Source organism: Equus asinus, chromosome 4, assembly GCF_041296235.1.
Source record: "Equus asinus isolate D_3611 breed Donkey chromosome 4, EquAss-T2T_v2, whole genome shotgun sequence".
Taxonomy (NCBI): Eukaryota; Metazoa; Chordata; class Mammalia; order Perissodactyla; family Equidae; genus Equus; species Equus asinus.
Window position 1 is genome coordinate 4,733,806 of NC_091793.1, and position 72,089 is coordinate 4,805,894.

A 72,089-nucleotide genomic window follows, 5' to 3' on the forward strand; every position below is an offset into this window, starting at 1 on the left:
ATGAATATGCGGGTCACTTTTGGATAGAACGGAACTCTCACACATTATTGTTAAACATATCTAAGTTATCTACTTTTGGCTTCTTATTGAAGAGGCTAAAAGCGTTTGGGTGTATCAAAAAGCATGCCTTGTGTTTTAGTGCGAAGTGGCATGTTTCTTAAGTTGTGAAGTGTTTAGAATGCTGATATCAAAGACATTTCATAATTGTTTACCTTTTTAGTGTTTACTAGGTCCGTTAAGCGTTAAAGGTTCTAACTAACCTATGGAATTAAAGCTACTGGTAATTACTAAGCAAAAGAGCTCTGTATTCAAGGAAGTTAAAATGTATGTTTTCAGTAAAAAAGGTATAAAGAATGGAAATATTTTTGTTTGATGGGTTAAGAAAGATAAATTGCTCCTGATATAGTAGAAAGGAAAAAAGAAAGACTTTGGGACAAGTACTGAAAATGAAAAAGAAAGATTTAGAAGGTTTGTGAAGGAGGAATTCTGAAATGAGTTTTATGCCTAGTCAAGTAGACTAAAGTAAGTTCAATTAAGTGAATGAGTTTGAATGTGAAACATAAGTAGGTGCAGAAATTCAAATTTGTTTTTCTCTAAAAGTATACATTTTCTTGAACTTTTGATCTGCTCTTGGTAAAGAGGATGTAAGAGCTGTTCCTTTGAGTACGTCTACCTAAGAGACAAATCTGTTTTGTGAAAATAATGGCTGAGGTTACTCTTAATATTTTTGACTCTTTCTGTTATCACTTTGAATGGATACCTGAGCATTGTTTCACAGTGAGTGTTGTTTGCTATTTGAACAACATTTTAAGAACTTTTGATATGTTGTGACAAGCTTCTCCCTCAGAAATAATCAAATCCTGAATGAAGGCGTTCTTTAGACCTGGTAGACAGAAGCATGATTACTCTGAGGATTTTCAGAGGGTCCCTGAGACTTCTCAAAGAAATTTGCTCTCTCTTCCTACAAGGAGGAAAATGCTAAAGTAATTTGGCTTATTTGGTCTATTAAATTAAATGGGAAACATTGTGAAATAAGCGACAATAGACTTTCTTAGCTGGTATTTGATGGGCAAATGTTATTAATATAGACGTCCCAAAATTAGATAGCATTCCTAAAGTTCTGATCTGCCCTGGTTGTCAGTGATAAGTTCACTTATTATCTGGCAGTGTTATATGTCACAGAAGTAGTCAAGTTTCTTTGCCAATTTCCCTTTTGAGTTCTTTGTCCATTTGCAGATAGTTGTTGTTTTACTCTGATGCTTTTTCCTTTTGCAAATAAGTTTCAACTTCTGAGAAATTCCTGGAAAGGATTCTGACACAAAGAGTCTAAACGACAGGTTTCTGATAAACCTTCAGATTGTAAAACTGAACGGAGTAAGAAATGACAGAATTCTAACAGAAACTATGCTCATCGATCTGCTAACAGAAGATTCAGCTCAAGAATTGATTATACAGGACTGTGTGCACTGATTAGGACGATTATAAATTTTTAGGACTTCTGTTTGAAATATTGTTGAGTTTGGATGTGTTGTTTTGTTTTCTCATAATGAAGGAAATCTTTTTCTCTTTTCTCTTATGCTAACTATAACTTACAGCCATTTGGTGAAATTATACCCTTATGAGCAAAACTGAAACATTTATCTTTTTCTGCCTACCTTATCCCTCCTGAATTTGGAAACCCTTTGTGACTGAGTATGGTCATTTCGTGGCAATATTTGCATAAGTTCCATAAGAATCTGTTCTCCTTATAACAGGACACATTGGTTATATTACCAAGGCTTTGACTGGAATGTCATATTTGAAACACACAGTCTCTGACATGACAAGACAGAGTTTCAGGAACAAAGATTGGACTTTCTGGAATACAGCCACTCGGAAACACAGACCTGGTACCTTGTTTACTGAGATTTTGGCAATCTTACCCGGTAAGTAAGGAAGCTTGCTTATCTGGCAGGTGCAAGGAACCTCCGAATATTTGGGGAGACCTCAAAGAGAACACCACTCAAATCTGTAGGTACTGCAGGCCAAATCTGATGGCAAGTCCTTGGCTTGGCTTTTCTGGCCTCTAGAGGTCTTCACAGTTCAATCTGAGATTCCGCAGGAAAAGATCCAGCGAAGCACATTTAACAAAGCCTGTATGAACAATTACTATTCTTGCTGCTCTTATGTAAATAATTGGAGCAAGTTGTATTGAAACTACACTTGATTTTCAAACCCGTTAATCCTGATTTGACTATCTTTTGTAAAAATGAGAGTGATTTAAGAGAGAAAAAATTATGTTTCTGTAGAACCTATAGTAGGCATTCATGGATATTTGAGTCTAGCTCTTTTCTTCCGCAATATTCATGTATTATTAATATTAATGTCTCCTTATGGCCATCTACCTCTGACACCTGGAAGTTCCCTGGCCACAATCAAACATTTTCCTTCAATACTACTGTCCAAATACTAACTAGATTTGCCTTGTCGCACTTGGATCATACAGAACAAGTTCCAAAGGTAATGTCCCCAACTTATTAATACACACAGGATGGACAATACAAAATTTGGGATGAATATATTTGGTTCACTCCTACTAGTGGGCGACTCAGTAAAAGGCCACTTTCTTTTGGGGAAAAAAATCACCCCTGTGATACATGGCCTTATAGCACTCGACCTATGGGAATAAATCCATGTTATATGTGTTCTCATATCATAGCCTTAAAAAAAATACTGATTGGTTTCAGACTGACTGGGATACATGGCTCAACACGCATTGGTTAGCCCCTAACGGTGCTCAGTGGATACGTGGCTCCAATTTATGACCTTGGCTACCACCTGCATGGATTGGATGATGCACTCTAGGCTTTGTCTGGATGCAAGGTGGAACTATATTTTCTATATCTCCTCCTGCTAACCTACCCAACTTGCAACAGCACTTGGCCAGCCCTGTCTTCCATCGGTATGACCATCTTTCCGCAATTTTCTTAGGAATCGACTTTTGTAGCATATTCAAGTCTTGCACATGGAAGTCCTAGACAAATTTCGTATGAAGGCATTAAATGATACACAGCATAGCATTTCGCTGCTCAATTTAGAAGTATCCCAAGTGTGTAAGGCAGTCCTCCAAATCCAAATTGATCTGGATGTCTTGACAGCAGCACAAGGGGGCACCTATGCCATTATAAAAACTGAATGTTGTGTCTATATTCCTGACTACCATCAAAATATTTCTGGCTTGGTATCCCAGCCACCAGATTAAATCCATGTCTGACCAACCCTAAATCTAAATGATTGGTTGAACTCCTAGTCAGGACAAGGTTTCTGCACTACTTCAAAACCTTATTCATTGGGTTAAACATACTGCTTGTATTTCTTATGATATTTTGTTGTCTGTTTCATTGCTTGTCTTATGCATGTCAAAAATGTTTCACTTCCTGGACCACCTCTTGTCAATGACTCTCTCATCTCCAGAGGATCTGTATAACTTGTCAGGCTTGAACTCAATGGGGCAAGCCTTCTGGTCCACTAAACTGCCTAAGTGTACCTATGGCCCCATTTAGGGACAGCTCTACGACCCTGTACAGCCAGAAGTAGTCACAGAAGACTGGCCATCATCCATATCCCCAAAGATTTCCAGTCCAAATAGGTTCAGGGAGGTTTTATGATGTGGATCAGGGCTGCCCCAGCTAGGTAAGCTGAAGGTGACCTGGAATATATGCCAAACTATAGGACCCAGTGGATTTTTTTATGGTATGAATTAGGGCTGCCCTAGGGCGAGAAGCCCAGGGCATTCTCACCTACATGCTGATCTATATGGCCAGATTCTTATCTAAAAATATGACAACACAATGTCTAGACTCCATCTTTACTGAAATCATTTAAAGACATTTTACATCATTATTTCTTTTTCGAGTAAAAATAAGTCATATACCCATGCCTTATGAAATTAGCCCTAACCCTCTGGTCAGGGCAGCAGCAATAGCTCTGACCAGCCATGGGTCCTGTCCCCAGCCAGCAGCAGCAGTATCTCTTCACTGCTAATGTGTCCTGTCCTCATGCTATCCTGTACTGTTCTCTCAATAAAAGAACACCAATGCAGGATCTTGAGATTCCAAGAAATCTTTCATTCGAGTCTTCAGCTCGCTGAGCCCATATCAACGATTCTACCACGGAAAATAAAAAACGTTCCCAGAAAATGGAAGGCACACAGAAATCACACATGAATAATACAAAAAGAAAGATGTCAGTTTTAGACATACTCTGAACGTTTGAAAGTCGGAGTAAGTCATAATCCCAAAAACCCAAGCGAAGGTCAAACCTAGGCTAACTGGTAAGGGTGAGTTATGAGACTGCTAAAATCAGGATCTGAAAGCCTGTGTCTATGAAGTTGGCAGGGACAGCAGAGACACAATTCTGACAAATCCTCTGACATCACAGTGGAGAAGAAAAACAAACTGGCCTCATCTACACAGTGCCCGAGTTGGACTCAAGTAGCATATTCAAGTACCATTCCACTCAACTGCAGGTTGCCAATGGAATATGAAAGTTGCCGGCCCGTGGTGCAGTGGTGAAGTCTGCATGTTCTGGGTCGGCAGCCCGGGGCTGGCCATGCGGAATCCTGGGGGTGAACCTCCTCTCCGCTGGTCCAGCCATTCTCGGGGAGGCATGGGAGGTAGTGTAGAGGCAGCTGGGAAGCAACGTCAGACAGCATCAGTATTCCTCAGCAAATACAGCAACATCGACAGCAGATCTGAGCACAGCCATAAACATCAGCCGAAACAAAACTAATGAAAACCTGAAAAGAACAGAAAAACCGAACCTCAGGAAAAAAAGAATAAGATCTCTAGAAATAAGCTTAGCCAAACAGGTGCAAGGCTATGGAAATCGAAAACTAGCAAAACTTTGGGGAAAGAAATTCCAGAAGACACAAGCAAATGGAAGGGTATTCCGTGCTATAGCAATGTAGGATCTAAAATACTTGAAACCTCCATAACGGATAAAGCAATCTCTGGATTCCATGCAATCCCAGTCAAAGTTGCAGAATCTTTCCCACAGAAATATGAAAGAATCCTTAAGTCTCTATCCAGCAACAAGGGACCCTGAAAACACAAAGGAATCCTGAGGAAAACGAACAAAGCAGGACATATCACATGTACTGATTTCAACATGTAGGCCGGACTTGGCGCTTATCAGTCCTATCTTGGCCTTCTGCCTTACTCATAATCCAAAGTCAAGAATGATCTCTTGAAGACATTGAAGAGAAGAATCGAAGACTCTGTCCTACGCCCCTAGCATGCTTTGAAGAGAAGTCTCCCTTTCCACAGCTCTGGAGTCATGGGGGCCCACTGGGTACATGCTAATGTGTCCCAAGACATCTCTTTGAAGACTTGAAGAAATGCACCCCGATCATTCTTTGAGTAGGTCTGCTGGTTTGGAAGGGCACTGGAAGTGTGCTGAAAAGCACCCCCTTTTCCAGAGGGCTTCGTTCCTGTGTCAAGGCTGCCCCCACAGGCTAGCGTGCTCAGTTGGACTCCAATGAAATTCTCTCCCATTATCTCTTGCCGTAGAAGGAGTACTGACTCTGTGTTTTGACACCATATGGAAGGGGGTTGGCTGAAAATTAGAACACTACCATTATATTTAAAGAAAACTACACATGCCAGAGCTGAGGATGTAAGTCAAACCAATAGAAAACCCTGTGGAAATAAAGTAAGCCAGTATCTAGACCTAATCTGGTGGAGCGCCCAAGGATCAGGGGTTAAGTTCGAAATTTCCCAAATCCAGAAAAGAGACAGAAAAATCTGTTACCTGGAGAGAGGAGTTCATCAGATTTTGCGAACTTGTCTCAGAAACATACTGTCCGTGAAGGCGGTTGCCAGGACCCCCACGAATCTGGAGTTTCTGATCTCAGAATGTCAAACCAGCCAAGATGACCATGAGTTCTCAGAGTGCAGTATCAACTCGACCAGGATAGCAAAGATTCCTACAAGTGACCTATAAAAATTCCAAGACAACACCCAACAATCACGAAAGGACTCACACCTCGGCCTACAGAACCTAAAGTGATTAAAGAAATGCAAAATTCATAACTTGGAATGAAGGAGAACGCACTGATAAGCATACCAAAGGGAGATACCTCAGAAAGACCATGACGATTGGACGATGGTAAAGAAAATAAGGTCCTGTCAAATGGAAGGCCAACAGAAATCACAAGTGAATAATCCACAGTGATAGACGTCAGTCTTTAGACAGATTCTGCTTGAACGCTTGAAAGTCTGAGAAAGTCACAACCCCAAAAATTACAGCGAAGGTCAAACCTGGTCTAACTGGGAAGGATGAGTTATGAGACTGCTCCCCGCAGGCTCTGAAGCCTGTGTCCACGAAGCTAGACTGGACAGAGGAGACACGATTCTGACAAATCCTCCGACATCACAGTGTGCCAGATAAACAGGCTGGCCGCATGTACACAGGGCCAGATTTGGGCTCAAGTAGCATATTCAAGTCCCATTCCACTCAACTGCAGGTTGCCAATGGAACATGAAAGGGGCTGGCCAGTGGGGCAGTGTGGAGTCCACTTCATTTGGGTCGATAGCCCATGGTCAGCCACGTGGAATCCTGGGGGTCAGCCTCCTCAATGATCGTCCAGCCATTCTGTGCCAGGCGTGTGACCTAGTGTAGAGGCAGATGGGAAGCGACTTTAGAGAGCACCACTCTTCCTCAGAGAATACAGCGGCATGGCCAGCAGATTTGAGCACAGCCATAAACATCTGCCAAAACAAAACCAATTAAAAGTTGCAAAGAATAGAAAAGCTGAACCTCAAAATAAAAAAGACCCATGCCAGTGAGAAGAAAATTATATCTACGAATAACCTTTGCCAAACAGGAGAAAGCGATGGAAACCAAAAACTAGCAAAGTTTTGGGGAAAGAAATTCCACAAGTCACAAGGCAATGCAAGGCTATTCCATGCCCTTCGAATGGAACAATGCACACACTTGAAATGTCCATACGGCAGAAAGCTGACAAATAAAAATGGGAAGCAATAGGATATATTGGAGTATATGAGGAAGCCATTTGGTATAAACCTAATTCGGCCTGATTTTGTTTTTTCCAAAAGGGCCTGACTATGGCTATTTAGCACGCATTGCATATCTGCTTAGACATTTCCAATGGCCCTTAAGATAAAGGTGCAACTTCCCCAACATTAACATTTCCTTAGGGATAAGCATTTTGTCCTAGGCTATGAACAGATTGCTGCACTCACCTTTGACCACCCAGCCCACCTTTGACCAGTCTGCTGGAGGCAACAGAGCGCCACCCTGCTGTGTTCACTGAGACAGAAGACCTACCTGCTATTTCCATCAATCGCTGTGCCAACAGAGTAGTCTCGTGACTATTGTAAATGGGACATTTCAATCCTATGTGAAACATCCTCTCTGGGAGCATATAACCAGTCTGTGCACCCCACTTGTTTGATGCCCGGGTTATAATCCTCAGATTTAAGCTCAGAGTAAGCTCACCCAAAGTTTCATTTATAGATTGGTTATGGATTATTTTTGACGACAAAGCAATGTCTGGATTCCATGCAGTCCCAGTCAAAGTTGCAGCAATCTGTCCCACACAAATAGGAGAGAGAATCCTAAAGTTTCTATCCAGCAACAAAGGACCCTGAATAGACACAGGAATCCTGAGGAAAAAGAACAAAGCAGCAATTATCACCCTTTCTGATTGCCACATATAGAACAAAGAGCTGGGTCCCGAAACAGCACAGCCTGGACTCCAAAGTAGGCACACAAACCAATGCAACAGAATCGAGACCCCAGAGGTCAACTCACACATCCATGGACAGCCCATTTACGACCAGGGATCCAAGAGGAGACAGCAGAGAAAGTAGAGTCTCGACAAGAAACGGTGCTGGGTAGACTGCACAGCCGCATGTAACACAATGAGAGTAGACCATGATGTTACACCAGGCACACACACCACCTCGAAATGGATTCAGGCCTTGAATGGAAGACTTGAAACCGTGACACTACGAGGAGAAAACGCAGGCAGCTTGCTCTTTGCCATCTGGCTTGGCTGCCTGTTTGGAAGAAGCATGTGTGACTGAGCAATGGCAACAAAGGAAACAAGAATCAAGCAGGACTCCATCCAACGCAGAACCTTCTGCCCAGCCAACAACACCATCGGCTCAATGCAAAGACAGCACAACAACTGTGACTGGATGTTTGCAAACCACACATCGGAGAAGAGGTGAATAACCAAAAGATCCAATGAACTCATATGTCTCCAGAGGAAAAAAAAACAACGAGCCCAATACAACCTGTTAAAAAGATGGAAACAGACATTTCTCCCAGGAAGATAGAAATATGGCCAACAGGCTATATGAAAACATGCTCATCATCATTAAGTCTCTGGTCAATGTGAATCTGAACGGCACTGAGATAGCAGCTCACAGTGGTCAGAGGGCTATAAGGAGGAAGACAGGAAACCACAGGTTTCGGAGAGGAGGTGGAGAGAAGAGAAGCCTCCTGCACTGATGGTGGGAGTGTAAACCGGTGCAGCCACTATGCAAAGCTGTGTGGAACAGCCTCAGAAATGTCAGAATCCATCTACCATAAGATCCAGGTAGTCCTTGGCAGCATATTTATCCAGAGAACTTGGAAACACTAACGCATAGAGATCCGTGCACCACTGTGCTCACCACAGCCTTACTCTTGATAGCCAAGACTTCGAGGCCGCCCTGGTCCCCATCATGTGATGAAAGACGAAGGAAGATGGGCTATAGCCACACAATGGCATAACACTCAGTTGTAGGAACGGAGGCAGTGCAGCCATTTGTGAACACCAGAAAGGCTCCTGAGGGTATTAGGGGAACTGAAAAAAGCCCTGGGGAAAGGTCAAATACCACAGGATCTCATGCACAAGGAGAAGAGGAAAAATGGACCAACAAACAGGTAGCACGTGACATAGGATTGGTAGTTCCCAGAGGGAAATGGGGGCGGCCACCGGAGGGAGAAAGAGCTGATTAGGCACAAGTGTGTGGTGAGGGCCTGTAATTAGGCTTACGGTGGTGAAGATGATGTAACTTACACAGAAGTCTAAATCTATGAGGATGTAGATCTGAAAGCTATAGGATCTTACAATGTAGGGTTATGACAATCAATTCACATAAAATCAAAACTCCAAAGAGGGGTGCAGATTTACGGCCTAAAGCTTTGGAGGCTGAAAGAGATTAGAGAAGATGAACTTCTAAGGGTTGGCAATCACCTCCAAATACTTAATGATGCTACTGAAAAGTAGACCTTTGCAAAGAGATGAAGAGGAATACTAGCAAGAGAACATTGTCCGAGCCAAACTCATGACCCGATGGAAAATGTTACCATCCATGATGTTACTACTGATTCCCTTCACAAATGATCGAAGCAGGCCAACATATTCCGAAGTTCAGGCCAAAGTTTGGTCCAAAAGTCCAATTCAGGGCCAGCCCTGTGGTGTAGCGGGTAAGTGCACATGTTCCGCTTGAGTTGACCAGGTTTCAAAGGTTAGCATCACGGGTTTAGACCATATTACAAGCATTAGGAAATCCAGATTACATGGTCTGATGGGCACAGAGAACATAAACAAGTAGAAATGGTGAGGAGACCTTATCAATACACACCAGAAAGAGAACCTTGAGAATATTACAATCTGTGAACGCATCAGGTACACTTCCCCAAATGATGAAGGAAGGAAAGCATGTGACTTGCCAAGGTGGAATTGTCAGACTGCTGGGAGATCACATGATCATTGTGCATCAGGCAATTGAATGGGCAACTTCAGCTTGGGATGGCCTCCATGACTGTCTCCGGGGAAAGTCCACCAGTTTAACCATATCCACAAAAGATAAGAGATAAAACCAAGAATAATCTTAAAGGAAAGATACCTGTGTGTAGAGAGAATGTAGTAGACTTTTCAAAGTTAGAAGAGAAAGTTAGAAAACGACGGGGACATGGTCACTGTGATGCCATAAAAAACCTCAAAATTCTAACTTGTCCTGACAACCTCCATGCGCACAGAGTTTCGGAGCCATCTCAGACCAGTCTGACTCCTCACCCTTTCCAGGTAGGATAGTTTTCCTTTCTCTGGATTTCTTGTCAGTTTCTAACTTTCTTCTCGAACTTTGAAGGCCTGCTACCTTCTCTCTAGACACTGGTTTCTTTCCTGTAAGATTATCCTGGGTTGTATCTCTTACACCTTGTGTAGATGGCCAAGTGGGTGGACCTTCCCCTGAGAAAACCCTGGACTCCCTCCCAAGTTGAAGTTGCCCAGGAAATCCTGTGATGTGCAATGATCATGTCATCTCCTAGCACTCTGCATATTCCACCTTGGCAGGTCACATGTTTTCCTTCCTTTCTCCTTTGGGGAAGTGTACCAGATTCGTTCGTAGATTTTAATATTCTCATGGTTCATTTTGTGGTGCGTATTGATAACGTATCCTCACAATTGCAACTTATTTATCATCCCTGTCCACATATTACCATGAAATCTATATTTCCTAACACTGCTAATGTGATCTGCACCCGTGATGTCAAACAGTGAGGCCTGGGCCGCCCAAGAGGAATGTGGGCACTTACGCGCTCCATCACAGAGATGGCCCTGAATTGTAATTTTGGACCAACCTTTTGCCTGAATTGGGAAGACGTGGGCCTGTTTGCATTATTCATGAAGGTGATTAGTAGTAAAATCATGGACGGTAACATTTTCCGTTGGTTCATGGGTTTAGGAGGGATCATGTTCTCTTGGTAGTATTGCTCTTCATCTGTTTGGAATGGTCTACCTTTCTGTAGCATCAGTACGCATTTTGAGGTGATTTTCCATCCTTGGTAGTTCACCTTCTCTAATCTCTTTCAGTCCCCAAAGATTTATGCCGTCATTCTGGACCCCTTTTTGGATTTTTGAGTTTTGGTGAATTTATTGCCATAACCCTGAATTAGAACATCCTTTATCTTTCAGATTTGCATCCTCATCGATTTAGACTTCTGCGTAGCTTACATCATCTGCACCACCGTAAGCCTAATGACAGGCCCTCACCACACACTTGTGCCTCATCATCTCTTTCACCCTCCCCCACCGCCCCTCTTTGCCTGTGGAACCCCCAATTAAATGTCCCGTGCCACCTATTATTTAGTGCTTGCTTATTCTTCTCCTTGTAAGTGAGATCCTATGGTATTTGACTTTCTCCCTGGGGCTTGATTCACCTCTCCTAAAACCCTCATAGCCATTCTGGTGGTCACAAATGGCTGGATTGCATCCTTTGTTCCGGCTGAGTGGTATGCCATTGTGTGGCTATAGCATATTTTCCTTCTGCATTTGTCCCTTGCTGGGCACCAGGGCGGCTTCCAAGTCTTCAATAGTGGCAGTAGTGCAGTGGTGAACTCAGCGGTGCACATGTCTTTATGCAGTAGTGTTTCCGGGTTCTTTGGATAAACACACCACAGAGGAATAGCTGGATCATATGAGACACGGATTCTTAAATTTCTGAGGCAGTTCCACACCGCTTGGAGTAGTGGCTGCACCGGTTTACACTCACACCAGCAGTGCAGGAGGCTTCCACTCTCTCCACCTCCTCTCTGACACTTGTTTCATGTCTGCTTCCTTATAGCCATTCTGACCACAGTGAGCTGCTATGTCCATGCAGTTTGGATTTGCATTGGCCTGAGACTTAAGGATGGTGAACAAGTTTTCATGCAGCTGTTGGCCCTCTTTCAATCTTCTTGGGAGCAATCTCTGTTTCCATCTTTTGCCCAGGTTTTCATTGGCTTGTTGTTTTTTTTCTTGTGGAGACATGCGAGTTGATTATATCTTTGGGCTTTTCAACCGTTGTCCTATGTGTGCTTTGCAAACAGCCTCCCATGGTTGTTGTGCTCTCTTTGCATTGAGTCGATGGTTTCCTTGAGTGGGCAGAAGCGTGTGCATTTGATGTGGTCCCATTTGTTTCTTGTTTGCTTTGTTGCCCTTGCCCGGTCCGACATGCTTCTTCCAAATAGGGGGCTCAGACAGATGGCAAAGAGCACTCTGCCTAGGTCTTCTTCTACAAGGTTCACGGTTTCAAGTTTGCCATTCAAGGCTTTAATCCATTTCGAGGTGGTGTGTGTGCCAGGTGTAAGATCATGGTTTACTCTCGTTGTGTCCATGTGGCTGTGCAGGCTTCCCAGCACCGTTTACTGTACAGACTCTCCTTTCTCCACTGTCTCCTCTTGACTGTCTGGACCAAAATGGGATGTACATATGCGTTTGAGTTGGGCTGTGGGCTGTCGATTCTGTTGCAGGGGTCTGCGTGCCTGTTTTTGGGCCCAGACCGTGCCGTTTCGGTACCTAGCGCTTCGTCCAATATGTTGAAATCAGAAAGTGTGACACGTCCTGCCTTTTTCGTTTTCCTGAGGATTCCTTTGCCTACTCAGGGTCTCTTGTTGCTGGCTAGAAACTTTCGGATTCTCTCTTCTATCTCTGTGGCCAATATTGCTGCAACTTTGACTGGGATTTCATGGAACCCAGAGATTCCTTTCTCCAGTATGGACGTTTCAAGTGTGTTAATTCTTCCATTACCAGATCCAGGAATATCCTTCTTTCTCCGTGTGTCTCCTTGAATTTCTTTCCCCAAACGTATGCTAGTTTTCGATTGACATAGCTTTCACCTGTTTTGCTAAGGTTCTTCATAAAGATCTTATTCTTCTCACTAGCAAGCTGGTTTTTTTTTTTTTTTAGCTTCAGTTTTTCTATTCTTTGCAACTTTTAACTGGTTTTGTTTTGGCAGAAGTGCATCACTGAGCTCACACCTGCTGACAATGCTCCTGTATTTGCTGTGGAAGTCTGGCTCTGTCTAACGTCCCTTCCCATCTGCCTTTGAACTACCTCGGACGTATGCCCCATAATGACTGAAGCAGTGGTGAGCAGACTCACCCCCAGTATTCCAATCGGCCGAACCCGGGCCACTAAACCAGAAGGTGCAGACCTCACCACTGCACCACCGGCTGGCACCTTTCTTGTTCCACTGGCAAGATGCAGTTGAGTGCAATGGGACTTGAATATGCTACTTGAGCCCAACTCTGGCACTGTAGATAAGGGCAGGTTGATTTTCGTCTACCCTGAGATTTCAGAGGATTTGTCATAATTGTGTCTCTGCTGTCCTGGCAAGCTTCATGGACACAGGGTTTCAGAGCCTGCTTGGAGCAGTCTCATAACTCACCCTTCCCAGTTAGCCCAGGTTTGACCTTCGCTGCTGTTTTGTGGCTTGTGAATTTTTCTGACTTTGAAACGTTCAAGCAGAGTCTGTCTAAAGACGGACATGATCTTTCATTGTGGATTATTCAGATGTGATTTCTGTTGGCCTTCCATTTTCTGGGACCTTTTTTTCTTTTCCATAGTATACTCGTCATGGTCTTTCTCAGCTATCTCCCTTAGACATGCTAATCAGTTCGTTCTCCTTCATTCCAAGTGATTAATTTTGTATTTCTTTAATGACCTCATGTGTTCTAGGCTGAGGTGTGAGTGCTTTCGTGACTCTTGCTTGTTTTCTTTGAATTTGCACTGGTAACTTGTAGGAATCTTTGCTATCATAGCCGAGGTCAAAATAAGCACTGAGAACACGTGGTCATCTGGGTTTGTTTGACATCCTGAGATCAGAAACTCCAACTTCAAGGTGGTCCTGGCAACCCCTTTCAGGAACACAATGTTTCCGAGACAAATTAGAGAAATCTGATGAATTCTTCTCTCCAGGAAGGATATTTTTCTGTCTATTTTCTGGATTTGGGAAGTTTCGAACTTGACCCCCAATCCTTGAACGTTCGCCTAGATTCCGTCTAGATACGGGCTCACCTTATTTCTATAGGCTGTGCCATCTGTTTGACTTAAATCCTCAGACCTTGCCTGTTTATTTTTCTTGAAACACAATTGTAATGTTCTAATTTTCAGCCCACTTCCTTACATATGGTGTCAAAACACATAGTCAATAATCCTTATGTGGCAAGAGGTAGGAGGAGAGAATTTCATTGGAGCCAAAGTGAGCACTCCAGACTGGGAGGGCAGCCTTCACAAAGGAACTAAGTTCTCTGCTAAAGGGTGCTTTTCAGCACCCTTGTAGAGTCCTTCCAAACAAAGAGACATACCCCAAGCATGACAGGGGTCCATTCCTTCAAGGTTTCCAAGAAATCTCTTGGAACACATTAGCGTGTACCCAGTCGGCCCCCGTGCCACCAGAGGTAGGGAAAGTCAGACTGATCATCAAAGAAAGCCCTGGGCCTAGGAAAGCAGGCATCAGTTATTCACTTCAATGTCCTCAAGACATCCTTCTTGACTTTGGATTGTGCTTAAGCCAAAAGGACAAAGTAGATCAGATGAGCCCCAAGTCTGGCCTCTTGTTTCCAATCAAGTTTCAAGCTTGAATCAACATGGCCTCCCCATAGACTTGAATACATGAAAATGATCTCCTGTCAGATCTTGTCCCCTATTCTCGCTTCTTGCCAAGGATTCCTTTCTTACCCCTTGAATCAGAGTCTGTTCTATCTCCTCCAGTTTTGGTGTCCACTTTCTGTTTATCAAAGCTGTTTTTGGGTGTCTCTGCCTTTAATAGTCTAGCCAAGGCCAAGCCTCAGACTGTAACCATGCAGACATCTTGGTGGACATGTTCACTGTGATGTCATAAACAACTTCAAAATTCTAAGTTGTCCAGACAACCTCTATGCACACAGAGTTTCAGAGCCATCTCAGACCAGTCTGACTCCTCAGCCTTTCCAGGTAGGATAGTTTTCCTTTTTCCAGATTTCTTGTCGGTTTCTAACTTTCTCCTCGAACTTTGAAAGACCTGCTACATTCTCTATAGACACTGGTTTCTTTCCTGTAAGCTTATCCTGGGTTGTATCTCTTATACCTTGTGTAGATGGCCAAGTGGGTGGACCTTCCCCTGAGAAAACCCTGGACTCCCTCCCAAGTTGAAGTTACCCAGGCAATCCTCCGATGTGCAATGATTGTGTCATCTCCTAGCACTCTGCCAATTCCACCTTGGCAGGTCACATGTATTCCTTTCTTCTTCCTTTGGGGAAGTGTACGAGATGCGTTCATAGATTGTAATATTCTAATGGCTCTTTTTCTGGTGAGTTTTGATAACTTATCCTCACAATTGCAACTTATTTATGATCCTTGTCCACATAGTACCATGAAATCTATATTTCCTAACACTGCTAATGTGATCTGCACCCGTGATGTGAAAGAGTGAGGCCGGGGTGCTGAAGCGGAAGGTGGAAACTTATCTGCTTCACCACAGGGCCGGCCCTGAATTGTAATTTTGGACCAACCTTTTGCCTGAACTTGGGAAGACGTGGGCCTGTTTGGATTATTCATGAAGGTGATTACTAGTAACATCATGGAGGGTAACATTTTCCGCTGGTTCATGGGTTTAGGATGGATCATGTTCTCTTGGTAGTATTCCTCTTCATCTGTTTGGAATGGTCTACATTCCTGTAGCATGAGTAGGCATTTTGAGGTGATTTTCCATCCTTGGAAGTTCACCTTCTCTAATCTCTTTCAGCCCCAAAGCTTTATGCCGTCATGCTGGACCCCTTTTTGGATTTTTGATTTTAGGTGAATTTATTGCCATAACCCTGCATTAGAACATCCTATATCTTTCCGCTTTGCATCCTCATCGATTTAGACTTCAGTGGAGCTTACATCATCTTCAACAACCTAAGCCGAATCACAGGTCCTCAGCACACACTTGTGCCTCATCATCTCTTTCACCCTCCCCCACCGCCCCGCTTTGCCTCTGGGAACCCCCAATCAAATGTCCTGTGCCACTTGTTGGGTAGTGCTTGCTTTTCCTTCTCCTTGTCAGTGAGATCGTACCCCTTTGACTTTCTCCCTAGGGCTTGTTTCACTTCCCCTAAAACCCTCACAGCCATTCTGGTGGTCACAAATGGCTGGATTGCATACCTTGTTCTGGCTGAGTGGTATGCCATTGTGTGGCTATAGCCCATCATCCTTCTCCATTAGTCCCTTGCTGGGCACCAGGGCGGCTTCCAAGTCTTGGACAGCGGCAGTAAGGCTGTGCTGAACTCAGCGGTGCAAATGTCTTTATGCGTTAGTGTTTCCAAGTTCTTTGGATAAACACGCCACAGAGGAATAGCTGGATCATATGGGACATGGATTCTTCAATTTCTGAGGCAGTTCCACAGCGGTTGGAGTACTGGCTGCACCGGTTTACACTCCAACCATCAGTGCAGGAGGGTTCCCTTCTCTCCACCTCCTCTCTGACACTTGTTTCCTGTCTGCTTCCTTATAGCCATTCTGACCACAGTGAGCTGCCATGTCCTTGCAGTTTGGATTTGCATTGGCCAGAGACTTAATGATGGTGAACAAGTTTTCATGCACCTGTTGGCCCTCTTTCGATCTTCTGGGGAGAAATCTCTGTCTCCATCTTTTGCCCAGGTTTTCATTGGCTTGTTGTGTTTCTTGTGGAGACGTGTGAGTTGATTGTATCTTTGGGCTTTTCACCCTGGTCCGATGTGTGCATTGCAAACATCCTCTCCCAGTTGTTGTGCTGTCTTGGCATTGAGTCGATGGTTTCCCTGACTGGGCAGAAGTGTGTGCATTTGATGTGGTCCCGTTTGTTTTTTGTTTCCTTTGTTGCCCTTGCCCAGTCAGACTTGCTTCTTCCAAACAGGCGGCTCAGACAGATGGCAAAGAGCACTCTGCCTAGGTCTTCTCCTACAAGGTTCATGGTTTCAAGTTTGCCATTCAAGGCTTTAACCCATTTCGAGGTGGTGTGTGTGCCAGGTGTAACATCATGGTGTACTCTCGTTGTGTTCCATGTGGCTGTGCAGGCTTCCCAGCACCGTTTATTGTAGAGACTCTCCTTTCTCTGCTGTCTCTGCTTGGCTCCCTGCTACAAAATGGGCTGTCCATGTACGTTTCACTTGGGCTCTGGGCTGTCGACTCTGTTGCATGGGTCTGCGTGCCTGTTTTTGGGCCCAGACTGTGACGTTTTGGTACCTATCGCTTCATTCTATATGTTGAAATCAGAAAGTGTGACACGTCCTGCTTTGTTCTGTTTCCTGACGATTCCTTTGCCTATTCAGGGTCTCTTGTTGCTGGCTGGAAACTTTCAGATTCCCTCTTCTGTCTCTGTGGCCAATATTGCTGCAACTTTGATTGGGATTGCATGGAATCCAGAGATTCCTTTCTCTGGTATGGACGTTTCAAGTGTGTTAATTCTTCCATTCCTAGAACCTGGAATATCCTTCTTTCTCCTTGTGTCTTCTTGAATTTCTTTCCTCGCACATTTGCTAGTTTTCGATTGACATAGCTTTTACCTGTTTTGCTAAGGTTCTTCATAAAGATCTTATTCTTCTCACTGGCAAGCTGTTTTTTTTTTTGTTTAGCTTCAGTTTTTCTATTCTTTGCAACATTCAATTGGTTTTGTTTTGGCAGAATTGCATTGCTGTCCTCACATCTGCTGACAATGCTCCTGTGTTTGCTGTGGAAGTCTGGCCCTGTCTAACGTCCCTTCCTATCTGCCTCTACACTACCTCAGACGGCTGCCGCACAATGACTGAAGCAGTGGTGAGGAGGCTCAGCCCCATCATTCCACCCGGCCCACTTCGGGCCACTGACACAAAAGCTGCGGACCTCACCGCTGCACCACCGGTCAGCCCCTCTCCTGTTCCATTGGCAACCAGCAGTTGAGTTCAATGGGACTTCAATATGCTACTTGAGCCCAACTCTGACACTGTGTAGATGAGGCCAGGTTGTTTTTCGGGTCCACTGTGCTGTCAGAGGATTCGTCATAATAGTGTCTCTGCTGTCCCGGCAAGCTTCATAGACACAGGGTTTCAGAGCCCGCTTGGAGCAGTCTCATAACTCACCCTTCCCAGTTAGCCCAGGTTTGACATTCACTGCCGTGTTTTGGGTAGTGAATTTCTCTGACTTTCAAATGATCAACCAAGTCTGTCTAAAGACTGACATCATCGTTCATTGTGGATTATTCAGGTGTGATTTCTGTTCGCCTTCCATTTTCTGGGACCTTTTTTTTAGTTTTCCAGAGTATAATCGTCATGGTCTTTCTCAGCTGTCTCCCTTAGACATGATTATCAGTCTGTTCTCCTTCATTCGAAGTGATTAATTCTGCATTTCTTGAATCACCGTATGTTCTCTAGGCCAAGGCGTGAATGCTTTCGTGACTCTTGGATGTTGTCTTTGAATTTACACCGGTCACTTGTAGGAATCTTTGCTATCCTAGCCTAGGTCAAACTAAGCACTGAGAACACGTGGTCATCTGGGTTTGTTTGACATCCTGAGATCAGAAACTTCAAATTCGAGGTGGTCCTGGCATCTCCCTTCAGGGACACAATGTGTCTGACACCAATTAGACAAATCAGATGAATTCCTCTCTCCAGGAAAGATATTTTTCTGTCACTTCTCTGGATTAGGGAAGTTTCGAACTTCACCCCTGATCCTGGAACGTTCCCCTAGATTCCATCTAGATACGGGCTTGCCTCATTTCTATAGGCTGTGCCATTTCTTTGCCTTGCATCCTCAGCCCTGGAATGTTTATTTTTCTGTAAACAGAATTGTAATGTTCTAATTTTCAGCCCACTTCCTTTCATATGGTGTCAAAATACATATTCAATAATCCTTCTAGGGCAAGAGGTACAGGGAGAGAATTTCATTGGAGCCAAAGTGAGCACTCCAGACTGGGAGGGCAGCCTTCACAAAGGAACGAACCCCCTGGAAAAGGGTGCTTTTCAGCACACTTGTAGAGCCCTTCCAAACAAAGAGACATGCCCCAAGCGTGACAGGGGTCCATTCCTTCAAGGCGTCCAAGACATCTCTTGGGACACATTAGCATGTACCCAGTGGGCCCACGTGACGCCAGAGCTATGGAAAGTGAGACTGATCTTTGAAGCAGGCTAGGGGCCTAGGAAAGGAGGCATCAATTCTTCTCTTCAATGTGCTCAAGACATCATTCTTCACTTTGGATTATGCTTAAGGCAGAAGGACACTGTAGGTCTCAAAAGGCCCAGTCTGGCCTCTTGTTTCCAATCATGTTGCAAGCTTGAATCAGCATTGCCTCCCCATAGACTTGAATAGATGACAATGTTTTACTCTCAGAGCTTGTCCCTTTATTCTCGCTTCTTGCCAAGGATTCCTTTCTTATCCCTTGAATCAGAGTCTGTTTTCTCTGTTCCAGTTTCTGTGCCCGCTTTCTGTTTTTCAAAGCTGTTTCAGGGTATCTCTCTCTTTAATGGCCTAGCCTAGGCCAATCCTCAGACTGTAACCATGCGGCCGTCTTGGGGGACATGTGTACCATGATGTCATAAACAACGTCAAAATTCTAAGTTGTCCTGACAACCTGCATGCACACAGAGTTTCAGAGCCATCTCAGACCAGTCTGACTCCTCACCCTTTCCAGGTAGGATAGTTTTCCTTTTTCTGAATTTCTTGTCGGTTTCTCACTTTCTCCTTGAACTTTGAATGGCCTGCTACATTCTCTCTAGACACTGGTTTCTTTCCTGTAAGATTATCCTGGGTAGTATGTCTTATATCTTGTGTAGATTGCCAAGTGGGAGGACCTTCCCCAGAGAAACTCCTGGACTCCCTCCCAAGTTGAAGTTGCCCAGGCAATCCTCTGATGCGCAATGATCATGTCATCTCCTAGCACTCTGGCAATTCCTCCTTAGCAGGTCACATGTTTTCCTCCCTTCTTCCTTTGGGGAAGTGTACCAGATGCGTTCATAGATTGTAATATTCTCATGGTTCTTTTTCTGGTGTGTATTGATAACATATCCTCACAATTGTTACTTATATATGATCCCTGTCTGCACCGTACCATGAAATCTATATTTCCTAAAACTGCTCATGTGATCGGCACCCGTGATGTGAAGGAGTGAGGCCTAGGCCACACAAGCGGAACATGGGCACTTACACACTCCACCACAGGGCCGGCCATGAATTGTCCTGTTGGACCAACCTTTTGCCTTAACGGGGGAAGACGTGGGCCTGTTTGGATTAGTCATGAAGGTGATTAGTTGTAACATCCTGGACGGTAACTTTTTCCCTTGGTTCATGGGATTAGGACTGATCATCTTCTCGTGGTAGTATTCCTCTTCATCTATTTGGAACGGTCTACCCTTCAGTAGCATCAGTAAGCATTTGGAGGTGATTTTCCATGCTTGGAAGTTCACCTTCTCCTATCTCTTTCAGTCCCCAGGGCTTTATCCCGTCATTCTGGAAACCTTTTTAGATTTGTGATTTTAGGTGAATTTATTGCCGTAAAACTGCATTAGAACATCCTAAATCTTTCAGATTTACATCCTCATCGATTTAGACTTCTGTGTAGGTTAAATCATCTTCACCATCGTAAGCCGAATCGCAGGCCCTCACCACATACTTGTGCCTAATCATATCTTTCACCCTTCTCCACCGCACTGCTTTGCCTCTGGGAAGGCACAAATATCCCCTGCCACATGTTGATTATTGCTTTCTTTTTCTTCTACTTGTAAGTGAGATGTTACGGTATTTGACATTGTCCCTGGAGCTTGTTTCACTTCCCCTAAAACCCTCACAGCCATTCTGGTGGTCAAAAATGGCTGGTTTGCATCCTTTGCTCCGGTTGAGTGGTATGCCATTGTGTGGCTAGAGCCCATCTTCCTTCTGCATTCGTCCCTTGCTGGGCACCAGTGCGTCTTACAAGTCTTGGATAGTGGGAGTAAGGCTGTGGTGAAATCAGCCATGCACATGTCTTTATGTGGTAGTGTTTCCAAATTCTTTGGATAAACACGCCTCAGAGGAATAGCTGGATCATATGGGACATGGATTCTTAAATTTCAGAGGCAGTTACACATAACTTGACGTACTGGCTGCACTGTTTTACACTCCCAGCAGGAGTGCAGGAGGCTTCCGTACTCTCCACCTCCTCTCTGACACTTGTTTCCTGTCTGCTTCCTTATAGCCATTCTGACCACAGTGAGCTGCTATGTCCTTGCAGTTTTGATTTTCATTTTCCTGAGACTTAATGATGGTGAACAAGTTTTCATGCACCTGTTACCCCTCTTTCCATCTTCTTGGGAGAAATTTCTGTTTCCATCTTTTGACCAGGTTTTCATAGGCTTGTTGTTTTTTTTCTTGTGGAGACGTGCGAGTTCATTGTATCTTTGGGCTTTTCACCCCTTGTCCGATTTGTGGTTTGCAAACTTCCTCTCCCAGGTGTTGTGCTGTCTTTGCATTGAGTCGATGGTTTCCTTGAGTGGGCAGAAGCGTGTGCATTTGATGTGGTCCCGTTTGTTTCTTGTTTCCCTTGTTGCCCTTGCCCAGTCAGACATGCTTCTTCCAAATAGGTGGCTCAGACAGATGGAATAGAGCATTCTGCCTAGGTCTTCTGCTACAAGTTTCACAGTTTCAAGTCTACCATTAAGGGCTTCAATCCATTTCACATGGTGTGTGTGCCAGGTGTAACATCATGGTCTTCTCTCGTTGTGTTCCGTGTGGATGTGCAGGCTTCCCAGCACCGTTTATTGTACAGACTCTCCCTTCTCAACTGTCTTCTCTTGGCTCCCTGGTAGAAAATGGGCTGTCCATGTACGTTTGAGTTGGGCTCTGGGTTCTCGCTCCTGTTGCATGGGTATGTGTGCCTGTTTTTGGGCCCAGGTTATGCCGTTTTGGTACCTAGAGTTTCGCCCTCTATATTGAAATCAGAAAGTGTGCCACGTCCTGCTTTTTTCGTTTCCTGAGGATTCCTTTGCCTATTCAGGGTCTGTTGTTGCTGCCTAGAAATGTTAAGATTCTCTCTTTTATCTCTGTGGCAAATATTGCTGCAACTTTGACTGGGATTGCATGGAATCCAGAGATTCCTTTCTCTGGTATGGACGTTTCAAATGTGCTAATTCTTCCATTCCTAGATCCTGGAATCTCCTTCTTTCTCCTTGTGTCTTTTTGAACATCTTTCACCAAACGACGGCTAGTTTTCGATTGACATAGCTTCACCTGTTTTGCTATGGTTCTTCATAGAGATCTTGTTTGCCTAACTGGCAAGCTGTTGTTTCTTCTTCCAGTTTCAGGTTTTCTATACTTTGCAAATTTTGACTGATTTTGCTTTGGCAGAAGTGCATCACTAAGCTCACACCTGCTGGCAATGTTCCTGTATTTGCTGTTTAAGTCTGGCACTGTCTAACGTGCCCTCCCATCTCCCTCTACATTACCTCTGACGTCTCCCCAGAATAACTGAAGCAGTGGTGAGCAGGCTCACACCCAGGATTCCACCCGGCCCAAACCCGGCCACTGACCCAAAAGGTGCGGACCTCACTGCTGCACCACCGGCTGGCCCCTTTCATGTTCCATTGGCAACCTGCAGTTGAGTGCAGTGGGACTTGAATATGGTACTTGAGCCCATCTATGGCACTGTGTAGATGAGGCCAGGTGTTTTTTGTTTCCACTGTGATGTCAGAGGATTTGTCATAATTGTGTCTCTGCTATCCCAACAATATTCATGGACACAGGGTTCCAGAGCCTGCTTGGAGCAGTCTTATAACTCGCCCTTCCCAGTTAGCAAAGGTTTGACCTTCGCTGCTTTTTGGCTTGTGAATTACTGTGACTTTCAAACGTTCAAGCAGAGTCTGTCTAAAGACTGACATCATCTTTCATTGTGGATTATCCAGGTGTGATTTCTGTTCACCTTCCATTTTCTGGGACCTTTTTTTCTTTTCTATAATATACTCGTCATGGTCTTTCTCAGCTATGTCCCTTAGACATGCTTATCAGTTCGTTCTCCTTCATTCCAAGTGATTAATTTTATACTTCTTTAATCACCATATGTTCTCTAGTCTGAGGTGTGAGTGCTTTCGTGACTCTTGGTTGTTGTCTTTGAATTTACACTGGTCATTGTAGGAATCTTTGCTATCCTAGCCTAGGTCAAACTAAGCACTGAGAACACGTGGTCATCTGTTTTGGTTTGACATCCTGAGATCAGAAACTCCAAATTCGAGGAGGTCCTGGCAACCCCCTTCACGGACATAGTGTCCTTCTGCCTTAAGCATAATGCAAAGTCAAGAATTATCTGTTCCGAACATTGCTGAAAAGAATCGATGCGTCCTTTCCTAGGCCCCTAGCATTCTTTGAAGATCAGTCTCACTTTCCATAGCTCTGGCGTCACGGGTTCCCACTGGGTACATGCTTATGTGTCTCAAGAGATGTTTTGGAAGCCTTGAAGGAATGGATCCCTGTAACTGTGGGTATGTCTCCTTGTCTGGAAGCGCTCTACAAGTGTGTTGAAAAGCACCCTTTTCCAGAGGGCTTCATTCCTTTGTGAAGGCTGACCTCCCAGGCTAGAGTGCTCACTTTGCTTCCAATGAAATTGTCTCCCCTTAACTCTTTCTGTACAAGGATTATTGATTATGTGTTTTGATACCCTCTGTGAGGAAGTTGGCTCAAAATTAGAACATTACAAGTCTGTATCAAGAAAAATAAACATTCCAGCGCTGAGGATGTAAGGCAAAGAAATGGCACACTCTAGAGAATTAAAGTAAGCCCCTATCAAGACACATTCTAAGGGAAAGTCAAAGGATCAGGGATCAAGTTCGAAACTTCCAAAATCCAGAAATGAGAAGAAAAAATTTCTTTCCTAGGAGGAATTCATCAGATTTCTCTAATTTGTCTCAGAAACAGTATGTCCCTGAATGGGGTTGCCAGGACCAGCTCGAATTTGGAGTTTCTGATCTCAGGATGTCAACCAACCCAGATGACCACGTGGTCTCAGTGCTTAGTGTGACCTAGGCTAGGTTAGCAAAGAGTCCTGGCAGTGACTGGTGCAAATTCAAAGACAACAGCCAAGAATCATGAAAGCACTCACACCTCGTCCCAGAGAACATACGGTGATTAAAGATATACAACATTAACCACTTGGACTGAAGGAGAACGGACTGATAAGCATATCTAAGGGAGATAGTTGAGAAGGACCATGACGATTATACTGTCGAAAAGAAAAAAAGGTGACAGAAAATGGAAGGCGAACAGAAGTCACACCTGAATAATTCACAATGAAGGATGTAAGGCTTTACACAGACTCTGCTTGAACGTTGTAAAGTCAGAGAAATTCATAAGCCAAAAAGCGACAGCGAAGGTCAAACCTGGGCTAATTGGGAAGGGAGAGATATGAGACTGCTCCAAGCAGGCTCTGAAACCCTGTGTCCATGAAGATTGCCGGGACAGCAGAGACACAATGACGACAAATCCTCTGACATCACAGTGGGCCAGAATAACTTCATGGCCTCATCTATACAGTGCCAAAGTTGTGCTCAAGTAGCACATTCAAGTTCCACTGCCCTCAACTGCAGGTTTCCAATAAACATGAAAGGGGTCGGCCGGTGGTGCAGTGGCGAGGTCAGCACCTTCTGCTTTGGTGGCCCAGGGTGGGCCGGGTGGAATGAAGTGGGTGATCGTCCTCACCACTGCTTCAGTCATTCTGGGGAAGGCGTCCGAGGTAGTGTAGAGGCAGATGGGAAGGGACGTTAGACAGTGCCAGACTTCCACAGCAAATACAGGAGCATTGCCAGCAGATGTGAGCTCAGCGATGCACTTCTGCCAAAACAAAACCAATTCAAAGTTGCAAAGAATAGAAACACTGAAGCTGAAAAGAAAAAAAAAACTGCATGCCAGTGAGAAGAATAAGATCTCTATGAAGAACCTTAGCAAAACAGTTGAAAGCCATGTCAATCGAAAACTAACAAAAGTTGGGGGAAAGAAATTCAAGAAGACACAAGGAGAAAGAAGAAGATTCCAGGATCTAGGAATGGAAGCATTAACACACTTGAAACGTCCATACCAGAGAAAGGAATCTCTGGATTCCATGCAATCCCAGTCAAAGTTGCAGCAGTATTTGCCACAGAGAAGAAGAGAGAATCCTAAAGTTTCTAGCCAGCAACAAGAGACCCTGACTAGGCAAAGGAATCCTCAGGAAAACGAACAAAGCAGCACGTGTCACAATTTCTGATTTCAACATAGAGGACGAAGCGCTAGGTACCGAAACGGCACAGTCTGGGCCCAAAAACAGGCATGAAGACCCATGCAAAACAATTGAGAGCCCAGAGCCCAACTCAAACTTACATGGACAGCCCATTTTGGACCAGGGAGCCAAGTGGAGACAGCGGAGAAAGGAGAGTCTCTACAATAAACGGTGCTGGGAAGCCTGCACAGCCACATGGAACACAACGAGAGTACACCATGCTGTTACACCTGGCACACACACCACCTCGAAATGGATTAAAGCCTTGAATGGCAGACTTGAAACCGTGAACCTTGTAGGAGAAGACCTAGGCAGAGTGCTCTTTGCCATCTGTCTGAGCCGCCTATTTGGAACAAGCATGTCTGACTGGGAAAGGGCAACAAAGGAAACAAGAAGCAAACGGGAGCAGGTGAAATGGAGACGCTTCGGCCCAGTGAAGGAAACCATCAACTGAATACTAAGACACCACAACGACTGGGAGAGGATGTTTGCAAACCACACATCGGACAAGGGGTGAAAAGCCCAAAGATACAATCAACTCGCACGTCTCCACAAGAAAAAAAACAAGCCAATGAAAACCTGGTCAAAAGATGGAAGCAGAGATTTCTCCGAAGAAGATAGAAAGAGGGCCAGTAGGTGTATGAAAACTTGTTCACCATCATTAAGTCTCAGGAAAATGCAAATCCAAACTGCAAGGACATAGCAGCTCACTGTGGTCAGAATGGCTAGAAGGAAGCAGCCAGGAAATAACAAGTGTCAGAGAGGAGGTGGAGAGAAGGGAAGCCTCCTGCACTGCTGGTGGGAGTGTAACCCGGTGCAGCCACGGTGCCAAAGGTGTGGAACTGCCTCAGAAATTTAAGTATCCATGTCCCATATGACCCAGCTATTAATCTGCCGCTTGTTTATCCAAAAAAGTCAGAAAGACTACCTCATAAAGACATGTGCATGGCTGTGTTCACCACAGTCTTACTCCTGATATCCAAGACTTGGAAAGCACCCTGGTGTCCAGCAAGGGATGATTGGAGAAGGAAGATGGGCTATAGCCACACAATGGCATACCACTCAGCCGGAACAAATGATGCAAGCCAGCCATTTGTGACCACCAGAATGGCTGTGAGGGTTTTAGGGGAAGTGTAACAAGCCCCAGTGAGAAATTCAAATACCATAGAATCTCACTTACAAGGAGAAGAAAAAGAAAGCACTAACCAACAGGTGGCACTGAACATTTGTATGCAGGCTCCCAGAGGCAAAGAGGGGCGGTGACGGAGGGTGAAAGAGAAGATTAGGCACAAGTGTGTGGTGAGGGCCTGTGATTAGTCTTACACTGGTGAAGATGATGTAAGCTACACAGAAGTCTAAAGCAATGAGGATGTGAATCTGGAAGTTATAGTACGTTCTAATGCAGGGTCATGGCTATAAATTCACCTCAAATCAAAAATCCAAAAAGGGGTCCAGAATGATGTCATAAAGCTTTGGGGGCGGAAAGAGTTTACAGAAGGTGAACTTCCAAGGATGGAAAATCACCTCAAAATGCTTACAGATGCTACAGATGTGTAGATGAGACCAGGTAGTTTTTCGGGTCCACTGTGATGTCAGAGGATTTGTCATAATTGTGTCTCTGCTGTGCTGGCAAGGGTCATGGACACAGGGTTTCAGAGCCCGCTTGGAACAGTCTCATAACTCGCCCTTTCCAGTTAGCCCAGGTTTGACCTTCGCTGCCATTTTGTGGCTTGTGAATTTCTCTGACATTCAAACGTTCTAGCAGACTCTGTTTAAAGACTGACGTCTTTCATTGTGGATTATTCAGTTATGTTTTCTGTTCGCCTTCCATTTTCTGGGACCTTTTTAATTTTCCATAGTATACTCGTAATGGTCTTTCTCAGCTATCTCTCTTAGATATTCTTATCGGTCCGATCTCCTTCAGTCCAAGTGATTAATTTTGTATTTCTCTAATAACCGTATGTTCTCTAGGCCGAGCTGTGAGTGCTTTCGTGCCTCGTGGTTGTTGTCTATGAATTTGCACTGGTCACTTGTAGGAATCTTTGCTATCCTGCGAAGGTCAAACTAAGCACTGAGAACCCGTGGACATCTGGGTTGGTTTGACATCCTGAGATCAGAAACTCCAAATTCTAGTTGGTCCTGGCAACCCCCTTCAGGGACACAATGTTCCCGAGACAAATTAGACAAATCTGATGAATTCCTCTCTCCAGGAAAGATAGCTTTCTGTCTCTTTTCTGGATTTGGGAAGTGTCAAACTTGACCCCTGATCCTAGAACATTCCCCTAGATTTTCTCTAGATACAGGCCTACTTTATTTCTATAGGCTGTGCCATTTGTTTGCCTTACATCCTCAGCACTGGCCTGTTTATTTTACTTGAAACAGGATTGTAATATTCTACTTTTCAGCCAACACCCTTACATATGGTGTCAAAACACACACTCTATAATTCTTCCACGGCACGAAGTAGGGTGAGAGAATTTCATTGGTGCAAAACTGACCACTCTAGCCTGGGAGGGCAACCTTCACAAAGGAATGAAGCTCTCTGGAAAAGGGTGATTTTCAGCACACTTGTAGAGCCCTTCCACTCAAAGAGACATACCCCAAGCGTGACAGGGCTCCATTCCTTCAAGGCTTCCAAGACATCTCTTGGGACACATTAGCATGTACACAGTGGGTCCCCATGTCACCTGAGCTATGGAAAGTGAGACTGATCTTCAAAGCATGCCAGGGGCCTAGGAAAGGAGGCATCAATTCTTCTCTTCAATGTCCTCAAGCCATCATTGTTGACTTTGCATTATGCTTAAGGCAGAAGCACACTGTAGTTCTGATGAGCCCCAAGTCCGGCCTCTTGTTTCCAATCAAGTTGCAAGCTTGAGTCAGCATGGCCTCCCCATAGACTTGAATAGATGACAATGTTCTCCTCTCGGTGCTTGTCCCTCTATTCTCGCTTCTGGCCAAGGATTCCTCTCTTATCCCTTGATTCAGACTCTGTTTTATCTCTTCCAGTTTCTGAGCCCACTTTCTGTTTTTCAAAGCTGTTTCTGGGTATCTGTCCCTTTAATAGCCTAGCCTAGGCCAATCCTCAGACTGTAACCATGCGGCCATATTGGGGGACAGGGTCACCGTGATGTCATAAAGAACCTCAAAATTCTAAGTTGTCCTGACAACTTCCATGCACACAGATCTTCAGAGCCATCTCAGACCAGTCTGACTCGTCACCCTTTCCAGGTAGGATAGTTGTCCTTTTTCTGGATTTCTTGTCAGTTTCTGACATTCTCCTCGAACTTCGAAAAGGCTGCTGCATTCTCTGTAGACACTGTTTTCTTTCCTGTAAGATTATCCTGGATTGTATCTCTTATATCTTTTGTAGATGGCCAAGTGTGTGGACCTTCCCCAGAGAAAGTCCTGGACTCCCTCCCCAGTTGAAGTTGCCCAGGCTATCTGATGCACAATGATCGTGTCATCTCCTAGCACTCTGCCAATTCCACGTTGGCAGGTCACATGTTTTCCTTCCCACTTCCTTTGGGGAATTGTACCAGATGCCTTCATCGATTGTAATATTCTCAGCATTCTTTTTCTGGTGCATATTATTAACGTATCCTCACAATTGCTACTTATTTATCATCCCTGTCCGCACCGTACTATGAAATCTATATTTCCTAACACTGCTAATGTGATCTACACCCGTGATGTGTAACAGTGAGACTCGGGCCGCCCAAGCGGAACGTGGGCACCTACCCTCTCCACCAATGACCGGCCCTTAATTGTACTTTTGGATCAACCTTTTGCCTGAGCTTGGGAACACGTGGGCCTGTTTGTATTATTGTTGGAGGTGATTAGTAGTAACATCATGGACGGTAACATTTTCCCTTGGTTCATGGGTTTAGCATGGATGATGGTTTCAGGGTAGTATTCATCTTCATCTATTTTGAAAGGTCTACCTTTCTGTAGCATCATTAAGCATTTTGGGGTGATTTTCCATCCTTGGAAGTTCACCTTCTCTAATCTCTTTCAACCCCCAAAGCTTTATGCCGTCATTCTGGACCCCTTTTTGGATTTTTAATTTTAGGTGAATTTATTGCCATACCCTGCATTAGAACATCCTATATCTTTCAGATTTGCATCCTCATGGATCTGTGTAGGTTACATCACCTTCACCTGCATAAGCCGAATCACAGGCCCTCATCACACACTTGTGCCTCATCATCTCTTTCACCCTTCCCCACCCCTGCACTTTGCCTCTGGGATCGCCGAATCAAATGTCCCTTGCCACCTGTTGGTTAGCGCTTGCCTTTTCTTCTTCTTGTAAGTGAGATCCTATGGTATCTGACATTCTCCCTGGGGCTTCTTTCACTTCCCCTAAAACCCTCACAGCTATACAGGTGGTCACAAATGGCTGGATTGCATCCTTTGTTCCGGCTGAGTGGTATGCCATGGTGTGGTTATAGCCCATATTCCTTCTGCATTCATCCCTTTCTGCGCACCAGGGCGGCTACCAAGTCTTGGATAGCGAGATTAAGGCTGTGGTGAACTCAGCTGTGCACATGTCTTTATGCTGTAGTGTTTCCCAGTTCTTTGGATAAACGTGCTGCAGAGGAATAGCTGGATCGTATGGAACATGGATTCTTAAACTTCTGATGCAGCTACACACGTCTTGGCTTAGTGGATGCACCGGTTTACACTCCCACCAGCAGTACAGGAGGCTTCCCTTCTCTCCACCTCCCCTCTAACAGTTGTGGTTTCCTGTCTGCTTCCTTATAGCCATTCTGACCACAGTGAGATGCTGTGTCCTTGCAGTTTGCATTTGCCATGGCCTGAGACTTAATGATGCTGAACAAGTTTTCATGCACTTGTTGGCCCTCTTTAGTTCCTCTTGGGAGAAATCTCTGTTACCATCTTTTGCCCAGGCTTTCATTGGGTTCTTGTTGTTTTTCTTGTGGAGACGTGTGAGTTGATTGTATCTTTGGGCTTTTCATCCCGTGTCCGATTTGTGGTTTGCAAACATCCTCTCCCAGTCGTTGTGCTATCTTTGCATTCAGTCGATGGTTTCCTTCACTGGGCAGAAGCGTCCGCATTTGATGAGGTCCCGTTTGTTTCTTGTTTCCTTTGTTGCCCTTTCCCAGTCAGACATGCTTCTTCCAAATAGGTTTCTCACTCAGATGGCAAAGAGCAGTGTGCCTAGGTCTTCTCCTACAAGGTTCATAGTTTGAAGTCTGCCATTCAAGGCTATAATCCATTTTGAGGTGGTGTGTGTGCCAGGTGTAACATCATGGTGTACTCTCGTTGTGTTCCATGTGGCTGTGCAGGCTTCCCAGCACCATTTATTGTAGAGACTCTCCTTTCTCTGCTGTCTCCTCTTGGCTCCCTGGCCGAAAATGGGCTGTCCATGTACGTTTGAGTTGGGCTCTGGGCTCTCGATTCTGTTGCATGGGTCTTGTGCATGTTTTTGGGCCAAGATTGTGCCATTTCGGTAACTAGCGCTTCATCCTCTATGTTGAAATCAGAAAGTGTAACACGTCCTGCTTTGTTCATTTTCCTGAGGATTCCTTTGCCTAGTCAGGGTCTCTTGTTGCTGCCTAGAAATTTTAGGATTCTCTCTTCAATCTCTGTGGCAAGTATGGCTGCAACTTTGACTGGGATTGCATGGAATCCAGAGATTCCTTTTTCCGGTATGGACGTTTCAAGTGTGTTAATTCTTCCATTCCTAGATCCTGGAATATCCTTCTTTCTCCTTGTGTCTTCTTGAATTTCTTTCCCCCAACTTTTGTTAGTTTTCGATTGACATAGCTAACACCTGTTTTGCTACGATTCTTCATAGAGATCTTATTCTTCTAACTGGCAAGCTGGTTTTTTCTTTTTCAGAGTCAGTTTTTCTATTCTGTGCAAGTTTTAATTGGTTTTATTTTGGCAGAAGTGCATCGCTGTGCTCACATCTTCTGGCAATGCTCCTGTATTTGCTGTGGAAGTCTGGCCCTGTCTAACGTCCCTTCCCATCTGCCTTGACACTACATCGAACGCCTGCCCCCAGTGACTGAAGCAGTGGTGAGCAGGCTCACGCCCAGGATTCCACCCGGCCCACCCCAGGCAACCGTCGCAGTAGGTGTGGGCCTCACTTCTGCACCTCTGGCCATCCGCTTTCCTGTTCCATTGGCCACCTGCAGTTGACTGCAATGGGACTTGTATATGCTACTTGAGCCCAACTCTGGCACTGTGTAGATGAGGCCAGTTTGTTTTTCACGTACATTGTGATGTCAGAGGATTTGTCATAATTGTGTGTCTTCTGTCCCACCAAGCTTCATGGACACAGGGTTTCAGAGCCCGCTTATAGCAGTCTCATAACTCACCCTTCCCACTTAGCCCAGGTTTGACCTTCGCTGCCATTTTTTGGCTAGTAAATTTCTCTGACTTTCAAAGGTTCAAGCAGAGTCTGTCTAAAGAGTGACATCATTCATTGTGGATTACTCAGGTGTGATTTCTGTTAGCCTTCCATTGTATGGGAGCATTTTTTCTTTTCTATAGTATACTTGTCATGGTCATTCTCAGCTATCTCCCTTAGACATGCTTATCAGTCCATTCTCCTTCAGTCTAAGTGATTAGTTTTGTATTTCCTTAATCACTGTATGTTCTCTAGGCCGAGGTATGACTGCTTTCATGATTCTTGGTGGTTCCCTTTGAATTTTCACCAGTCACTAGTAGCCATCTTTGCTACCCTAGCATAGGTCAAACTAAGCACTGAGAACACATGTTCATCAGGGTTGGTTTGACATCCTAATCAGAAACTCCAAATTCGTGGGGGTCCTGGCAACACCCTTCACGGACACAATGTTTCCAAGACAAATTAGACAAATCTGATGAATTCATCTCTCCAAGAAAGATATTTTTCTGTCTTTTTCCGGATTTGGAAAGTTTCGAACTTGACACCTGATCCTTGAATGTTCTCCTAGATTTCCTCTAGATACGGGCTTACTTTATTTCTATAGGCTGTGCCATTTGTTTGCCTTACATCCTCAGCCCTGGCTTCTTTATTTTTCTTGAAACAGAATTGTAATGTCCAAATTTTCAGCCAACTTCCTTACATATGGTGTCCAAACACATAATCAATAATCCTTCTACAGCAAGAAGTAGGGGGAGAGAATTTGATTGGAGCCACACTGAGCACACTAGGCTGGGAGGGCAGCCTTCATGAAGGAACGAAGCCCTCTGGAAAAGGGTGCTTCTCAGCACACTTGTAGAGCCCTTCCAAACAAAGAGACATAGCCCAAGCATGACAGGGGTCCATTCCTTCAATGCTTCCAAGACATCTCTTGGGACACATTAGCATGTACCCAGTGGTCCGCCGTGATGCCTGAGCTATGGAAAGTGAGACAGATCTTCAAAGAATGCTACAGGCCTGATAAAGGAGGCATCGATTCTTCTCTTCAATGTCCTCAAGACATTCAGTCATTGTGGGGCCGGCGTCCAAGGTAGTGCAGAGGCAGACGGGAAGGGACATTAGACAGGGCGAGACATCTTGCCAGTGAGAAGAATTAGATCTCTACGAAGAACCTTAGCAAAACAGGTGAGAGCCATATCAATCGAAAACTAGCAAACGTTTTGGGAAAGAAATTCAAGAAGACACAAGGAAAAAGAAGGATATTCCGGGAATTAGGAATGGAAGAATTAACACATTTGAAAGATCCATACCGCAGAAAGGAATCTCTGGATTCCATGCAATCACAGTCAAAGTTGCAGCAATATTTCCCAAAGAGATAGAAGAGAGAATCCTAAAGTTTCTAGGCAGCACCAAGAGACTCTGAATAGGCAAAGGAATCCTCAGGAAAATGAACAAAGCAGGACGTGCTACACTTTCTGATTTCAACATAGAGGACGAAGCGCTAGGTACCAAAAGCGCACAGTTTGCACCCAAAAACAGGCACAGAGACCCATGCAACAGAATCGAGAGCCCAGAGCCCAACTCAAACGTACGTGGACAGCACCTTTCCAACGAGGGAGGCAATAGGAGACAGCAGAGAAAGGAGAGTCTCTACAATAAATGGTGCTGGGAAGCCTGCACAGCCACATGGAACACAACGAGAGTACACCATGATGTTACACCCGGCACACACACCACCTGAATGGATCAAAGCCTTGAATGGCAGACTTGAAACCGTGAACCTTGTAGCAGAAGACCTACGCAGAGTGCTCTTTGCCATCTGTCTGAGCCGCCTATTTGGAAGAAGCATGTCTGACTGGGAAAGGGCAACAAAGGAAACAAGAAACAAACGGGACCACATCAAATGCGGACGCTTCTGCCCAGTCAAGGAAACCATCGACTCAATGCCAAGACAGCACAACAACTGGGAGAGGATGTTTGCAAACCACACATCGGACAAGGGGTGAAAAGCCCAAAGATACAATCAACTCGCACACCTCCACGAGAAAAACAACAAGAAGCCAATGAAAACCTGGGCAAAAGATGGAAACAGAGATTTCTCCCAAGAAGATTGAAAGAGGGCCAAAAGGTGCATGAAAACTTGTTCCCCTCATTAAGTCTCAGGCCAATGCAAATGCAAACTGCAAGGACACAGCAGCTCACTGTGGTCAGAATGGCTATAAGGAAGCAGACAGGAAACAAGTGTCAGAGAGGAGGTGGAGAGAAGGGAAATCTCCTGCACTGCAAGTGGGAGTGGAAACCGGTGCAGCCAATATGGCAAGCGGTGTGGAACTGCCTCAGAAATTTAACAATCCATGTCCCATATGATCCAGCTGTTCCTCTGAGGCGTGTTTGTCCAAAGAGCTCAGAAACACTACCTTATAATAAGACGTGCACCGCTGACTTCACAACAGCCTTACTCCCGCTATCCAAGACTTGAAATCCGCCCTGGTGCCCAGCAAGGGAAGAATAAATAAGGAAGATGGGCTATACACACACAATGGCATACCACTCAGCTGGAACAAAGTTTGCATTCCAGCCATTTGTGAAACCCAGAATGGCTGTGAGGGTTTTAGGGGAAGTGAAACAAGCCCCAGGGAGAACGTCAAATACCATAGGATCTCCTTTACAAGGAGAAGAAAAAGCAAGCACTAACCAACAGGTGGCACAGGACATTTTACTGGGAGTTCCCAGATGCAAAGCGGGGTGGTGGGGGAGGGTAAAAGAGATGATGAGGCACCAGTGTGCGGTGAGGGGTTGTGATTCAGCTTTAGCTGGTGAAGATGATGTAACCTACACAGAAGTCTAAACCAATGAGGATGCAAATCTGAAAGATATAGGATGTTCTAATGCAGGGTTATGGCAATAAATTCACCTAAAATCAAAAATCCAAAACGGGGTCCAGAATGACGGCATAAAGCTTTTGGGGCTGAAAGCATTTAGAGAAGGTGAATTTCCAAGGATGGAAAATCCCCTCAAAATTCTTACTGTTTCTACAGAAAGGTAGACCATTCCAAATAGTTGAAGAGGAATACTACCCACAGAACATGATGCGTGCTAAACCCATGAACCAAGGGAAAATGTTACCGTCCATGATGTTAATAGAAATCTCCTTCATGAATAATCCCAACAAGCCCACGTCTTCCCAAGTTCAGACAAAAGGTTGGTCCAAAATAAGAATTCAGGGCCGGCTTTGTGGTGGAGTGAGTAAGTGCCCACCTTCCACTTGGGCAGCCGGGGCCTCACTGTTTCACATTACGGGTGCAGATCACTTTAGCAGTGTTAGGAAATACAGATTTCATGGTACGGTGAGGACAGAGATCATAAATAAGTAGCAATTCTGACGATACGTTATCAATTCACACCAGAAAATCTCCATGAGAATATTACAATCAATGAACGCATCTGGTACACTTCCCCAAAGTAAGAAGGAAGGAAGACATGTGACCTGCCAAGGTGGAATTGGCAGAGTGCTAGGAAATGATATGATCATTGCGCATGAGAGGATTGCCCGGGCAACTTCAACTTGGGAGGGAGTCCAGGACTTTCTCTGGGGATGGTCCACCCACTTGGCCATCTACACAAGATATAAGAGATACAAGCAAGGATAATCTTATACTGGAAAGAAACCAGTGTCTAGGAAAGGAGGCATCATATTCTTCTCTTCAATGTCCTCAAGACATCATTCTTGACTTTGGATTATGCTTAAGGAAGAAGGACAACATAGTTCTGATAGGGCCCAAGTGTGGCATCTTGTTTCCAATCAAGTTTCAAGCTTGAATCAGCATGCTGTCCCCATAGACTTGAATAGATGACAATGTTCTCCTCTCAGTGCTTGTCCCTCTATTCTCACTTCTTGCCAAGGATTCCTTTCTTATCCCTTGAATCAGAGTCGGTGTGATCTCTTCTACTTTCTGTGCCAGCTTTCTGTTTGTCAAAGCTGTTTCTTGTTATCTCTCCCTTTAATAGCCTATCCTAGGCCAATCCTCAGACTGTAACCATGCGGCCCTCTTGGGGGACAGGTTCACCATGATGTCATAAAGAACGTCCTAATTCTAAGTTGTCCTGACAACCTCCATGCACAGAGTTTCAGAGCTATCTCAGACCAGTCAGACTCCTAACCCTTTCCAGAAAGGATAGTTTTCCTTTTTCTGGATTTCTTGTCGGTTTCTTTCTCCTTGAACTTTGATAGGCCTAGCACAATCTCCCTAGACACTGGTTTCTTTCCTGTAAGATTATCCTGGGTTGTATCTCTTATATCTTGTGTAGGCAGCCAAGTGGGTGGACATTCACCAGAGAAAGTCTTGGACTGCCTCCCAAGTTGAAGTTGCCCAGGCAATCCTCTGATGCGCAATGATCATGTCATCTTCTAGCACTCTGCCAATTCCACCTTGACAGGTCACAAGTTTTCCTTCCTTCTTCCTTTGGGGAAGTGTACCAAATGCGTACATAGATTGTAATAGTCTCGTGGTTCTTTTTCTGTTGCATATTGATAAGCTATCCTCACAATGGCTACTAATTTATGATCTCTGTCCACACCGTACCATGAAATCTATATTTCCTAACACTGTTAATGAGATCTGCACCCATGATGTGAATCGGTGAGGCCCGGACCGCCAAAGCAGGACGGGGCACTTACCCGGTCTACCACAGGGCCAGCCCTGAATTGGACTTTTGGACCAACCTTTAGCCTGAGCTTGGGAAAACGTGCGCCTGTTTGGATTATTCGTGAAGGTGATTAGTAGTAACATCATGGACAGTAACCTTTTCCTGTTGTTCATGGGTTTAGCATGGATCATGTTCTTTGGGGAGTATTCCTCTTCATCTGTTTGGAATGGTTTACCTTTCTGTAGCATCAATAAGAATTTTAAGGTGATTTTCCATCCTTGGAAGGTCACCTTAGCGATTCTTTTTCAGCCCCCAAAGCTTTATGCCATCATTCTGGACCCCTTTTTGGATCTTTGATTTTTGCTGAATTTATCTCCATAAACCTGCATTAAAACATCCTATATCTTTCAGATAGCTTACATCATCGTCACCAGCGTAAGCCTAATCACAGGCCCTCACCACACTCTTGTGCCTCACCATCTCTTTCCACCCCCCCCCACCGACCTGCTTTGCCTCTGGGAATCCCCAATTAAATGTGCCATGCCACCTGTTCATCATCTGGGTAGGTTTGACATCCTGAGATCAGAAGCTCCAAATTCGAGGTGGACCTTGATACCCCCTTCATGGACACAGTGTCCTTCTGTCTCAAGTATAATCCAAAGTCAAGAATGTTCTCATGAGGACATTGAAGAGAAGAATCGATGCCTCCTTTCCTACACCTCTAGCATTCTTTGAAGATCAGTCTCACTTTCCAAAGCTCTGGAGTCATGGGTTCCCACTGGGTACATGTTAATGTGTCTCTTTGTTTGGAAGGGCTTTACAAGTGTGCTGAAATGCACCCTTTTATACAGGGCTTCATTTCTTAATGAAGGCAGTATGTCCATGAAAGGGGTTGACAGGACCCCGCGAATTTGGAGTTTCTGATCTCAGGATCTCAAATCAACCCAGATAACCACGTGTTCTCAGTGCTTAGTTTGACCCAGGCTAGGATAGCAAGCAGTCCTACAAGTGACCGGTGCAAATTCAAAGACAACAACCAAGAGTCACGAAAGCTCTCACACCTTGGACTAGAGAAGATACGGTGATTAAAGAAATACAAAATTAATCATTATGAACTGAGGAGAACAGACTGATAAGCATATCTAAGGGAGATAGTTGAGAAAGACCATGACGGGTATAATATGGAAAAGAAAAAATTCCAGAAAATGGAAGGTGAACAAAAATCACACCTGAAAAATCCACAATGAGAGATGTCAGTCTTTACACAGACTCTGCTTGAACGTTTGAAATTCAGAGAAATTCACAAGCCAAAAGACGGCAGCAAAGGTCAAACCTGCACTAACTGGGAATGGTGAGTTATTAGACTGCTCCAAGCAGGCTCTGAAGCCCTGTTTCAATGAAGCCTGCCGGCACACCAGAGACATAATTATGACAAATCCTGTGACATCACGGTGGACCTGAAAAACAACCTGCTCTCATCTACACAGTGCCAGACTTGGGCTCAAGTAGCATATTCAAATCCCATTGTACTCAACAGCAGGTGGCCAAAGGAACATGAAAGGGGCCTGGCAGTGGTGCAATGGTTAGGTCCACATCTTCCGCGTCGGTGGTCCGGGGTGGGCTGTGTGGAATCCTGGGTGTGAGCCTCCTAACCATTGCTTCAGTCATCCTGGATCTGGCGTCCTAGGTAGTGTAGAGGCAGATGGGAAGGGAGGTTAGACAGGGCCAAATTTCCACAGCAAATACAGGAGCATTGCCAGCAGATGTGAGCTCAGTGATGCACTTCTGCCAAAACAAAACCGATTACAAGTTGCAAAGAATACAAAAACTGAAGCTCAATAAAAAGAAAACAAACACGTTGGCAGTAAGAAGATCTCTATGAAGAAGCTTACCAAAACAGGTGAAAGCCATGTCAATTCGAAAACAAGCAAATCTTTGGGGAAAGGAATTCCAGAAGACACAAGGAAAAAGGATATTTCGGGATCTAGGAATGGAAGAATTAACAGGAAGATGGGAATAGCCAGGAAATGGCACACCAGTTTACCGGAACAAAGGATGCAATCCAGCCATTTGTGACCACCAGAATGACTGTGAGGGTTTTAGGGAAGTGAAACAAGCCCCAGGGAGAAAGTCAAATACCGTAGGATCTCACTGAAGAGGACAAGAAAAAACAAGCGGTCAGGAACAGGTGGCACGGGACATTTGATTGGGGGTTCCCTGAGACAAAGCGGGGAGGTGTGAGAGGGTGAAACAGATGATGAGGCACAAGTGTGTGGTGAGGGCCTGCTATTAGGCTTACGCAGGTGAAGATGATGTAAGCTACACGGAAGTATACATCGATGAGGATGCAAATCAGAAAGATATAGGACGTTCTAATGCAGGGTTACGGCAATAAATTCACCTAAAAGGAAAAAATCCAAAATGGGGTCCAGAATGACGGCATAAAGCTTTGGGGCTGAAAGAGATTAGAGAAGGTGAACTTCCAAGGCTGGAAAATCACCTCAAAATGCGTACTGATGCTACAGAAAGGTAGACCATTCGAAATAGGTGAAGAGGAATACTACCCACAGAACATGATGCATGCTAAACCCATGCACCAACGGAAAAGGTTACTGTCCATGATGTTACTACTAATCACCTTCACGAATAATCCAAACAGGCCCACGTGTTCCCAAGCTCAGGCAAAAGGTTGGTCCAAAAGTCCAATTGAGGGCCGGCCCTGTGGCGGAGCAGGTAAGTACCCACGTTCCACTTGGCCAGCCCAGGCCTCACTCTTTCACATCATGTGTGCAGATCACATTAGCAGTGTTAGGAAATATAGATTTCATGGTACAGTGCAGACAGGGATGATAAAATAAGTAGCAATGGTGAGGTCACCTTATCAATACGCACCAGAAAAAGAACCGTGAGGCTTTTACAATCCATGAACGCATCTGGTACACATCCCCAGAGGAAGAAGGAAGGAAAACATGGGACCTGCCAAGGTGGAATTGGCAGAGTGCTAGGAGATGACACAATCATTGTGCATCAGAGGATTGCCCGGGCAACTTCAAGTTGGGAGGGAGTCCAGGACTTTCTCTGGGGAACGTCCACCCACTTGGCCATCTACATAAACTGTAAGAGGTAAAACCCAGGATAATCTTACAGGACAGAAACCAGTGTCTAGAGAGAATGTAGCAGGCCTTACAAAGTTCGAGGAGAAAGTCAGAAACCGACAAGAAATCGAGAAAAAGTAAAACTATCCGACCAGGAAAGGGTGAGGAGTCAGACTGGCCTGAGATGCCTCTGAAACTCTGTGTGCACGCAGGATGTCAGGACAACTTCGAATTTTGAGGTTGTTTATGACATCACGATGATCATGTCCGCCAAGATGGCCGAACGGTTACAGATTGAGGATTGACCTAGGCTAGGCTATTAAAGGGAGGGATACCCAGAAACAGCTTTGAGAAACAGAAAGCGGACACAGAAACTGGAAGACATAAAACAGACGCTGATTCGAGAGGTAAGAAAGGAATCCTTGGCAAGAAGCGAGAATAGAGGGACAAGAACCGAGAGGAGAACGTTGTCATGTATTCAAGTCTATGGGGAGGCCATGCTGATTCAAGCTTGCAACTTGATTGGAAGCAAGAGGCCAGACTTGGGCCTTATCAGACCTATGTGGTCCTTCTGCCTTAAGCATAAGCCAAAGTCAAGAGTGATGTCTTGAGGACGTTGAAGAGAAGAATCGATGCCTCCTTTCCTACGCCCCTGGCATTCTTTGCTGATCAGTCTCACTTTCCATAGCTCTGGCGTCACGGGGGCCCACTGGCTTCATGCTAATGTGTCCCAAGAGATGTCTTGGAAGCCTTGAAGGAATGGAGCCCTGTCACGCTTGGGGTACGTCTTTTTGTTTGGAAGTGCTCTACAAGGGTGCTGAAAAGCACCCTTTTCCACAGCGCTTCACTCCTTCGTGAAGGCTTCCCTCCCAGGCTAGTGTGCTCAGTTTGCCCCCAATGAAATTCTCTCCCCCTACCTCTTGCCGTAGAAGGATTATTGATTCTGTGTTTTGACACCACATGTAAGGAAGTGGGCTGAAAATCAGAACATTACAATTCTGTTTCAAGAAAAATAAACAGGCCAGGGCTGAGGATGTAAGGCAAACAAATGGCACAGCCTATAGAAATAAAGTAAGCCCGTATCTAAATGGAATCTAGGGGAACGTTCCAGGATCAAGGGTGAAGTTCGAAACTTCCCAAATCCGAAAGGAGACAGAAAAATATCTTTCCTGGAGAGAGGAATTCATCAGATTTGTCTAATTTGTCTTGGAAACATTGTGTCCGTGAAGGGGGATGCCAGGACCACCTCGAATTTGGAGTTTGTGACCTCAGGATGTCAAACCAACCCAGATGACCACGTGTTCTCAGTGCTTAGTTTGACCTGGGCTAGGACAGCAAAGACTCCTTCAAGTGACCGGTGCAAATTCAAAGACAACCACCAAGAGTCACGAAAGCACTCACACCTCGGCCTGGAGAACATACGGTGATTCAAGAAATGCAAAACTAATCACTTGGAATGAAGGGGAATGGACTGATAAGCATGTCTAAGGGGGATAGGTGAGAAATACCATGACGATTACACTATGGAAAAGAGAATAAGGTCCCAGAAAATGGAAGGTGAACAGAAATCACACCTGGATAATCCACGATGAAAGTTGATGTCAGTCTTTAGACACGATTGTGACAAATCCTCTGACATCACAGTGGACCCGGAAAACAACCTGGCCTCATCTACACAGTGCCAGAGTTGGGCTCAAGTAGCATATTCAAGTCCCATTGCCCTCAACTGCAGGTTGCCAATGGAACATGAAAGGGCCCGGCCGGTGGTGCAGCGGTGAGGTCCGCACCTTCTGGGTCGGTGGCCCGGGGTGGGCCGGGTGGACCCTCGGGTGAGCCTGCTCACCACTGCTTCAGTCATTCTGGGGCAGGCGTCCGAGGTCGTGTAGAGGCAGATGGGAAGGGACGTTAGACTGGGCCAGATTTCCACAGCAAATACAGCAGCATTGCCAGCAGACGTGAGCTCAGCGATGCACTTCTGCCAAAAGAAAACCGATTCAAAGTTGCAAAGAATAGAAAAAGTGAAGCTGAAAAGACAAAATGAAAAACTCCATGCCAGTGAGCAGGATGAGATCTCTAGGAAGAAACTTAGCAAAACAGGTGAAGGACATGTCAATGGAAAACTAACAAATGTGTGGGGAAAGAAATTCAAGAAGACACAAGGAGAAAGAAGGAGATTCCAGGATCTAGGAATGGAAGCATCAACACACTTGAAACGTCCATACCAGAGAAAGGAATCTCTGGATTCCATGCAATCCCTGTCAGAGTTGCAGCAATGTTTCCCACAGAGACAGAAGAGGGAATCCTAAAGTTTCTAGCCAGCAACAAGACACCCTTACTAGGCAAAGGAATCCTCAGGACAACGAAAAAAGCAGCACGTGTCACAATTTCCGATTTCAACATATAGGACGAAGCACTAGGTACCGAGACGGCACAGTCTGGGCCCCAAAACAGGCACACAGACCCATGCAACAGAATCGAGAACCCAGAGCCCAACTCAAACGTACATGGACAGCCCATTTTCGACCATGGAGCCAAGAGGAGACAGCGGAGAAAGGAGAGCCTCTACCATAAACGGTGCTGGGAAGCCTGCACAGCCACATGGAACACAACGAGAGTACACCATGATGTTACACCTGGCACACACACCACCTGAAATGGATCAAAGCCTTGAATGGCAGACTTGAAACCGTGAACCTTGTAGCAGAAGACCTAGGCAGAGTGCACTTTGCCATCTGTTTGAGCCACCTGTTTTCAAGAAGCAAGTCCTACTGGGCAAGGGCAACCAAGTAAACAAGAAACCAACGGGACCACGTCAAATGCGGACGCTCCTTGCCCAGTGAAGGAAACCATCGCCTGAATGCAAAGATAGCACAACAACTGGGAGAGAATGTTTACAAACCACACATCGGACAAGGGGTGAAAAGCCCAAAGATGCAATCAACTCGCACGTCTCCACAAGAATAAAAACGGCAAGCCAATGAAAACCTGGGCAAAAGATGGAAACAGAGATCTCTCCCAAGAAGATCGAAAGAGGGCCAATTGTGGCATGAAAACTTGTTCACCATCATTAACTCTCAGGCCAATGCAAGTGCAAACTGCAAGGACACAGCAGCTCACTGTGGTCAGAATGGCTATAAGGAAGCAGACAGGAAGCCACAAGTGTCAGAGAGGAGGTGGAGAGAAGGGAAGCCTCCTGCACCGTTGGTGGGAGTGCAGACCGGTGCAGCCACTACGCCAAGCGGTGTGGAACTGCCTCAGAACTTGAAGAATCCATGTCCCATATGATCCAGCTATTCCTCTGCGGCGTGTTGATCCAAAGAACCCGGAAACACTACTGCATAGTGTTCAGGCAGAACCTGTCTAAAGACTGACGTCTATCACTGTGGATTATTCACTTGTGATGTCTGTTGGCCTTCCATTTGACAGGACCTTATTTTCTTTTCCATCGTCCAATCGTCATGGTCTTTCTGAACTATCTCCCTTTGGTATGCTTATCAGTGCGTTCTCCTTCATTCCAAGTTATGAATTTTGCATTTCTTTAATCACTTTAGGTTCTGTAGGCCGAGGTGTGAGTCCTTTCGTGATTGTTGGGTGTTGTCTTGGAATTTTTATAGGTCACTTGTAGGAATCTTTGCTATCCTGGTCGAGTTGACACTGCACTCTGAGAACTCGTGGTCATCTTGGCTGGTTTGACATTCTGAGATCAGAAACTCCAGATTTGTGGGGGTCCTGGCAACCGCCTTCACGGACAGTATGTTTCTGAGACAAGTTCGCAAAATCTGATGAACTCCTCTCTCCAGGTAACAGATTTTTCTGTCTCTTTTCTGGATTTGGGAAATTTCGAACTTAACCCCTGATCCTTGGGCGCTCCACCAGATTAGGTCTAGATACTGGCTTACTTTATTTCCACAGGGTTTTCTATTGGTTTGACTTACATCCTCAGCTCTGGCATGTGTAGTTTTCTTTAAATATAATGGTAGTGTTCTAATTTTCAGCCAACCCCCTTCCATATGGTGTCAAAACACAGAGTCAGTACTCCTTCTACGGCAAGAGATAATGGGAGAGAATTTCACTGGAGTCCAACTGAGCACGCTAGCCTGTGGGGGCAGCCTTGACACAGGAACGAAGCCCTCTGGAAAAGGGTGCTTTTCAGCACACTTCCAGTGCCCTTCCAAACCAGCAGACATACTCAAAGAATGATCGGCGTGCATTTCTTCAAGTCTTCAAAGAGATGTCTTGGGACACATTAGCATGTACCCAGTGGGCCCCCATGACTCCAGAGCTGTGGAAAGGGAGACCTCTTCAAAGCATGCAAGGGGCGTAGGACGGAGGCTTTGATTCTTCTCTTCAATGTCCTCAAGAGATCATTCTTGACTTTGGATTATGAGTAAGGCAGAAGGCCAAGATAGGACTGATAAGCGCCAAGTCCGGCCTCTTGTTTCAAATCAAGTTTCAAGGTTGAATCAGCACGGCCTCCCAATCTACTTGAGTAGATGACAATGTTCTCCTCTCAGCGCTTGTCCCTCTATTATCGCTTCTTCCCAGTGATTCCTTTCTTATCCCTTGAATCAGCGTCTCTTTGATCTCTTCAAGTTTCTGTGCCTGGTTCCTGTTGGGAAAAGCTGTTTCTGGGTATCTCCCACTTCACTATCACAGCCTAGGCAAATACTCGCCCGGGAAACATGCGGCCATCTTTGGTGACATGTTCACCGTGATGTCAGAAACACCCTCGGATTTTTCTAAGTTATCCTGACAACGTCCATGCACACAGTGTTTGAGAGCCATCTCATACCAGTCTGAAGACTCCATCATTCCAGGTAGGATAGTTCTACTTGTTCTGCATTTCTTATCAGTTTCTAAGATTCTCCTCGAACATTGAAAGGTCTACTACCTTCCCTCCAGAGACCGGTTTCTTTCCTTTAAGATTATCCTGGGTTTTACCTCTTACCTTTTGTGGATATGGCCAAATGGGTGGATTTTCCACAGAGAAAGTCCTGGAGTCCCTCCCAAGTTGAATTTGCCCAGGCAATCCTCTGACTTGTGTGATCACCTGGCAGTCTGACAATTCCACCTTGTCGGGTCACAATTCTTCCTTCCTTCATCATTTGGGGACGTGTACCTGATACGTTCATAGATTGTAATATTCTCATGGTTCCTTTTCTGATGCGCATTGATAAGTTCTCCTCACAATTTCTACTTCTTTATGATCTCTGTGCCGACCAGACCATGAAATCTGGATTTCCCATTGCTATTAATCTGATCCCCACCCATGATGCTAGGCAGTGATGCCCGGGACGCCCAAGAGGAATGTGGGCACTTACTTGCTACACCACAGCGCCGGCCCTGAATTGAACTTTTGGAGCAATCTTTCTCTGAACTTGGGAAGAAGCTGGCCTTTTTCGATCATTCCTGAAGGTAATTAGTAGTGACCTCATAGAGGGTAACATTTTCCCTTGGTTCATGAGTTTAGCACGGAACACATTCTCTTTGTAGTATTCATATTAATCTATTTGCAATGGTCGACCATTCTGTAGCATCATTAAGCATTTTGAGGAGCTTCACAATCCTTAGAAGTTCATCTCTCTAATCTCTTTCAGCATCAAAAGCTTTATGCTGCAAATATGCACGCCTTTTAGGATTTTTTCTTTCCCTCTGGGAACCACCAATCCAAAGGGAAGGCTGGTATCCAAAGCTAGAATGCTCAGTTTGGCAACAATGAAATTCTCTCCCCCATCCCTCGCCATAGAAGAGTATTGCTTATGGGCTTTTACACCATATGTGAGGAAGTTGACTGAAAATTAGAACATCAAACTTATATTTAACGAAAAATAAACATGACAGAGATGACGATGTAAGTTGAACAACTAACGAATCTTACAGAAATAAAGTAAAGCAGCATCCAGACGTAGTCTACTGAAATGATCAAGGATCCAGGATCCACTTTGAGCGTCCCCAAATTCAGAAAAGAGACATAAAAATATCTTATCTGGAGATAGGAATCCATCAGATTTGTCTAATTTGTCTCGGAAACATTATGTCCATATGGTGGTTGCCAGGGCAACCTAGAATTTGGAGATTCTGATCTCAGAATGTCAAACCAGCAAAGATGACCTCGTGTTCTCAGTGCTCCATTGGACCTAGGCTGGATAGCAAAGATTCCTTTAAGTGAACGATTGAAAGTCAAAGACAATACCCAAAAATCATGAAAGCGCTCACACGTCGGCCTAGAGAACATATGGTGACTAAAGAAATACAAAATTAATAACTTGAATGAAGGACAAGGGACTGATAAGCATACCTATGGGAGACAGCTGAGAAAGACTATGACAATTGATGTGGATTAAGGCTGCCCCAGCTCGAAAAGCCCAAGGTTATCTGGTGGACATGCAGAACTATATGACCCGTTGAATTTCTTTTGGTATGAATTAGAGGTGCCCCAGTGAGAGAAGCCCAGGTCATGCTCACCTACATGCCTATCTATGGGGCCAGTTTTGTATCTAGTGTTATATGACCACACAATAACAAGAACCCCTCTGAACTGAAATCATTTAATGACGTTTACATTATATTTTCTTTTTCCATTAAAAATAAGTCATGTACCCATGACTCATAAAATTAGCCCTTCCCATCAACTCAGGGCAGCAGCAGCAGCTCTTCGCTGCCCATGGGTTGTGTCCCCATGCATGCAGCTCTACACTGCCCATAGATCCTGTCCCCATGCAGCAACTCTTTACTGCCCATGGGTCCTGTCCCCATGTTATCCTGTAAAGTTCACTAAATAAAAGAGCACCACTACCAGACGTTGAGAGTCCAAGAAATCTTTCAACTCTTCAGCTCGCTGAGCCTGCATCATATCTTGTGTCCTGTATGGGGAACTTGCTTCATCAGTTTTTGAGCTCGACTTCTGGTAAGTGCCCCTTTCTTCCTGGTGCCTCTCTCTTTTTCGAGGATGGATCTAAACTCACTTCTTCATCAGGAACTTTCTTGGTTAGCTCTATGAATCGATGTTTGTTGCCCATGGCTACTCTATGGGGCAAATCATGGCATTCAGCTTGAAGAGAATCAGTAGCTTAAGCCTCAGGGTGATGTAGCATGAATTGATCCATTCCTTCCTGAGTCTATCTCTAATATATAAATATTACCTGGGCATGCATAGGCCACTTAAGTCATTAGGATGGTTGGCAATCTGCAAGACTCCAGTGGAAGGTTTCTTCTCCTAAGGCTGGATTGGGATACCTCCCATGGCACCTGACCAGGCTCTGAACTGTGCCAATGTCCCAATCAGGAATCGAGTTCAAGGAAACTACCAAAGTCTAACCTTTGCTTGAGTATGGGAAACCCTTCTTCAGAGAATGACTCCAACATGCAATTGGGTAGAATGTCCCTCAGAGCGGCGGAAAATTCCTCACACTTTTTCTCCATTATGTTCTCTCTTAAACTTCTCCTTTTGTCTCAGGGACCATTCACCAGGCACCTATTACTGCCAGGCAGAATAGGAAAGATGTTCACCAGGCACCTGTTACTGCAAGGCATCCGAGGGAAGGTATACAAGGGATGCAATGCTGGCAGACACCCCCGCCAGCCCTTGCTATAGGAACCCCACAGTAGGAACAACAGGTGGGATGCTGCCGTAGGTTCAGGGGACATTTTCAAGGTAATGGACGTGTCTCTTTCATCTTTGTTAGAGATACAATGGCCATTTTCGTCTCCTTTTGAGCTTTGCAACCGGGAAACAAAGAAATCTTTCAAGAGTCAAGTCCTCCAACACTGGGAGCCCCAACTTTGGCTTTCTGGGCCTGATCACCCTGGCGACCCCAAGTAGGGTGCCCTCTGTTGGCGGTTGACTCATTGAGTATTTTAGTCACCTACTGAGCTGGCTATGAGGGTAGGAAATCTGTGGTTTTTTCTGTGAACAGTCATGCTACAGTAGTGTGCCACAGCACGGGAACGGTTGTGTGACTCTTATCTTGAGAACCCTCTGAGCGGCCATGAGGGTGAGGTCTGGCGTCTTCTTTTCCTTTCTTTGTTTTGGTCATCTCCTCTGTTGTCACCAAGTCGAGGTTAAGATCAGGCTGGACCTGATCAGAACCTGCACCTTCTGTGAAATCGAAAAATTTGAAAACATTTTTCAAGGGACTAAACTCTCAACCCGGGTACTTGGAGACTGGCCCCCAGTTAGTTGCAGACCTTTGTAGGCACTCCACCCTTCTCCACTCCACTGTCAGTTGCACACTGGCTTTACTGCCATGGGGAATGCCATAAGCATCCCCAGAGACTCACCACTCATGGTCATTCCAACTAATTAGAAACACTTCCAATTGTCTGGATTATGGCACAGAAACTGCAGCTGGGAGAAAGTTTGTGGGGTTTCTCTGTGCCTTTATGGTGCAGTTGGACAGGTAGATCAACCTAGAACGTCCTTCAAGTTACAGTCCAGTTTCTGAGAAATCAAGAGCAACCGTCCTTAGAAAGTCCTTGCAAGACTGGAAAGACAGTTCTCGAGGCAGCTCAGTTTCGACCTAGTTCCTTTATCATGAAAAGAATTATCATCACCCCTCTCCAGGAACTACTATCTAGCCAATCACTCAGTCTTAAGACTCAAAAAAAAAAAAAAAAGGAGGGGAAAGGATAAATGGCCATAAGTGTGTCATTGTAAAAAGTATAGCTTCTAGAGAGTCTTCTCCATAAGCATTAGTAAAAAGGCTCAAAACAAAGTTTAGATTCATAACTGGTGAGCTTTATATTATTGTACCTGAGTCACGGCAGTAGCTTTTAAAACAATAGTTGTACAGTCTCTGTGTATGTGTGTCTATGTGTACGTTATACATGTGATATTTTTACCCCTGGATGGTAGGGCCAAAATTAAGATATGTTTAGTTGGCTGAAAGTAAGTGCTTTCATAAATTCTAAATGTAGTAGAAATTAACTCGGTGCCTTTCAAAGTTAACATCATGTGAATTAACCTTTGGTAAATGAAAGTTTCTTTAAGTTTGTTGGTTTGATCGAAAATAGTCTTGTTGTCAGAGTTGTCAGTATTTGCATAGGATGCAGACATTCAGCCTCAGTTTACTAGTGATATAAGTTCACGTTGTCTGTTAAATTTGTCAGCGAAATAATATATTTAAATGATGACCAGTTTTGTCTAATGACTCATGAGGTTTCCGTAGGTAATCTGAACATAATTGTTGGAAACAAATGGTTTAAATACATAAAACTCATAAAAGTGAATACAATAACATTTATGGTCTCTATACTTGGGGGAAAAAAACAGCTTTAAAGTCTTTTGGTAACAATCTTGAATTTTGCCAAGTAAAGTTAAATAATAAATATCTGAATATCTGGATCATTTTTGGATAGGATGAAACACTGAATCATTATTACTAAACATATCTAAGTTATCTACTTTTGGCTTCTTATGGAAGAGGCTAAAAGCGTGTGGGTGTATTAAAAAGCATGCCTTGTGTTTAGTTGTAAAGCGGCGTGTTACTAAACTTAGGAAGTGTTTAGAATGCTGATATAAAAGACAATCCATAATTGTTTACTTTTTTAGTGTTTACTAGGTCTGTTAAGGGTTAAAGTTCTAATTACCTTATGGAATTAAACCTACTGGAAACTACTAAGGAAAAGAGCTTTGTATTCAAGGAGGTTAAATGGATGTTTTCAGTAAAAAAGATATAAAGAATGGAAATATTTTTGATTGATGGGTTAAGAAAGATAAATTTGTCGTGATGTACTAGAAAGGAAAAAACAAAGACTTTGGGTAAAATTCTGAAAACAAAAAAGAAAGTTGTAGAAGGTTTGTGAAGGAGAAATTCTGAAAGGAGTTTTATGCCTGGTCAAGTAGACTAAAGTAAGTTCAATTAAGTGCATGAGTTTGAAAGTTCAAAATAAGTAGGTGCAGAAATTCAAGTTTGGTTTTCTCTAAAAGGATACATTTTCTTGAACTTTTGATCTGCTCTTGGTAAAGAGGTCTTAAAAGCTGTTCCTTTGAGTAAGTCTACGTAAGAGAGAAATCTGTTTTGTGAAAATAATGACTGAGGTCACTCTTAAGATTTTTGACTCTGTTATAACTTTGAATAGATAACCGAGCATTGCTTCACAGCGAGTGTTGCTTTCTATTTGAACAAGCATTTGAAAAGCTTTTGATAGGTTTTGACAAGCTTATCCCTCAAAAATATTCAAATGCTGAATGAAGGCTTTCTTTTGACCTGGTAGGCAGAAGAAAAATTACTCTGAGGATTTTTAGAGGGCCCCTGAGACTTCGCGAAGACATTTGCTCTCTCTTCCTATAAGAAGGAAGATATTAAACTAATTAGGGTTACTTGGTCTATTAAATTACATGGGAAACATTGTGAAATAAGTGATGATAGACTTCCTTAGGTGGTATAAGATGGGTAAATGTTATTAATATAGGTGTCTTAAAATTATATAACATTCCTAGGAGTGTGATCTTTCCTGGTTAACAGACATAAGTCCAATTATTATCAGCAAGTGTTATATGTCACTGAAGTAGCCAAGTTTCTTTGTCAATTGCCCTTTTGAGTCCTTTGTCCATTTCCAGGTACTTGTTGTTTTACTCTGATGCTTTTTTCTTTTGCAAATATGCTTCATCTTCCCAGAAATTCCAGGAAAGGGTTCCGACACAAAGTTTCTAAATGACAGGTTTCTGATAAACTTTCAGATTGTAAAACTGAACGGAGTAAGAAATTACAGAATTCTAACAGAAACTAAGTTCATCGATCTGCTAACAGAAAACTCAGCTCAAGAATTGATTATACAGGACTGTGTGAACTGATGAGGATGGTTGTAATTTTTTAGAACTTCTGTTTGAAATATTGTTGAGTTTTGATGTGTTGTTTTGTTTTCTCATAATGAAGGAAAGCTTTTTCTCTTTTCCCTTATGCTAACAATGACCTACAGCCATTTGATGAAATTATACCTTCATGAGCAAAACTGAAACATTTATCTTTTTCTCCCTACCTTATCCCTAAGGAATTTGGAAATGCTTTGTCACTGAGTATCGTTATTTAGAGGCAATATTTGCCTAAGTTCCATAAGAATCTGTTCTCCTTATAACAGGACACATTGGTTATACTACCAAGGCTTTGACTGGAATGTCATATTTGAAACATACAGGCTCAGATATGACAAGACAGCATTTCAGGAACAAAGATTGGACTTTCTGGAATACAGTCCCTAGGAAACATGGGCCTGGTACCTTGTTTACAGAGATTCTGGCAATCTTGCCCGGTCACTAAGGAAGCTTGCTTATCTGCCAGGTGCAAGGAACCTCCGAATATTTTGGTGGACCTCAAAGAGAACTGAACTCACATCTGTAGGTACTGCAGGCCAAATCTGATGGCAAGTCCTTGGCTTGGCTTTTCTGGCATCTAGAGGCCTTCACAGATCAATGTGAGATTACTCTCCCTGGGGCAGCCCCAATTCATACTAGAAAAATATCCACCAGGTCATGTAGTTTGGCATGTAGGCCAGGTCACCTTGGGCTTCTCTACCTTGGGCAGCATTAATCCACATCATAAACCACCCCTGAACCCATTATGACCAGAAATCTTTGGGGATATGAATGATGGTCAGTCTTCTGTAACTACTTCTGGCGGTACAAGGTCGTAGAGCTGTCCCAAAATGGGGCCATAGGTACAGGTAGGAAGTTCAGTGGACCAGAAGTCTTCACCGGTGGAGTTCAAGGGTGACAAGTTGTACAGAGCCTCTGGAGACGAGAGAATCCTTTGACGAGAGGTGGTCCAGGAGGTGAAACATTTTTGACATGCTAAAGACAAACAACGAAAGAGACAACAAATTATAATAAGAAATACAAGCAGTATGTTTAACCCAATGAATAAGATTTTGAAGTACTGCAGAAACCTGGTCCTGACTAGGAGTTCAACCAGTCGTTTACAGTTAGGGTTGGTCAGACATGGATTTAATTTGGTGGCTGGGATAGGAAGCCAGAAATATTTTGACGGTAGTCAGGAATATAGACACAACATTGTTTTTATAATGACACTGGTGCCCCCTTGTGCTGCTGTCAAGACATCCAGTGCCATTTGGATTTGGAGGACTGCCTTACACACTTGGGATACTTCTAAATTGAGCAGCGAAATGCTATGTTGTGTATCATTTAATGCCTTCATAGTAAATTTGTTTAGGACTTCCGTGTGCAAGACGATATTTTCGATTCCTAATTGGGGAAGGAAAATTGCGGAAAGATGGTCATACCAGTGGAAGACAGAGCGGGTCCAGTGCTGTTGCAGGTTGGGTAGCTTAGCAGGAGGAGATATAGTAAATGTAGTTCTACCTTGCATCCAGACAAAGCCTAGGGTGCATCATCCAATCCATCCAGGTGGCAGCCAAGGTCATAAATTGGAGCCACATATCCACTGAGCACCGTTAGCGGCTAACCAATGCATTCTGGGCCGTCTATCCCAGTCAGTCCCAAACTAACCTGTATTTTTTTTTTAAGGCTATGACATAAGAACACATATAAAGGGGATTTTTTCCCAAGGTCAGCTGCTATTAGGCCATGTATCACAGGTGTGGTTGGTTTCTTCCCAACAGAGAGCGGCCTTTTACTGAGTTGCCCACTAGTAGGAGTGAACCAAATATATTCGTCACAAATTTGATATGGTCCATCCTGTGTGTATCGATAAGTTGGGGACTTTACTGTTGGAACTTGTTTTGTTTGATACACCTGTGACAAGGCAAATCTAGTTAGTATTTGGACAGTAGTATTGAAGGAAAATATTTGATTGTGGCCAGGGAACTCCGAGGTGTCAGAGATAGATGGCCACAAGGAGACATTACGATTAGTAATAGATGAATCTTGCGGAAGAAAAGAGCTAGAATCTACTATCCATGAATGGCTACTATAGCTTCTACAGAAGCGTAATTTTTTGCTCTCTTAAATCATCCTCATTTTTACAAAAGATAGCCAAATTATGATTAACACGTTTGCAAATAAAGTATAGTTTCAATACAACTTGCTCCAATTATTTACATAAGAGCAGAAAGAATCGGAATTGCTTATACAGGTTCTTAAAAATCTGCTTTGCTGGAATTTTTTCTGAGGAGTCTCAGATTGAACTGTGAAGGCCTCTAGAGGCCAGAAAAGCCAAGCCAAGGACTTGCCATCAGATTTGGCCTGAAGTACCTACAGATGTGAGTTCAGTTCTCTTTGAGGTCACCCAAAATATTCAGAGGTTCCCTGCACCTGCCAGATAAGCAAGATTCCGTAGTGACCCGGCAAGATTGCCAGAATCTCTGTAAACAAGGTACCAGGCCCATGTTTCTTAGTGGCTGTATTCCAGAAAGTCCAATCTTTGTTCCTGAAATGCTGTCTTGTCATATCTGAGCCTGTATGTTTCAAATATGACATTCCAGTCAAAGCCTTGGTAATATAACCAATGTGTCCTGTTATAAGGAGAACAGATTCTTATGGAACTTATGCAAATATTGCCAGGAAATGACAATACTCAGTAACAAAGGGTTTCCAAATTCCTTAGGGATAAGCTAGGGAGAAAAAGATAAATGTTTCAGTTTCGCTCATGAAGGTATAATTTCACCAAATGGCTGTAAGTTATAGTTAGCATAAGAGAAAAGAGAAAAAGCTTTCCTTCATTATGAGAAAACAAAACAACACATCAAAACTCAACAATATTACAAATAGAAGTCCTAAAAAATTACAATCATCCTTATCAGTTCACACAGCCCTGCATAATCTGTTCTTGGGCTGAATCTTCTGTTAGTAGATTGATGAACTTAGTTTCTGTTAGAATTCTGTAATTTCTTACTCCGTTCAGTTTTACAATCTGAAAGTTTATCAGAAGCCTGTCGTTTAGAACCTTTTTGTCAGAACCCTTTCCAGGAATTTCTAGGAAGATGAAACATATTTGCAAAAGGAAAAAGAATCAGAGTAAAACAACAACTACCTGGAAATGGACAAAGGACTCAAAAGGGCAATTGACAAAGAAACTTGGCTACTTCTGTGACATATTAAACTTCCAGATAATAAGTGGACTTATGACTGATAACGAGGACAGATCAGAATTTTAGGAATGCTATATAGTTTTAAGACATCTATATTTATAACATTTACCCATCTAATAACACCTAAGAAAGTCTATCATTACTTATTTTACAATGATTCCCCTGCAATGTAATAGACCAAATAAGTCTAATTAGTTTAGTATTTTCCTCCTTACAGGAAGAGAGAGCAAATGTCTTTGAGAAGTCTCAAGGGCCCTCTGAAAATCCTCAGATTAATTTTTCTTCTGTCTACCAGGTCAAAAGATAGCCTTCATTTAGGATTTGAATATCTTTGAGGGAGAATCTTGTCAAAACATATCAAAAGCTTTTCAAATGCTTTTTCAAATGTGAAACAACACTCACTGTGAAATGTGCTCAGGTACCTATTCAAAGTGATAACAGAAAGAGTCAATAATATTAGGAGTGACCTAAGTCATTATATTCACAAAACAGGTTTGTCTCTTAGGTAGACTTACTCAAAGGAATAGCTTTCATAACCTCTTTATCAAGAGCAGATCAAAAGTTCAAGAAAATGTATCCTTTTAGAGAAAACCAAATTTGAATTTCTGCACCTACTTATTATTAACATTCAAACTCATTCACTTAATTGAACTTACTTTGGTCTTCTTGACCAGGCATAAAACTCCTTTCAAATTTTCTTCTTCACAAACCTTCTAAAACTTTCTTTTATGTTTTCAGAATTTCTCCCAAATTCTTTGTTTTTTCCTTTCTAGTACATCAGGACGAATTTATCTTCCTTAACCAATCAAACAAAAATATTTCCATTATTTCCTTTTTTACTGAAAACGTACATTTTAACTTCCTTGAATACAGAGCTCTTTTTCTTAGTAATTTCCTGTAGCTTTAATTACGTAGGTTAATTAGAACTTTTAACCCTTAACAGACCTACTAAACACTAAAAAGGAAAACAATTATGAATTGTCTTTTATATCAGCATTCTGAACACTTCATAAATTTAGAAACACGCCACTTTACAATAAAACACAAGGCATGGTTTTTAATACACCCACATGCTTTTAGCCTCTTCAAGAAGAAGCCAAAATTAGATAACTTAGATGTGTTTATTAATAATGTTTCAGTGTTTCGTCCTATCCAGAAATGACCCAGATATTCAGATTTTTATCATTTAACTTAACTTGGCAAAACTCAAGATGGTTACCAAAAAGCATTTCAAAGCTGTTTTTCTTTCCCAAACTATACAGACCATAAAAGTTTTTGTACTCACTTTAATGAGTATTATCTACTTAAACCATTTGTTTCCATCAATTATGTTCAGATTACCTACTGAAACCTCATGAGGCCTTAGACAAAACTGGTCATCATTTAAAGCTATTACTTTGCTGACAAATTTTGCAGACAACGTGAACTTATATGACTAGTAAACCCAGGCTGAAGGCCTGCATCCCTATGCAAATACCGACATCCCTCACAACAAGACTATTTTGAATCAGACCAACAAACTTAAACAGTCTTTCATTTACCAAAGGTTAATTCACATGACATTAACTTTGAAAGGCACTGAGTTAATTTCTACTGCATTTAGCATTTATGTAAACACTTACTATAAGCCAACTAAACAGAGATCTTAATTTTGGTCATACCACCCAAGGCTGAAAATATCACATGTATAACCTACACATAGACACGCATACACAGAGACTGTACAACAACTGTTTTAAAAGCTACTGCCGTGAATCGGTTACAATAATATAAAGCTCACCAGTTATGAAGGTAAACTTTGTTTTGAGCCTTTTTACAAATACTTATGGAGAAGACCCTCGAGATGCTAGACTCTTTCAATGGCACATTTATGGCCATTTCTCCTTTCCCCTCCTTTCTTTTTTTCAGTCTTAAGAGTGAGTGTTGGGCTAGATAGTAGTTCCTGGAGAGGGGGGATGATAATCCTTTTCATGATAAAGGAACCTAGTGGAATCTGAACTGCCTCTAGTGCTGTCTCTCCAGTCTTGCAAGGATTTTCTAAGGACAGTTGCTCTTGATTTCTCAGAAACTGGACTGTAACTTGAAGGATGTTCTAGGTTGATCTACCTGTCCAACTGCACCATAAAGGCACAGAGAAACCTCGCAAATTTTCTCCCAGCTGGAGTCTCTGGGGCATAACCCATACAATTGAAAGTGTTTCTAATTAGTTGGAATGACCCTGAGTGGTGACTCTCTGGGGATGCTTATGCCATTCCCTATGGCAGTAAAGCCAGTGTGCGACTGGCAGTGGACTGGAGAAGGCTGCAGTGGCTACAAACACCTGGAACTGGCTGGAGGCCGGGGCTCCCAGTACCCGGGTTGAGAGTTAAGTTCCTTGCAAAATATTTTCAAGTTGTTCGATTTTACAGAAGGTCCATGTTCTGGTCAGGTCCAGCCAGAACTTAACCTCGACTTGGTGACAACAGATGACATGATGAGCAAAACAGAGAAAGGAAAAGAAGACACCAGACCTCACCCTCATGGTTGCTCTCAGAGGGTTCTCAAGATAAGAGTCACACAACAGTTCCTGTGCTGTGGCACACTACCGTAGCCCGACAGTTCTCAGAATAAATCACAGGTCTCCTACCCTCATAGCCAACTCAGTAGGTGAATAAACTACTCAATGAGTCAACCGCCAAGAGAGGGCACCCTACTAAGGGTCGCTGGGGTGATCAGTCCCAGAAAGCCAAATTTGCGGCTCCAGTGGTGGAGGCCTTGATTCTCGAAAGATTCGTTTGTTTACCCAGTTGCAAAGTTCCAAAGGAGATGAAAATGGCCATTGTAACTCTAACAAAGATGAAAGAGACATGTCCATTACCTTGAAGATCACCCCTGACCCTGTGGCAGCATCCTACATGTGGTTCCTACTGTGGGGTTCCTATACCAAGGAGTGATGGGCGTGGCCCCCAGCATTGCATCCCTTGTGTACCTTCCGTGGTATGCCTGGCAGTAACAGGTGCCTGGTAAACATCTTTCCTATTCTACCTGGCAGTAATAGGTGCCTGTTGAATGGTCCCCAAGAGAAAAGGAGAAGTTTAAGAGAGAACAGGATGGAGAAAAATAGTGTAGAATTTTCCACCGACCTGGGGGACATTCTACCCAATTGCGTGTTGGAGCCATTCTCTGAAGAAGGGTTTCCCATATGCAACCAAAGGTTAGACTTTGGTAGTTTCCTTGAACTGTAGTCCCGATTGAGACATTCACACAGTTCAGAGCATGGTGAGGTGCCATGGGAGGTATCCCAATCCAGCCTTAGGGAAAGAAACCTTCCAGGGTAGTCTTGCAGATTGCCGGCCATCCTAAGGACTTAAGTGGCCAACCCGTGCCCACCTAAAATTTGTATATTAGAGATAGAGTCAGGAAGGAATGGGGTAATTCACTCTACATCGCCCTTAGGCTTAAGGTACTGATTCTCTTCCAGCTGAATGCCATGATTTGCCCCATAGAGTAGCCATGGGCAGCAAACGTGGATTCAAGCAGCTATCCAAGAAAGTTCCTGATGGAGAAGTGAATTTAGATCCATCCTTGAAAAAGAGAGATGCACAACGAAGAAAAGGGCACTTACCAGAAGTCGAGCTCACAAACCTATGAAGCAAGTTTTTGATATGGGCCACAAGATATGATATGGGCTTGGTGAGCTGAAGAGTCAAAAGAAAGATTTCTTGGACTCTCAAATTCTGGAAGTGGTGCTCTTTTATTTATAAAATGGTACAGGACAACATGGCGACTGGACCCATGGGCAGTAAATAGTTGCTGCATGGGGACAGGACATATGGGCAGTGAAGAGCTGCTGCTGCTGCTGCATGGGGAAAGGTTCCATGGGCAGTCAGAGGTCCTGCTGCTGCCCTGAGTTGAAGGTAAGGGCTAATTTTATAATGCATTTGTACGTTACATTTTTACTGGAAAAAGAAAAGATGATGTTAAAAGTCATTAAATGATTTCAGTTCAGATGGGGTCTGGTTATTGTGTGGTCATATAGCATTAAATACCAATCTGGCCATATAGATAGGCATGTAGGTGAGCATGAAATGGGCTTCTATCACTGGGACACCTCTAATTCATACCAAAAAAAACCACAAAAAAACTCACCGGGTCATGTAGTTTGGTATGTAGGCCAGGTAACCTTGGGCTTTTCGAGCTGGGGCAGCCTTAATCCCCATCATTCATCATGGTCTTTCACAGCTATCTCCCATAGATATTCTTATCAGTCTTTTCTCCTCCATTCCAAGTTATGAATGTTGTATTTCCTTATTCACCATATGTTCTGTAGGGCTCCAGATTTACGGCCTAAAACTTTGGAGGCTGAAAGAGATTAGAGAAGATGAACTTTCAAGGATTGGTAAACACCTCAAAATGCTTAATGATGCTACAGAAAGGAAGACCATTACAAAGAGTTGAAGAAGATCATTAGCAAGAGAACAGGTTCCGTGCTAAACTCAGGAGCCAAAAGAAAAGGTTACACTCCACAATGTTACTACTAATTACCGTTACAAATAACCAAAGCAGGCCAACATCATCCCTAGTTCAGGCAAAAGTTTGATCCAAAAGTCCATTTCAGTGCCGGCCCTGCGGTGTACTGGGTATGTGCCCACGTCCCGCCTGGGCGGCCAGGGCTTCATTGGTTAGCACCACGGGTGCGGATCAGATTAGTAGCATTAGCAAATATAGATTTCACGGTATGGTGCAGACAGACATCCTAAAGATATCGAAATTTTGAAGAGATGTTATGAGTACACACCAGAAAAAGAACCATGGGAATATTACAATCTATGAATGCATGAGGAACACTTCCCCAAATAATGAAGGAAGGAAAACATGTGACCTGCCAAAGTGGAATTGTCAGACTGCTAGGAGATGACACGATCATTGCGCATCAGAGGATTGCCTGGGAAAAGTCATCTTCGGAGAGCCTCCGGGACCTTCTCTTGGGAAAGTCCACCCATTTGGCCTCATCCACAAAAGATAAGAAAGAAAACCCAGATTAATCCGAAAGGAAAGAAACCAGTGTCTAGAGGGAAGGTAGCAGACCTTTTCAAGTTCGAGGAAAAAGTTAGAAACCGACAAGAAATACATAAGGGCGAAAACTATCCTACCTGGAAAGGTGGAGTAATCAGAGTGGGATGAGATGGTTCTGAAGAACTGTGTGCATGGAGGTCTTCAGGACAACTTTGAATTCTGAGGGTGTTTATGACGTCACGGTGAATATGTCACCCAAGATGGCCACAGGTTTCCAGCCCGAGGATTGGCATAGGCTAGGATATTCTAGTGAGGGATACTCAGAAACAGCTTTTGCCCACAGAAACAGGGCACAGTAACTTGAAGAGATCAAAGATACGCTAATTCAAGGGATAAGACAGGAATCATTGGGAAGAAGCCATAATAGAGGGACAAGCACTGAGATGAGAACATTGCCATCTCCTCACGTCGAAGAGGAGGCCATTCTGATTCAAGCTTGAAACTTGATTTGAAACAAGAGGCTGGAACTATGAGACCTATGTTGTCCTGCCTCACTCATAATCCAAAGTCAAGAATGATCTCTTGAGGTCATTGTAGAGAAGAATCAAGGCTGCCGTCCTAGGCCACTAGCATTTTTTAAAGAGACGTCTCACTTTCCATAGCTCTGGCATCATGGGTGCCCACTGGCTACATGCTAATGTGTCACAAGACACCTCTTTGAAGCCTGGAAGGAATGGACAACTGTCATGCTTGGGGTATGTCTCTTGGTTTGGAAGGACTCTAGAAGTGGCTCAGAAGCACCCTTTTGGAGAGGGGGTCATTCCTTGGTGAATGCTGCACTCCAAGGCTAGAGTCCTAGGTTGGGATCAATGAGATTCTCTCCCCCTTCTCTTGCCGTAGAAGGAGTATTGATTATGTGTTTCAACACCACATGTAACGATGTTGGCTGAAAATTAGAACATTATCATTATATTTAAAGAAAAATAAACACGCCACAGGTGAGGATATAAATCAAACAAATAACAAACCCTGTGGAAACAAAGTAAGCCAGTATCTAGACATAATCTAGCAGAGCATTCAAGGATCAGGGGTGAAGTTCGAACTTTCCAAATTCAGAAATGGAAGGATCTCTCACCTGGAAAGAGAAATTCATCAGATTTGTCTAATTTGTTGCGGAACCATTGTGTCCGTGAAGATGGTTGCCAGGACAACCTCAAATCTGGAGTTTCTGATCTCAGAATCTCTAACCAAGGAAGATGCCCACATGTTCTCAGTGCTCAGTGTCACCTCGGCCAGGATAGCACAGATTCCTTCAAGTGACCGATGGAAATTCAAAGACAACACTCACCAATCACAAAAGCACTCGCACAACGGCCAACAGAACATATCGTGATCAAAGAAATGCAAAATTTACAACTTGGATTGAAAAGGGAACACACTGATAAGCATATCGAAGGGAGATAGCTTAGCAATACCATGATGATTAGCCTATGGAAAAGAAAAAAAGGTCCCAGAAAATGTAAGGCAAACAGAAATCACAACTGAATAATCCACAGTGAAAGACGGCCGTGTTTAGACAGATTCTGCTTAAACGTTTGAAAGTCAGAAAAGTCACAACCCCAAAACCTGCAGTGAAGGTCAAACCTGGGCTAAATGGAATGGGTGAGTTCTGAGACTGTTCCAAGCGGGCTCTGAAACCTTGTGTCCATGAAGCTTGCCGGCACAGCACAGACACAATTCTCAGAAATCCTATGACATCACAGTGGACCAGGAAAACAACATGGCTTCATCTACACAGGGCCAGAGCTGGGCTCCAGTAGCATATTGAAGTCACATTCCAAAACAGCAGGTTGCCAATGGAACATGAAAGGGGCTGGCCACTGCTGAAGCTGTGAAGTCCGTGCCTTCTGGGTCCGCAGCCCGTGGTCGTCCATTTGTGCTCTTGGGGTTGAGCCTCCTCACCGCTGGTACAGCCATCCTGGGAGAGTCCTGGGAGGTAGTGTAGAGGCAGACGGGAAGTGACGTTAGACAGTGCCACTCTTGCTTAGCAAATACAGCAGCACGACCAGCAGATGTGAGCACTGCCATAAACTTCTGCCAAAACAGAACCAATTAAAAGTTGCAAAGAATAGAAAAACTGAGCCTCAAAAAAAGAAACATGTCACTAAGAATAATAAGATATCTAGGACTAACCTTCACTAAACAGGTGGAAGCATTGTAAACCGATACTAGCATAGCTTTGGCTAAAGAAATTCCAGAAGACAAAACGAAACGGAAGACTATTCCGTGCTGTTGGAATGGAAGAACTAACACACTTGAAACGTCCATAGCGGATAGAGGAATCTGTGGATTCCAAGCAGTCCCAGTCAAAGTTGCAGTGATCTTTCCCACAGAAATAGAAGAGAGAATAATACAGTCTCTATCCAGAAGGAAAGGACCCTGAATACCCAAAGGAATCCTGAAGAAAATGAACAAAGCAGGATGTATCACACTTTCTGATTTCCACATATAGGACGAAGTGCTAGGAACCGAAACTGCACAGTGTGGGCCCAAAAACTGGCACACAATTCCATGGAACAGAATCGAGAGCCCAGAGGTCAACTCACGCATATATGCACATGCCATACATGCACAACACAATTTCAACCAGGGAACCAAGAGTACACAGCGGAGAAAGGAGAGTCTCGACAAGAAACGGTGCTGGGAAGACTGCACAGCCAAATGTAACACAATGAGAGTAGAGCATGATGTTACACTAGTCACACACACCACCTCGAAACGGATTAAAGACTTGAATGGAAGACTTGAAACCGTGAGACTTCTAGGAGAAAACCTAGGCAGCATGCTCGTTGCCATCTGTCTTAGCAGCCTATTTGGAAGAAGCGTGTGTGACAGGAATGGGGAACAAAGGAAACAGGCAGATGGGAAGCGATGTTAGACTGAGCCAGTCTTCCTCAGCAAATACAGCAGCATTGCCAGCAGATGTGAGCACAGCAGTAAACATCTGCCTAAATAAAACTAATCAAAAGTTGCAAAGGATAGAAAAACTGAACCTCAAAAAAAAAAAAAGCATGCTAGTAGGAAGAACAAAGTATCTAGGAATAAGCTGTGCCAAACAGGTGAAAGCTATGTAAACCGAGAAGTAGCAAAGCTTTGGGGAAAGAAATTCCACAAGATACAAGGAAACGGAAGGGCATCAGTGCGCATGGAATGGAAGAAAACGAAGGAAGAATGAAGTATCATCACAATGATACCTTTCTTATCCCTGGAATCAGCATCTCTTTGATCTCTTCAAGTTTCTGTGCCAGGTTTCTGTTTGGAAAAGCTGTTTATGGGTATCTCTCACTTGAGTATCCCAGCCTAAGCCAATCCTGGTACTGTAAACATGCAGCCATCTGGGGTGACACGTTCACTGTAATGTCATAAACACTCTCAGAATTCAAAGTTGTCCTGACAACCTCCATGCACACAGAGTTTCAGAGCCGGGTCCTCCCAGCCTGACTATTCCCCCTTTCCAGGAAGGATAGTTTTCCTTATTCTGGATGTGTAGTCGGTTTTCAACTTTGTCCTCTAACTTGCAAAGGTCTACTATATTCCCAGAGACAGCGGTTTCTTTCCTTTAAGATTATCCTGGGTTTTATCGCATATCGTTTGTGGATATGGCCAAATGGGTGGACTTTCCCCAGAGAAAGTCCTGGACTCCCTCCCAAGTTGACGTTGCCCAGGAAATCCTGTGATACACAATGATCGTGTGATCTCATGGCAGTCTGACAATTCCACCTTGGTGGGTCACATATTTTCCTTCCTTCATGATTTGGGAAAGCGTACCAGATGCGTTCATAGACTCTAATATTCTCATGGTTCTTTTTCTGGTGAGTATTGATAAGGTCTCCTCACAATTACTACTTCTTTATGATCTCTGTGCCAACCCTACCTTGAAATCGGGATTTCCTAATGCTAGAAATCTGATCTGTACCCATGATGCTAGCCCCTGAAGCCCAGGCCACACAAGAGGAAGTTGGGCACTTACCTGCTGCACCACAGGGCCGGCAATGAATTAGACTTCTGCACCAACCTTTGGCCTGAACTTGGGAAGATGTTGGCCTGCTTCAATCATTCGTGAAGGGAATCAGTAGGAACATCATGGAAGGTATTATTTTCCATTGGTTCATGAGTTTAGCACGGAACATGTTCTCTTGCTAGTATTCTGCTTCATCACTTTGCAAAGGTCTACCTTTCTGTAGCATCATTAAGCACTTTGAGGTGATTACCAATCCTTGGAAGTTCATCCTCTCTGATCTCTTTCAGCCTATAAAGCTTTAGGCCGTAAGTCTGCACCCCTTTTTGGAGTTTTGATTTTATGTGGATTGATTGCCGTAACCCTGCATTCTAACATGCTATAGCTTTCAGATCTACATCCTCATAGATTTAGACTTCTGAGTAGGTTACATCATCTTCACCACCGTAAGGCTAATTACAGGCTCTCACGATACTTGTGCCTAATCAACTCTTTCTCCCTCTGGTCCTCGCCTACTTTTCCTCTGAGAACTACCAATCCCATGTCACATGCTACCTGTTTGTTTGTCCGTTTTTCCTCTTCTCCTGTACGTGAGATCCTGTGGTATTTGACCTTACCCCTGGCGCTTGTTTCAGTTCCTCCAGTACCCTCAGGAGCCATTCTGGTGGTCACAAATGGCTGGACTGCATCCATTCCGACAGCTGAATGCTATGCCACTGTGTGGCTATAGCCTACCTTCCTTCTCCATTCGTCCCTTGATGGGCATCAGGGAGGCTTCCAAGTCTTGGATATCGGGAGTAAGCCTGTGGTGCACACAGCAGTGCACGGATCTCTGTGCATTACTGTTTCCATGATCTTTGGATATATACGTCACAGAGGAATAGCTGGATCATATGCTAGGTGGATTCTGAAACATTCTGAATTTTCACTCCTTTGTGTAGTGGCTGCATCGGCTCAAACTCCCACCTGCAGTGCAGGAGGCTTCCCTTCTCTCCACCTCCTCTCTGAAACTTGTTTTGTGTCTTCACCCTTATAGCCATTCTGACCACTGTGAGCTGCTATCTCATTGCACTTCGGATTTGCATTGGCCTCAGACTTAATGATGAGGAACATGTTTTCATACAGCCTGTTGGCCATCTTTCTATCTTCCTGGGAGAAATGTGTGTTTCCATCTTTTGCCCAGGTTTTGTTGGGCTCATTGTTTTTTTTCCTGTGGAGATGTATGAGTTCACTGGATCTTATGGCTGTTCACCCCTTCTCCGATGTCTGTTCTGCAAACATCCTGTCGCAGTTGTGCTGTCTTTGCATTGAGTCGATGGAGTCGTTGGCCGGGTAGAAGCTTCTGTGTTGGATGGAGTCACGCTTGTTTCTTGTTTCTTTTGTTGCCCTTACCCAGTCACACATGCTTCTTCCAAGTAGGCGGCTATGCCAGATGGCAAAGAGCAAGCTGCCTGCATTTTCCCACAGAAGTTTCATGGTTTCAAGTCTTCCATTCAAAGCTTTAATCCATTTCAATGTGGTATGTGTGCCTGGTGTAACATCATGGTCTAGTCTCATTGTGCCACTTGTGGCTCTGAAGTCTTCCCAGCACTGTTTCTTTTCGAGACTCTCCTTTCTCTGCTGTCTCCTCTTGGCTCCCGTGTCGAAAATGGGCTGCCCATATATGTGGCAGTTGACTGCTGGGCTCAAATCTGTTCCATGGGTCTGTGTGCCTATTTTGGGGGAAAGGCTGTGCTGTACCGGTACCTAGCGCTTTGTCCTATATTTGGCAATCAGAAAGTGTGATACATGCTGCTTTGTTCGTTTTCCTCAGGATTCCTCTTCCTATGCAGGGTCCTTTGTTGCCACATAGAAACTTTAGTATTCTCTCTTCTATTTCTGTGGGAAAGATTTCTGCAACTTTGACTGGGACGACATGGAATGCAGACATTGCTTTTTGTGGTATGGATGCTTAAAGTGTGTTCGTTCTTCCATTCAAAGAACATGGAATAGACTTCCGTTTCCTTGTGTCTTGTGGAATTTCTTTGCCCAAAGCTTTGCTAGATTTCGGTAGACATAGCTTTCTCCTGTTTGGCCAATGTTATTCCTAGATGTTTTTTTCTTTTTACTGGCATGCTTTCTTTTTTGCTGTTCCTTTTTTCTATTCTTAGCAACATTTAATTGGTTTGTTTTGGCAGAAGTTTATGGCTGTGCTCACATCTGCTGGCCATGCTGCTGTATTTGCTGAGCAAGAGTAGCGCGGTATAATATTGCTTCCCATATGCCTCTACACCGGGTCGCACGCCTGGCCCAGAACGGCTGGATGAGCGGTGAGGAGGCTCACCCCCAGGATTCCACGTGGCCGACCCTGGGTTGCCAACTCAGAATGCAGGGACTTCACGGCTGCCCCACTGGCTGGCCCCTTTCATGTTCCATTGGCAACCTGCAGTTGAGTGGAATGTACTTTAACATGTTACTTGAGCCCAACTCTGGCCCTGTGTCGATGAGGCCAGCTTGTTTTTCTGGACCACTGTGATGTCGGAGTATTTGTCAGAATCATGTCTCTTTTCCAATCAGGCTTCGGGGACACAGGGTTTCAGAGCCCGCGTGGAGCAGTCTCAGAACTCACCCTTCCCAGTTAGCCCAGGTTTGACCTTCAATGCAAGTTTTGGGGTTGTGACTATCTCGGACTTTCAAACGTTCAAGCAGACCCTAACTAAACACTGAAGTCATTCACTGTGGATTATTGAGGTGTGATTTCTGTTTGCCTTCCATTTTCTGGGAGCTTGCTTTCTTTTCCATAGTCTAATCATCATGGTGCTGAGCTATCTCCCTTCGATATGCTTATCAGTGTGTTCTCCTTCATTTCAAGTTAGGAGTTTGGTATTTCTTTAATCACCATAGGTTCTGTAGGCTGATGTGTGAGTGCTTTCGTTACTGTTGGGTGTTGTCTTTGAATTTCCATCGGTCATTTGAAGGAATCTTTGCCATCCTAGCCTAGATCCACCTGAGCAGTGAGTAAACGTGGTCATCTTGGTTGGTTCGATATTGTGAGATCAGAAACGCCATGTTTGAGGTTGTTCTGCAAACCACCTTCACAGACACAATGGTTCTGAGACAAATTAGATGAATCTGATGGATTCCTCCCTCCAGGTGAGAGATCCTTTGGAAAGTTCAGAACTTCACACCTGATCCTTGAACGCTCCACTAGAATACGTCTAGATACTGGCTTACTTTATTTCCACAGGTTTTGTTATTTGTTTAATTTACCTCCTCAGCTGTGGCATGTTTATATTCCTTTAAATAGAATGGTAATGTTCTAAGTTTCAGCAAACATCGTTATGTGTGGTGTCAAACACCTAATCAATACTCCTTCTACGGCAAGAGATGGGGGAGGGAATCTCATTGATCTCAACTGAGCACTCTAGCCTGGGAGGACAGCCTTCACACAGTAACGAAGCTTTCTGCAAAAGGGTGCTTTTGCACACTCTTCCTGAGTCCTTCCAAACCAAGAGACATGCCCCAAGGATGACAGGGGTCCATTCCTTCCAGGCTTCAAAGAGATGCCTAGTGACACATTACCATGTACCCAGTGGGTGCCTATGATGCCAGAGCTATGGAAAGTGAGACTTCTCTTCACAGAATACTAGGGACCTAGGACCGAGGCCTCTATTCTTCTCTTCAATGTCTTCAAGAGATCATTCTTGACTTTGGATTATGAGTAAGGCAGAAGGCCAACATAGGTCTGATAAGCTCAAGGTCCGGCCTCTTGTTTCAAGTCAAGTTTCAAGCTTGAATCAGCATGGCCTTCCCATCGACTTGAGGAGATGGCAATGTTCTCCACTCAGTGCTTGTCCCTCTGTTATCACTTCTTCCCTATGATGCCTTTCTTATCCATTGAATTAGCGTCTCTTGCATCTCTTCATGTTTCTGCGCCCAGATTCTGTTTGCAAAAGCTGTATCTGGGTATCTGTCACTTGAGTATCCAAGCCTAGGCCAATCCTCGGGCTGGAGACCTGCGGCCATCTTGGGTGACATGTTTACCGTGATGTCATAAACACCCTCAGAATTCTAAGCTGTCCTGAAAACCTCCATGCACACAGTTCTTCACGACCATCTCATACCAGTCTGACTACTTCCCCTTTCCAGGTAGGATAGTTTTCCTTGTTCTGGATTCCGTGTCTGTTTATAACTTTATCCTCGAACTTTGAAAGGTCTACTACAATCCTGCTGGACACCAGTTTCTTTCCTTTCAGATTATCCTGGGTTTTATCTCTTATCTTTTGTGGATGAGTCCAAATGGGTGGACTTTCCCCAGAGAAAGCCATCGAGTCCCTCCCGAGATTGATTTTCCTGGTCAATCCTCTGATGCGTAATGATCGTGTCATCTCCATTGCCACCTTGGCAGGTCACATGTTTTCCTTCCTTCCTCATTTGGGGAAGTGTTCCTGATGCGTTCATAGATTGCAATATTCCCATGGTTCTTACTCTGATGAGCATTCATAACGTCTCTTCACAATTTCGACTTCTTTAGGATGTCTGTCTGCACCATACCGTGAAATCTATATTTGCTAATGCTCCTAATCTGATCCGCACCCGTGATGCTCGCCGATGAAGCCTGTACCAGTACACCACAGGGCCGGCACTGAATTGGATTCTTGGACCAACATTTTGCCTGAACTGGGGAAGATGTTGGCCTGCTTTGATTATTTGTCAAGGTAATTAGTAGTAACATCATGGACGGTAACCTTTTCCTTTGGATCCTGAGTTTAGCACGGAACATGTTCTCTTGGTAGAGTTGTTCTTCATCTCTTTGCCACTGTCTACCTTTCTGTAGCATTATTAAGTACTTGGAGGTGATTAGCAATGCTTGGAAGTTCATCTTCTCTAATCTCTTTCAGCCTCCAAAGCTTTAGGCCATAAACCTGCTTGCCTTTTTGTAGTTTTGATTTTACATGAATTGATTGCCATAACCCTGCATTATAACACCCTATTGTTTTCAGATTTACAACCTCCTAGATTTAGACTTCTTGTATGGTACATCATCTTCACCACCGTAAGCCTAATGACATGCCCATACCACACACTGGTGCCTAATCAACTCTTTCTTCCACTGTCTTCTGCCACCGATTCCCTCTGGGAACCCCCAATCCCTTGTCATGTGCTACCTGTTTGATTCTCCTTATTTTACTCTTCTCCTTGTAAGTGAGATCCTACGGTATTTGACTTTCTCCCTGGGGCTTCTTTCAGTTCCCCTCATACCCTCAGGAGCCATTCTGGTGTCACAAATGGCTGGACTGCACCCTTTCTTGCAGCTGAGTGCTATCCCATTGTGCGGCTATAGCCAATCTTCCTTCTCCATTCGTCCCTTGATGGGCCCCAGGGCGATATCCAAGTCCTGGACATCAGGATTAAGGCTGTGGTGAACACAGCGGTGCAGGGATTCCTATGCGTTGGTGTTTCCAAGTTCTTCGGATAAATACAACACAGAGGAATAGCTGGATCATAGGGTAGATGGATTCTGAAATTTCTGCGGAAATTCCACACTGCTTTGCATAGTTCCTGCACCGGCTTACACTCCCACCAACGGTGCAGGAGGCTTCCCTTCTCTCCACCTCCTCTCTGACACTTGTTTCCTGTCTTGTTCCTTATGGGCATTCTGACCACAATGTGCTGTTATCTCATTGCCATTTGGATTTGCATTGGCCTTAGACGTAATGATTATGAACATGTGTTCATACAGCTGTTGGCCATCTTTCTATCTTATTTGGTAAAACTCTGTTTCCATCTTTTGCCCAGGTTTTAATGGGCTTGTTGTTTTTTCTCTTGTGTTGGCATGTGCGGTCGTTGGCTCTTTTGGCTATTCAGTCCTTCTCCGATGTGTGGTTTGAAACATCCACTCGCAGTTGTGCTGTCTTTGCATTGAGTGGATGGTTTCCTCGGCTGGGCAGAAGCTTCTGCGTTGGATGCAATCCCATTTGTTTCTTGTTTCGTGTGTTGCCCTTGCCCAGTCACACATGCTTCTTCCAAATAGGCGGCTATGCCACATGGCCATGAGCAAGGTGCCTGGTTTTCTACTAGAAGTTTCAGGGTTTCAAGTCTTCCGTTCAAGGCTTTAATCCATTTCGAGGTGGTGTGTGTGCCTGATGTAACATCATGGTCTACTCTCATTGCATCACATATGGCTGTGCAGTTTTCCAGCACCTTTTCTTCTTGAGACTCTCCTTTCTCCACTGATCCTCTTGCCTTCCTCGTTGCAAATGGGCTGTCCATATATGTGTGAGTTGACCTCTGGGCTCTCGATTCTTTTCTGTTGATCTCTGTGTCTGTTTTTGAGACCAGACTGTGCCGTTTCGGTACGTAGCACTTCGTCCTACATGTTGAAATCAGTACATGTGATATGTCCTGCTTTGTTCATTTTCCTCAGGATTCCTTTGGGTATTCAGGGTCCCTTGTTGCTGGATAGAGAATTAAGGATTCTCTCTTATATTTCTGTGGGAAAGATTCTGCAACTTTGACTGGGATTGCATGGAATCCAGAGATTGCTTTATCCGTTATGGGGGTTTCAAGTATTTTAGATCCTACATTCCTATAGCACGGAATACCCTTCCATTTGCTTGTGTCTTCTGGAATTTCTTTCCCCAAAGTTTGGCTAGTTTTCGATTTCCATAGCTTGCACCTGTTTGGCTAAGCTTATTTCTGGAGATCTTATTCTTTTTTTGCTGAGGTTCGGTTTTTCTGTTCTTTTCAAGTTTTCATTAGTTTTGTTTCGGCTGATGTTTATGGCTGTGCTCAGATCTGCTGTCGATGTTGCTGTATTTGCTGAGGAATACTGACGCTGTCTGACGTTGCTTCCCAGCTGCCCCTACACTACCTCCCATGCCTCCCCGAGAATGGCTGGACCAGCTGTGATGCGGTTCACCCCAAGGATTCCGCACGGCCAGCCCCGGGCTGCCGACCCAGAACGTGCAGACTTCACCACTGCACCATGGGCCGGCACCTTTCATGTTCCATCGGCAACCTGCAGTTGAGTGGAATGGGACTTGAATATGCTACTTGAGCCCAACTCAGGCACTGTGTAGATGAGGCCAGTTTGTTTTTCTTCTCCACTGTGATGTCAGAGGATTTGTCAGAATTGTGTCTCTGCTGTCCCTGCAAACTTCATGCACACAGGCTTACAGAGCCTGATTTTAGCAGTCTCATAACTCACCCTTACCAGTTACCCTAGGTTTGACCTTCGCTTGGGTTTTTGGGATTGTGACTTACTCTGACTTTCGAACGTTCAGAGTATGTCTAAAACTGACATCTTTCTTTATGTATTATTCATGGGTGATTTCTGTGTGCCTTCCATTTTCTGGGACCGTTTTTTATTTTCCGTGGTAGAATCGTTGATATGGGCTCAGCGAGCTGAAGACTCGAATGAAAGATTGCTTGGACTCTCAAGATCCTGCATTGGTGTTCTTTTATTGAGAGAACAGTACAGGCTAGCATGGGGACAGGACACATTAGTAGTGAAGAGCTACTGCTGCTGCTGGCTGGGGACAGGACCCATGGCAGGTCAGAGCTGTTGCTGCTGCCCTGACTAGAGGGTTAGGGCTAATTTCATAAGGCATGGGTATATGACTTATTTTTACTCTAAAAAGAAATAATGATGTAAAATGTCTTTAAATGATTTCAGTACAGATGGAGTCTGGACATTGTGTTGTCATATTTTTAGATAAGAATCTGGCCATATAGATCAGCATGTAGGTGAGAATGCCCTGGGCTTCTCGCCCTGGGGCAGCCCTAATTCATACCATAAAAAAATCCACTGGGTCCTATAGTTTGGCATGTAGTCCAGGTCACCTTCAGTTTCCCTAGCTGGGGCAGCCCTGATCCACATCATAAAACCTCCCTGAACCTATTTGGACTGGAAATCTTTGGGGATATGGATGATGGTCAGTCTTCTGTGACAACTTCTGGCTGTGCAGGGTCGTAGAGCTGTCCCTAAATGGGGCCATAGGTACACTTAGGCAGTTTAGTGGACCAGAAGGCTTGCCCCATTGAGTTCAAGCCTGACAAGTTATACAGATCCTCTGGAGATGAGAGAGTCATTGACAAGAGGTGGTCCAGGAAGTGAAACATTTTTGACATGCATAAGACAAACAATGAAACAGACAACAAAATATCATAAGAAATACAAGCAGTATGTTTAACCCAATGAATAAGGTTTTGAAGTAGTGCAGAAACCTTGTCCTGACTAGGAGTTCAACCAATCATTTAGATTTAGGGTTGGTCAGACATGGATTTAATTTGGTGGCTGGGATACCAAGCCAGAAATATTTTGACGGTAGTCAGGAATATAGATACAACATTCAGTTTTTATAATGGCACAGGTGCCCCCTTGTGCTGCTGTCAAGACATCCAGTGCCATTTGGATTTGGAGGACTGCCTTACACACTTGGGATACTTCTAAATTGAGCAGTGAAATGCTATGTTGTGTATCATTTAATGCCTTCATAGTAAATTTGTCTAGGACTTCCATGTGCAAGACTTGAATATGCTACAAAAGTCGATTCCTAATTGGTGAAAGAAAATTGTGGAAAGATGGTCATACTAGTGGAAGACAGGGCTGGTCAAGTGCTGTTGCAAGTTGGGTAGGTTAGCAGGAGGAGATATAGTAAATGTAGTTCCACCTTGCATCCAGACAAAGCCTAGAGTGCATCGTCCAATCCATGCAGGTGGTAGCCAAGGTCATAAATTGGAGCCACATATCCACTGAGCACCGTTAGGGGCTAACCAACGCATGTTGAGCCATGTATCCCAGTCAGTCTGAAACCAATCAGTATTTTTTTAAGGCTATGATATGAGAACACATATAACAGGGATTTTTTCCCATAGGTCGAGTGCTATAAGGCCATGTATCACAGGGGTGATATTTTTTCCCCAAAAGAAAGTGGCCTTTTACTGAGTTGCCCACTAGTAGGAGTGAACCAAATATATTCATCCCAAATTTTGTATTGTCCATCCTGTGTGTATTAATAAGTTGGGGACATTACCTTTGGAACTTGTTCTGTATGATCCAAGTGTGACAAGGCAAATCTAGTTAGTATTTGGACAGTAGTATTGAAGGAAAATGTTTGATTGTGGCCAGGGAACTTCCAGGTGTCAGAGGTAGATGGCCACAAGGATACATTACTATTAATAATACATGAATATTGCGGAAGAAAAGAGCTAGAATCTAATATCCATGAATGCCTACTATAGCTTCTAGAGAAACATATTTTTTTCTCTCTGAAATCACTCTCATTTTTACAAAAGATAGCCAAATCAGGATTAACGGGTTTGCAAATCAAGTGTAGTTTCAATAGAACTTGCTCCAATTATTTACCTAAGAGCAGCCAGAATAGTAATTGTTCATACAGGCTTTTTAAAATGTGCTTCACTGGATCTTTTCCTGCGGAATCTCACATTGAACTGTGAAGGCCTCTAGAGGCCAGAAAAGCCAAGCCAAGGACTTGCCATCAGACTTGGCCTGAAGTACCTACAGATTTGAGTGGTGTTCGCTTTGAGGTCTCCCCAAATATTTGGAGGTTTCTTGCACCTGCCAGATAAGCAAGCTTCCTTACTTACCGGGTAAGATTGCCAAAATCTCAGTAAACAAGGTACCAGGCCTGTGTTTCCGAGTGGCTGAATTCCAGAAAGTCCAATCTTTGTTCCTGAAATGCTGTCTTGTCATATCTGAGCCTGTATGTTTCAAATATGACATTCCAGTCAAAGCCTTGGTAATATAACCAATGTGTCCTGTTATAAGGAGAACAGATTCTTATGGAACTTATGCAAATATTGCCACGAAATGACCATACTCAGTCACAAAGGGTTTCCAAATTCAGGAGGGATAAGGTAGGGAGAAAAAGATAAATGTTTCAGTTTTGCTCATAAAGGTATAATTTCACCAAATGGCTGTAAGTTATAGTTAGCATAAGAGAAAA